Source organism: Telmatherina bonti (assembly GCF_933228915.1).
Source record: "Telmatherina bonti genome assembly, chromosome: 12".
Classification (NCBI taxonomy): Eukaryota; Metazoa; Chordata; class Actinopteri; order Atheriniformes; family Telmatherinidae; genus Telmatherina; species Telmatherina bonti.
The window spans coordinates 18,672,112-18,744,200 of NC_136610.1; the positions used below are offsets into that span (position 1 = coordinate 18,672,112).

The 72,089-nt window shown below is 38.0% G+C and overlaps 1 protein-coding gene across 1 annotated transcript; it reads left to right on the plus strand.

Moving 5' to 3' along the window:
* Window positions 1-48,219: 48,219 nt before the first annotated feature.
* On the plus strand, window positions 48,220-49,975 carry hs3st1 (heparan sulfate (glucosamine) 3-O-sulfotransferase 1; the record flags this gene model as incomplete). Its single annotated transcript, XM_079250622.1, has 2 exons — window positions 48,220-48,251; window positions 48,921-49,975. The coding sequence occupies exon 2, from the start codon at window positions 49,058-49,060 to the stop codon at window positions 49,973-49,975; it is 918 nt and encodes a 305-aa protein (XP_079106748.1). The 5' UTR covers window positions 48,220-48,251; window positions 48,921-49,057.
* Between the last annotated feature and the right edge of the window lie 22,114 nt (window positions 49,976-72,089).

Here is a 72,089-nt window from a genome sequence, read left to right on the forward strand (position 1 = left end):
GTGGTCAAACTTACAAATTCAGCAGGGGGTCAAATCCTTATTTCCCCCACTGTATATGTACACACACGAAAGAACTTTACTGACCTACAATTCATGCAGTATTTATCACAGTTGGAAGTAGATTAAATTGAATAAATGACAGCAAAGTACAAACTATTCTTGATAATTCAGCCATAGAAGTAAAAATTCTCAGAATAAAGGAAAATGTTTTTGCCTTGAAAGCTTTCAATAATGGATTTAAAAAAACAAGGTTTTTTTCAAAAGAACATGTCCTTGAAGGAGTTCTTTAACAACTCGGTGCTGTGCTTCAAATCAGTTTCTATCATGTGTGACATGTCTCACTACCAAAAATACATCAAATTCAACCCAAGGCCAAAATGATTTAAAACATTCTAATAGCATAAATGTGGAATATGAAAATGTTTTGCATCTCTACTCAGGTGAAGTAATGGCATTATACATTTTTCCTCAGATGTGCTGAGATTTTGAGCTCATTAATGATGTCATGACAATCAAACAGATTTTTTACAAGATCAGCCATTAATCACAACTCGGATTCTAGCATGAATTTGTAGTTCTAGATACAACATTTACAGTACCAGTCAAATGTTTGGACACACTTTCCCATTAAATCCAGTGGGAAAGTGTGTTCAAACTTTTGACTGGTAGTTTACATATCGGCTTATCTCCTTTTACCACAAACTTTACTGTACATTGCACATCAGACACAGTCAAGAATGTTAATGACAGTTTGGATAAATAACAATAAAGAAAGAAAAGAATAGATGATATATAGACAAAGGTAATATATGTCATCATTTATTTCCATATTTTCTTTTCAGTTGGACTCATTGTTATAGCACTTGTGCCTTTCCATAGTCTCTGTTTCACCCCCCTTAAAGGAAAAAGCTGAAAGAGCAGAATAGGAAGCAGTCAAACAAAGAAAATGGACACGGCTAACTCATCTGATAGATAAATGGATAGATATTAATCTCTCAAGATAATTTCTAATCTGACTAGAAACTTGTTCTTGATTCAAAGAAATGATTTCCTCCTCTCCATTATGGGTGCAAAACAAGCTGTGACTCAAATATGCTCTCACTGGTAAAAATATGTGCACACAAGCGATGGTGCCACGTGTACTATAAGGTGTTTGCATAGAAAAAGAGAGCCTTCCATGGCTGTTGTAGTATGTCATGTTGACTTTGAAAGGTTATTGAGAAACGTCTTTGTTTTTTGTTTCTTTTTTTCAGCTTGAAATCCCTCTCCCACCTCTGCTTTTGGTGTAAGTGCAAGGAGTTTAAATTACACTGTGACTGGTATTCAGTGGATTACAGTCTGCCACCATGGTGATATAAGATACATTAATGTGATAGAAGTGTTTCCATTAGTTAAGATGCATCTTTTGTGAAAGCTTGATACAGTGAGCCCATTTTCTTTTGAGAGAAAAGACAACTTCACCTCTGCTGTACCTTGACTCTGCGTCAAAGGACAATGTGAGTTATGCGTTATCATGCCGTCGCTCAAAAAGAAAGCTATCAGTCTTAGAGACTGCAGATTTGTAGAGCTCAGGGTGAATGCAATGATTCACACCATCACTTCATTTACAGAAGTTCATCGTATGAAAGTGTTTTGAGTTTTAAAGCAATATCTCAGACACACAGAAATTTAAACAGGTTGATTCTGAACGACGCTGAATCTTAAATTCTAATCCTTGTAGAAGGGTACAATGCATCAGTTTAAATAAATGTGTGGACAAAATGAGAGGCCAACAAGATTTTCACTGGATGAGAGTTTATCCTGCGATGGATTCCAGCCATAAGGAGATATACCATCAAGTTTGAGAAGCTATTTATCAGTTGTCACCACTGCTACATAGCCCCAAAGCAGATGACAGAGTTGTAACCGATCCGATTCAATATCGGTATTGAACTCTAATACTGACATGACCGACGAATCGGACATTGGGCTGAAGTCTTGATTGACTTCATCAATCCAGGCTTATGCTGAGCGGACACTGCGATTTTAGAAATCTGACTGTCGGGGAAATGCTCCCACTGCACGACCGGGTTTGTCACTCGTACTCTATTTGACCCTACGACATGTGTACTCATACTGTACGACTGCTGTCAGCCACGATTATTGACAACCACGACTAGTTGTCGGCATCAGTCGGCATGTGATGGCACGACGTGCTCGAGTGAGAACAACGAAAAACAAAGGTTCCTAGTTCCTATGACAACCACAGCGTGCCTGACAACAAGATGGTGAGCAGGCAACAAGTTGTTGCAGTTGTGTGCGCTGAAACAAAATAAAAAAAAGAAAACCTCGTGTTCTCTCCATAGCTCTACTAATCCCTCTTCTAGCAGCTGTGTCCACCGCACACGTCTGAACTTGGGGTTGTCCACCATTGTTTAAAGCTCCACCGGTGTCTTCTGCGCAGGTGCGAATGTAGAATTGTGACGTTACACCACTCACACTGTGCGAGCGACGGCGAAAATTTCTGACATGCCAGAAGTTTGATCTGGAGGTCGCAGTATCATCGTTAGAGTGTAGCAGCAATTAATCCTTCCTCGTGAGTGTTCTCACACTGTACGGCTCACGACATCCCGACGCTACGATGTTTCCACGATGATGCAGCGTGGTCTGCGACAGCAAAATCGTGGTGAAATCCCCTCAAAATCGCACAGTGTCTGCCCGGCATTAGAGGTCTGGCTTCAAAGAATTAAGTAGACAAACACTATGTTTGGCTCAATGAACTACGGCCTCTTAAAAATTTAATCTCTCTTTATTTTTATATGTATATTTAGATCTATCTATCTATCTATCTATCTATATCTATATCTATATCTATATCTATATCTATATATATATATATACATATATATACATATATATACATATATATATATATACATTTAGCCAAAATTCACTACATAGATCTATATACAGTTAATATTAGCATCATGGTGATTTGTGCCGCAATATTAAAGATTTCTTTCATATTTTAAAAATCTAACTGAATCAAATAATAAAAAAATAAAAAAAACACTGTAATACTAACGTTAAGTCTGTGCAGATTACCTTTGTAGTGAATTTGGCTAAATGTACTATAAACACATAATGAAAAAGTTGAAAGCAGAAGAATATCTTAAACTATTTTACACTGTCTACAACATTGGAAAATCTAGTTAGTAACCAATCTCTCTTATCGTGTATGTATAATGGGACTTAATTGGAATTCAGACCAACCTCTGGCACGAATCGAACAATGTGCATGTAAGCATCCTGACAAAAGTGTTTCCGTATCTTTACAGTTTTTAGGTAAAACATATTCATGTGCAGGGTGCTGCTGTAGCACATGATCAGAAAACTTGCTGAATCTTCTAATCACCTCTGTGTCAAAAGCACTCTGAGATATGCTGAACAAAATGTACAGCATCTGATGCAAATTTAATCCAGACTTGGAAAGGAGGGTGCCTTTTAAGTAGAAGATGTTGCATTCTGATATTTTGCAAAAGATCAAATGAAGACCTTTGAATTATGATGAAGCATCAAACAACGATGGCTTTGGATCAAAACCAGAAGAATTTCAGGAATCTTTGAAATGTCTGACAAAAGAGGTTTTTTAGTCTGTGTGATCATTCTTCAAATCATTAGTGGGTGTATAGCAGTGAACATGAGAAACGTTCCCTTTGCTCTTAAACTAAGTTCTTGTTTTCCACACTTTCTGTCCTTGTTCTTTCACTCAGGAGCAACTGATTAACAGGAGGTCATCATGAACCCATTTACTTGCTTGTTACAATCCCAGTAATTACAGCAAATATGTTTGTTCAACTTGTTTACTGTAAAAGAAGAAAAATCACCCTGGGCCAGATATCACAAAAACTTGTTTTTTATTTGTTTTGTGTAGTTTTTTTTTTTTGGTTTTTTTTTTTTAAAGAAAAACTGTGATCTTTAAAGAAAAAAAACATCATTACGACTGATCAAGATCACAACGTTAGACTTTAATGATCACACTTTACAAATACTGTATCTACCAACAGCTAAAAATATCTGCCAAATATTCAGTTGTTGCATTTGATGGTAAAATAATTCTCACCACAACATCATATGAGTAAACAGAAAGACCACGGGCTTTTTGTTGTGGTGGACAGTGTTGTTTCTTTTGAATTGTTTGTTTTTTTTGTTCTAAAATGTTCGGACTGAACCAAAGTGAAGATAAGATCCATAAATTATTACAGAAAATTCACATAAATCTGACTTCAGTATTGAACACAAGAATGTCCAACAGAGTTACGAATGCCATCCCATTTCACCTCTTTGACTTTGACACTAAAGAAAAATATTCCAAGTGGCTGTTATTCAGAAAGCCTGATAAAACAATAAATAATTGTCACCATTAAACTACTATATCTGCCTATTTATCATACTTTAGGTCGTTTGCACAGACATTACATCAGTGGAACATGCATTAAAAGTCAGAAACGAGCATTGAAAGATTTAAAAGCAAAGTGCAACTAATGCTAAGACAGCCTTACAGTTGCTGCTACAATACTTTTGATTTGGCAGAAATTATTCAAATGTGATTTAAATGACAACAGGACATCATAAGGTCGATAGTTGAGGTGATAAAAACTGAGAGCATAATGAGTGTGGATGAATGATTCAGTGCCAGTCTGAGAGGCTTTTTGTGCAATATGACTGCCGTGTTTCTGTGACTGCCCCACAGTAGCTGCGGCTACACATGTAGCTTACCATCACCAAGAATGAATGAGGGATGAATGAATAATGGATTCAAGGTAAAATCTAATCCGTTTATTGTTGCCAGATAAAACTGTTAATTTAGTCTGTTATCATCAGCATTTCTTATTTTTAATTGAAATGCTCAGATTAAAAGCTTTAACATGGATTTAATGTGATTTTTGGATGAATTTGTCGATTATACACTGCTCACAAAAAGTTAGGGATATTTGGCTTTCAGGTGAAATTTATGGAAAATGCAATATGTTCATGCTACAGTGACATAATATGATAAAAGTAAGACATTTAAGTAGAAGGATGCACTACTGATTTCCTCATCTCAAAAAATTCATTCAACACAAAAGGTAACAACAATGGTAGTTACACCACAACAAAAAATTTGAACGTCTCAATATCTCGTCATGTGCCCTTGAGCATCAATTACAGCTTGACAACAACGTCTCATGCTGTTCACAAGGCAACTTATTGCCTGCTGAGGCATGGCATCCCACTCTTCTTGAAGGGCAGCCCTCAGGTCATTGAGGTTCTGGGGTGCAGGGTCTCGAGCCTCTACACGACGGCTCAGCTGATCCCACAGGTTTTCAATGGGATTCAGGTCTGGAGAGAGTGCAGGCCATTCCATTTGAGGTACACCAGTCTCCAACAGCCGTTCCCTGATGATGCGGCCTCGATGAGCAGGAGCATTGTCGTCCATGAAGATGAAATTAGGCCTGTGCTGTTCATGTAGGGGCACAATCACTGGATTAATTATGTTATTCAGGTAGTATGGGCTTGTCCCTGTACCATTCACAAAGTGTAGGGCAGTTCTGTACCAAGTGGACACCCTTGCCCACACTGTAACACCGCCACCACCAAAAGCTGGCCTGGTGACAACAGTGGCTGATGCATAGCGCTCTCCCTGACGTCTCCAACATCGTTGCCGGCCATCATTTCTGCTCAGTGTGAATCGACTTTCATCAGAGAACAGCACTGAGGCCCACTGGTTCCTCGTCCAGCGTAAATGCTCCCTGGCCCATGCAAGACGATGATGCCTGTGCCTGGTGGTGTGGTCAGGTACCCGTGCAGGTCGTCTAGCACGCAGACCACGCTGATGTGGTTTCGAATGGTCTGACGTGACACTTGGGTGCCTCTCACCTCTCTTAAACGTGCCTGGAGTTGAGTGGCATTCATCATCCGGTTTCTCAGGGCAGTGTTCACAATGTAGCGGTCATCAGCACGGGATGTGGCCAAAGGACGTCCACTTCTAGGCCTTTCTGTGACTCTTCCAGTCTCTCGATATCTCTGTTGCAACCTGCTGATGACACTCTGTGACACTCCAAGCTCAGTGGCCACTTCTGTCTGAGAACGTCCTGTTTGAAGCATCGCAATGGCAAGGGACTGTTGTTCCATTGTTAGGTGTCGTCTTGGTCTCATGATGTCAAAATGTGAACAGCATGATGAGAACAACTGTTTAAACACCAGCTCTAATTGAACCAGGACATTTATTGGTCAATTCAAGGATCACACACCTGCCGTGATTTTTGCCGTTAAGCTCCTTGTTAGAGAACAGCAACTTGTGCAAAATTTATTGAAACATTTAACAGTTGGACATGTGCATTTAAAAGCTTAGAGAAGATCACATTAAGTTCACCTGTACAGGTTTGAATGCATTTTAGGCTTGTTGTGAAATTTCACCCAAAAGCTGAATATTCCTAACTTTTTGTGAATAGTGTATTTCCTTGACCTTGGAAACTTCTCCAATGACTTAACTTGCTAATCCCTCTTGACCTACATGGTGCCATTTGCTTGACCAGAGATATCATCTGATGCTTACTGATAAACTTTATCACCATGTGCCTTTCTCTAAGCATCAATGCATTTTTTCAGCCTTTTTACCAGCCAAATAACCAAGGTTACTAGAAAAACAAAAACAAAAATGAAAACCCTGCAAGACTTCAGCTGCTGTAACATTTTGAACAGGGAATATTTGGACAATTTTACAATGTGTTGGCTAAACTGTGATCTTATGATAAGGTCTTTCAAGAATATCCTGAGATAATTAAATAATTCAGAATTACTTTAGATTTTCATAGTAAACATGTGCTTTATGAACAGCAAACTCCTTTTTTGAAAAGTTGTGTCCCAATCATTAAAAAGTTAATTGCATGTTTTTACATCAGTGTCTAGGCACACACTTTAAGTATGAGCACACCCACATAATAAAAGGTAAATAGAACAAGGTCTCCCAGATGTATGTAATGAGGTCAACTGAGAACAGCATCAAAGCATATTAAATCCATATTTCAATGGAGTGAAACACTACTGGGGTTGCAAAATTTAATCTCTGGAAAACACAAGTGATTATTCATTTTGTTTCCTATAAGAATGAAGTTTCTGGATTTATTGTCGGCTCAGTAAAAATACAAGTTTCTGCTTAATGTTACTTTCTCACTTTTACTTGTTTAGGTGTACACTGATGCTGACTATAAGATAAAAGAGCTCTCGTAGTTGTCTTTTAACAAAGAGATACAAGATGTATGCACAAGCAGATGGTAGCGTCCCAGGCGATGCACTGCAGACGTACTGCAGCTTGTCTGCAACCTGTTTAGTGGTGTCTCTACGGCGAGATAAATGAACATGTGTCGTGTAATATTCCTCATGTGAAGAATAACACATTCATTAAGTTTCTTCCATAACACAACCTCCCAGTTTTAAATTTTATACAAAATGTGTTTTAGTATTAACAAGATCTGTTCATAGAATGATCTAAACTTGAAGTATGTTCTGAAGTTTTTACTTTCATCACAAGGAAGGCAGTCATCGCCTGCTACTTGTTTAAAAACAATCTCATTATTAACAACTATAAAACATCATATTAACTTGCAGTCTCTTAGTTGACTCACTCCATTTCCTCTATAAAACTCGGTGACCACTTGACATATTAATTTGTTGATGATACTGGTGTAACAAAACCATTATATCATTAACAGTCCAGTAGCATTGATGCAAAATGTAAGTTCTGTATTTTCAAATTATTCATGCACATCATTTTACATCAGAACAGGCACACCTAATAAAAGCATTCGTTAGTTCATAAGCCAGAGAGAATGTGGTGAGCAGCCAGAAAACAATCATCTCTCCTCTGCGGAATAAATCTGCAGTTAGGAAATATTTGGATTTGAGGTCTGAAAAGTCACATAATGTGTGTAAGCAGTGTCACTTTGAGATAAAGTACTCAGAAAAAAAATCAGTATTGACTAACTCTTTTCCTTGGAAAAGAAAATTAAATCACACTTTTAAAAGAACTGTTACTGCTGCTATTTCATATTTAATTTGTATAAACATGAACACATAGTGTGTTGAGAGGGAGAATTTCTGTGAGATGATGTACTCTATAGTCAAATTTTCCATCCAGGCAGCATTTAAGCAAAACTTGCATTTTGCGCTTGTGTCGTTAAGTTAAAGATGAAACTGAATATCAGATAATGAATCCCTAAATAATCAGTGTCAAAATAGATGGATGGACATCATGCACAAAACTGTCACCTGTTCCACATTATCACCCTGGGAGATGACGACATGCTTCAGACACATATTCAGAATGTCACACAGGGAAGTAAATCTTGGGGTAGTTTTGAAGGAGCATGCAAAGAATGGAATAAAGCCAATGAAAAACCTGTTCCGTTAATAGACAATGGAAGCAACAATTTCACAACATGACCAAAGGTTTTTGGCCATACTGTGCACTTGACACTTGGTGTGGGACATCCTTTGGCTAAAATGAAATGGATCGTTGTGTTTTTTCACTGTAGTTTTAAGAAAAAGCATAAGGTGCATTGCTACAAACTAAAACAGGAGGTGTGCACACTGGAACATTTCATCTGGGCCATTTTCTACACTACTGAACTAAGGTTTGACTGATATCGATTTTTTTTAGAATCAGTACTGATTATTGGTAATTAAGGAAACCAATAACTGATATTTAGAACCAATATTAATTTAGTAATAGAACAAGACACCTGGGATTAGACTGAACGCAGTATACTGTATTGAAATTCTTCCAACATTTAAATGCAGGTCTTGATTTTGTGCATTGTGATGCAGCCTACAAGTAAATAATATTTGTTATGTATTAATATGTGATAGCAGAGAAACTGTTGTTCAAAACTAGACACAAAGCATTAGTAATAATTACTAACATAGGTAAATATAGTGACTATTCACTCTTGCTGACAACGTTAAACAATCTATGGAGCACATGAGTGGATTGATGAACACAGACCGTGTTGCACAACACATGTTTTCATGTGTGAAAAATTTTGCACATTTATATGTTTTAACCTTTATATCCTCTGGGTCTACTGAGTTTTGCTTCCTTCGTGGAAACATCTGAGAAGTACTGTTGTTGACAAAGTCCCATCAAAAATACTTACCATAGTGAAACACGTGTCACGCATCTGCCAACAAATTCCTTAAAGTGTTCTGTTGCATGTAGTAAGGAAAAGACACTGAGCCACAGTATGAAAATGGCGTGTTTATCAAGCTTACTGTTCAAACTTAAACTGTTAACAAATTTCCTGAAACATATTGTGAAAGTCGATTCTGCTTGTGAAATTCAACAGATTCATCTCTTTTAATCTGTGGGATACTTGTTGAACCCATGTTGCTATGATCTCTTTTAGAATAAAGGAGCTCTGAGTTATGTTCACTTGATGAAGATTAGTATTTTTTTTAATTCTCACAGTGTTAGAGGCATAATAAGGTAGGCCATTTTCAAAACGGTGTTGCACTTTATGTGAATATACGTTCAGGCTGCGCAGAGGCCTGCCATTGAAACTGATCTTATAAAGGTTGTGGTGTCTTTTAAAACTTCAGCATTATTATTGCAACTTTGCCATTTGCTGTTGCCTTTCATCGTGCAGTCTCTCCTCTCTCTCTCTCTCTGTCGCTCTCTCTCTATCTGTCTGTGAGCTACATCTAAAAGTTTCTCTGTTGCTTGGCTTTCACATGCCGTGTAGCCAGTCAGTGAGGACTGTAGGTGGGACATTGTTACACAGCCATAAGTGGAGACTTCAGGCAGGGAGAGACTACTGCATAAGAGCCAAAGGAGTGCATTGTAAAAGTAAACTTATTTTATCTGCTATGTGTGGAAAAAACAGCCAAAGCAAATTATTATAAAATTGCACAAAATTGGCCCATAGTATCATCCATGCCGGTTACTGGTCGATCGTTATTCTTGACAAAGGAAAACTGAGAAAAGGCCCAAATGGTGACATTAAACATTCAGGGAAGTGACATCGCTGCAGCCAAAGACTGAAAGTAAGACTGAAATGTTGTAAACCTGAAAGCCTGTTTATTACCGCCCCCAAGCTGGAGGTTATTTTTTTTTTAAGAAGTGCTGGTTTGTCTGTCTGCCTATTTGTCTTTAAACAAAATAACTGCAAAGTTATGAATGAATTTGATTACATTTTTCGGGAAATCTCATAAAAGTAATAAGGAAAAAGATTTTGGGGTGTGATCTTCATTATTGCCTGAATTGCACATGCTCTTTGAATTCAGTCTAAGTTATTATAATGATTACTTTGATCATTATTAGTTTGTCCTTGTTGTAAGAATAGATTGTTTTAATTTGAATGCCTGAACTCATGAGTAAGAGTCAAATTATATAATTTGTAGATATGATGGATGGGAGTGGGGGAGATTTGGATGTGACGTGGGGGTCAGGAGGATGGTTTTAAGGGTGGGCTGAACGGGTGGCTGGGTGGACCTGAATGTGTCCGGAAGTGTGTGTGTGTGTGTGTGGCTGTAGGTTTGTGCTGAGACAGTGTGAGGTGCCGATGTGTGGACAAGGTGGGGACTTCATGTCCCCAGGTGGGGGTGTCCTCTGTGAGTGAGGGGGCGGTGGACAATCGGTCTGGGATTCCCCTTCTGCCGCCCCGCCTCCTCTTTGTCCTCGTGCCCCCCTTCTGCATGTGGTGAGTTGGTCCCCTCTTGGGTCGGTGATGACTCTCTGGTTAGAGTCGCCGAAGGCTCTGGTTACGGGGATGGCTGTCCCCGGCTTGTCCTGGTCCTTGGGGGGCCCTGGGAGTAGGGGGCATGCCCAGTGCTGCGGGCGGCTCACCTTCTGGCACTTTCCTCCAGACTTAAATCCCTCAACCCCTCTTCCTCCCCGCTCCCCATCACACACAGGCAGGGTATTGGGAGGTGTGCACGTGGCGCTGGGTGGTGAGAAAGGCCATCAAGGTGGTCTTGATCGCTGCACCCAGCCTCGGCTCACCTCCCAGTTTTAATTACACTTAGACACCAAACACCAAAACACTGACGACTCACATGATTAGGGGGAAGAGCATGCGGTGTATGGTGGGCGGGGCTGCTTAGGTGGTCCCTCTCCCAACACCGCGTGGCAATTCCCTCAGTTTTAATTGCAACTAATACATACTTCACAATCAGTCATAAGCGGGGGGGAGGCAGGGACGATAGGGTCTTCTCATGCCCCTGCTCTCGGGGCTTTACTGGGGGGGGGGTACGGGTGGGGGAAGAGTGCCGTCCATTAGGCCTAAGTCTGGGCTGGCCTGGCTGTAGGAGGGTTGTCGCCGGCCCTGGGGGGGTGCTGGGTCGGCTGCATCTGTGGGGTGGTGGGGGGGACGCTGGGAGTGGTGGGCGGTAATTATGGGGGCCCTGATCGGGGCCATCCTGTCCTCTGCCCCCTCTGAGGTATCTCACATGGGACATGATGGAGGGGTGAGGTGAGGATGTGTGGGAGTGGGTGTATGGGGTTACAGATGGATGGTGGGATGGCTGGGGGGGGGGATTAGGGTTAGGGATATAGGTGGGTAGGGGATAGGGATGTGTGAGGATGAGTAGATGTGTGTGTGGAGGGGTATGTTGGCGCGTGGGTTGTATTGGGGTGTGCCTGTGTTGGAGGAGTGAGGGTATGTGTGTGTGTGTGTGTGTGTGTGTAGGGGGGGGTGTATATGCGGAATGGGATGTGTGAGTGAGGGTGAAGTTTGGAGGGGGGCTATGGGTGGTGGAGGGGTGTTTGGTGGGGCATGTGTGGTTGGGTAGAAGTAGAGGGATGGGGTGGCGGGGTGTGAGCATGTGTGTGTGTGTGGGGGGGGGGGTGAGCGTGTGTGGGGGCGGGGGCGATTGGGGTTCGTGTGACTTGGTATGGGTGAGTGAGTAGAGGTGGGGTGGGGTTGTATATGTTATGGATGATGTGCATGGATTGCAGAGGGTTGTGTGGATGGGGGTTGAGAGGGGAGTGCGTGTTTGGGGGGGGGGGTATGCATGTATATGTGTGAGGGGAGTGCGTGTTGGGGGGGGGGGGGGGGGGTATGCATGTATATGTGTGTGTGGTTTGGTGGTGGGGGGGTGGTGTCCTGTACCCGGGGGCGCAGCTGGTGCGCTGGGGTGCGGCCTGGCTGCCGCTGGGTGGCGGTCTGGGGATCCTGGTCCTCCGTCGGTGTGGGCTGTGCCCTCTGCCTGCGGGGGCGGGGGGCTGCTCACGGGCTCTTGGGGCCCTGGGGCCTGCGCTCTGTCTGCCCTAGGTGGCCGGTGCCCGGCGGGATCGGCCCTTGCCGGCCTGGGCCTGCTGGGGCCTGTTCCCCCTGACTGCGGGGGACTCTGGTTGGGCACCTCCTTCGCCACCTCCTGGGCAGATGCATGGCTGGCTCTGGAGTGGGGGGGTTGGGATCTGTACCTGGGGGTGACTGTCGGTTACCCGGGTCTCTGGGTTCTCCTGGCCTTCCTCTAGCTGTAGGCGGGCGGGGTCACATTGGCATGATCACTCTTCTCTAAACACGTTCCACTCTGAATGTTCTGCATGAATGTTCTGCATGTGTCACAGTCACTGAGTCATCCAGCAAGTTTATTCACTAACAGCAGGTACCTCTCTTTCTGTCTTTTTGACTTAACTTGCTAGTTTCTGGTCTTCATGATTGTCAACGGTTTTGTTCTCCACGAATCTAGAGTTGGCTTGTGTGGGTGTATATATTTATGTGTGTGGGTGGGTATGTGTGTGTACTTATGTGTATGTGTATGTGTATGTATGTATGTGTATGGATATGTATATATGTATGCATATGTGTGAGTGTATGTGTATGTGTGTGTATGTGTATGTGTATATGTATGTGTATGTATGTGAGTATGTATATGTGTATATATGTATATATATATATATATATATGTGTGTGTATGTATGTGTATATGTATGTATGTATATCTATCTTTATGTATGCATGTATGTGTACATGTGTGTGTATGCATGTGTATGTATGTGTATATGTATGTATGTATGTATATATGTATATATATAATGTATGTGCGAGTGTATATACATATATATGTAGGTGGGTATGTATGTGCATATACATGTATGCATTGATCTCTTTCTTTTGTTTTTTTTTTTTTTGTTTTTTTTATGTTCTCTTTTCTGTTCTCTTTCTGCCCCTTTCCTGTCCTTTCCGGTCGGGTCCAGTAGCATAAACTCTGTAATACAAGCTATTATCCAAAACAAATTGAAAAATAAAATAAGAATCAAGAAATACAAGGGGATCATTACATCTACAAAAGTTCCCCTTGGCAAAATAAATTTGCTCAGCAGAACACAGCATCCAGAACATCAGTCTGCTTGCTTAAATGCTGGACAAGACAAAAAAAAAAAAAAAAAAAAAAAAAAAAAAAATTATATAATTTGTTTTTCTGTCATTTTATATGAATCCGATTGTCGTGTATTGATAGCAAAATTTGAAATATTCACAAATTTTAAACTGTTATTTCTCAATCTAATACTAATACTATTGCAGTTTGTGCTTGAAGCACTTTGGTCAACTGCAGTTGTTACTGTCTTTAAAGGTGATTTATAAATACACTGGAATTGAAATGACCTACAATTATTTCAGATCCTGATAAAACTGGGGATGTACACCCCTAGTAAACAATGCTTTAAATAATCATTATTTAAGTCAGCAAACTGACAAAGGCGGTATTCCTAAATATTAACACTGCTACTGCATGGAACTACTGCTTTATACTTTGTGGAAATAGTGAAAATTTTTCAAACTTACACGACTACTCACGATGAACTCGGAATCTAAGTGCACAATCAAATAATTGTAAAAAACTGCGCAAGAACTACGACCTTTTTCTGTAAACTGCAAAGTACATAAACTCAGAGGTTTCAGTGGGATATTGAATTTCATAAATTAAACTGAAAGAAATGTTTAGAAAGAACAATGTTTACAGAGTTGCTCTCTATCTGCAGGCCTTGAGCTGTCAACTCTGCAATCGCTCTGAAAAACCAAAAACACGAACTTTTGAAAACTTAAATAACATTTTTATCTGACTACAAACAAACAGTCAAGCAGGTCTGTTCACCAAAATAGTCTAGTCTAAACTAGTTTCTAGTCTAAACACAAAGACACCCTTTACAGAGGGAATTCAAATAACTGCTTCACAGACTTTGGTCCTAACCACAAGCACTGTTATGCATGCACTAGTTTTGAATTGTTTATTTCCATTTTTCGTGCATTTGTGTTGAAGCTTTGAATTGCTATAATAAATGTAACCAGGTGGTGGAAGGAAAGAACAGAATATGTGGTGTAGAAATAGTTTATAAAATCCACTTAATCTAATATTGCCTGTGAGACAAATCTATAAATTTAATCCCGATTGTGAACAGCAGGGGGCCTATACATGTATTGAGACAGGTGATATCCTGGTTTAAGGTGCTCATGGGAAACTAATTCCAGGAAGTACTCTGGAAGGGGGAGATTGCACATGCCAATGGTGAGGAAAGAAATTGTTAACCATCCTATGTTATTTGATAAGCAATCTGCACAATCCTGTTTTATAAGGACTGAGTTTTGTTTAATATATTGATTTTAATGTATATGTTGGTGTTGTTGCAGTACTAGGAGTGTTGATGCTAATAAGAGAGCACGTGTGTTGGATGTCATTGCATGTGCTAGGTAGGACACTTTTATTTTATTTTAAATGTTTTGTAATTTTGCATGGGTAACATGTTATTGTATAAGATGGTTTGATGTAAAGATAGTTTTTTTTTATGTTTGGACAGCAATTTAGCAAATTGTATTTTGATAATGAGGCAGTGTGGTGATTATTCTTGTTTTTATTTATCCATTTAGGTGCCACTGCCGTATTGTAAGACCAAATTAATACCCATATTTCATATTTTCTTATGTATCAAGTTTTTTCCCACATATTTGGAAATCATCTGGCATTGTTAAATGTGCCTAAAGTCTGTTAGTGGATTCTTTTTTTTTTTTTTTAATCAGAGTTTAAATGCACTGGCAATAAAAATACGGGAGATCAAGACCCCCACAAAGACGAGCTGTATTGAAGCTTTGTGTGCTCCTTCTAACCCGGCTTCATAAACTTGTCTTTGTTGCACCGAAGCAGACGCGTTTACTGCAGACGACCGCAACATAGCCTGACATGTCACGGATCTGAAGTGAATTCAGTCAACCTGTTAATCATGTTTCTTGGGATTAAGTTGTTATATTTATTTTGTGTAACTGTGATTTACCTTGTCAGATCTCTTTCTTGTGATTCAGTCAGTCATAATTTCCAAACCTTCTTCAGTGTTAAAACCAACAGTTTTAGGATGTTTTTTAGACAAGCACAAAACATTACATCAAAAGTTTAGATAATCCAAGCGTAGTAAATGTCCTTTTCATGTTGTGATCATGAAGACGGACCACGCATACAGAGAAGCAGCTAAATTAAATGTGAGTGTGTGTGTGTGTGTGTGTGTGTGTGTGTGTGTGTGTGTGTGTGTGTGTGTGCATTATAGATGCAGAGACACAAATCAGACTAATGAGCATTTTGTCAACAGCTTGAATGAGAACTGTGAGCAAACATGATATGATACCTAAAAAAAAATAGTGTAGAGAATTTTAAGGATTATAGGCCATTTGTAAGGATGTGTTTCCCTTAATTTTGTGTTGGAAAAGCTTTTTGTCTCTTTAACCCTTTATAGGGCACTCAATGAAATACCTCGAAATTAGAAATTTTAACCTAAAATTGTCCTTCTGGTGTGCACCAAGACATCCATTCTGTTGTTACATAAACAAAAATAAACAGTGTTATGCTGAATATGAAAGAAAACACAGTGATAAAAAAATAGTCACTTGCTACATAAAGGGTTAAGGATTCAACATAAAAAATGTCCTGTATTACAGAAAACACTGATGCTCAGTCTTCACCAGAATAATGTTGATGCATTGACAAGCAAAATAAAAAGGGCAAGCAAAAAATAAAAAATAAAAAAATAGTGCGACAGTATCTGCAACATTTCTCTGAACAATCTAACAAAGGACTAACAGGGGACTAACAAATACAAGATTAAGAGGAGTAACACTGTTTATATATATTTGGAAAATAGCCATTTACAGCAAATATTGTCCAAATTAAACAAACAATGATTATCCAAAGAAAATAAACAGCCTGATACAAGTTATTTACAGCTCACATTAAAGAGGATTTTATGTGTTACATGATTTATACCCAAATGTAATAGCAACCAGTGACAGAGCTCTGTGCCCTGAGATTGTTTATGTCAGGTTTATTTTCTGGTCCAGTTTACACCGTAGACTCCTTTGAGAGATGTCATATCCCTAAAAACAGCCAGCTATTATTCCTGAGCTGTAAAAGTTTATAGTCTCACACCTCCTTGATCACACTCTCATAGTGCAGCTTGTAAAATAAAAAATAAATAAATACAAAACAGTGTGCACTCCTGTGCATAAAGAGAAGCCATATTACACCAGACATAGTATATGTGCACACTATTATTCATATGAAATATTTATCAACAGTCTGATTTAATGCTCACACCATTCATCCATGACATGCCCTGAAGTAAAAGGGAACGATGGTCTAACGCATGCATCTGCTAACAAAGGCATGAGGACACTGCTGTATCACTTATGGTTTCTGGTGGTCTCTGTGCACTGAGAGGCACCTGCTGTGGAGAAAATGACTCCCTCCTGTTTGCATAGCCGCATAACCACCTCCAAGTAAATAAACTGCCATATCAAATGATCCATCATCCTTATATCTTGCATGGGAGGGAATGCTTACCTCTGCAGAGAACAGTGATTTGCTCTGTAGTTACCTGACTCCTCTCTAGAAGCCTTCCCACTTTGGCCGGGTGCTTTTAGGTTTCACATGCATTTGTAGAGCAATAGATAAAACATAGAGGTATGATCATCACCTTGTTCATTTACATGTTGAAATAATAGTCACCCATAATAAAAAATGATATGTGTGAGGTAATAAAATCAAATTCAAACCCTCCTTTTTCCTTTTTTTTTTTTTTTTAAAGCCATTAGTGGCTGAAGCTTGAATTACAGGCAAAAAGCTTAAAAAAACACAGTTGAAACCACGTAAACTAAACTCAGCGAACTGGTTTAAAAAAGCACTCGAATATGTACTAAAAGACTATAAAACCATTCATGTTAGCAAGGAACAGCCTAGAAACTACTAAGTGATGAAGACAATGAGAGAATTAATCTACAATCCATAGTTATTTTAAGGGAAAAATGTGACAGTAGAGTAGTGGTAGAAAGAAATTTAAGATGTTTTGATTTGTTTAAAGTGGTGCTATTATGGTATTTGGAGTTTGCTGAGCTTTCTACAGTGTTACAGTGTTGAATCCTCATCAGACATGTAATCAGCACTGATTTTCCAGCACGCTCTCCGTTCAGTTTCCATGACGACGAAAAACGCGTCGTTTTAGAGGAGTTTTTTTCTACTTCGAAATCCTTGTGACGTCTCGGGGGATAAGGTTCGGTGATTGATTACCTTCTACTGGTTAACAAGGACATGTACAAATACATCAGGTTGGTGGAAAATGTCGAATAAAGTTATTTCCAACGATGGCTGGTGAGTTTACCAAAGAGAGACATCCTGCTGCATTCGTTGCTGTGGGTTGCTGTTTTCCACTTCGTTTTCAGGGTCTGATTCAGGTTCCAACATGTAGGGCTGTATGCTATGTGTTGACATTGTATTTTGTTTTTTTACTGAGTTCATATTAGCCTAATCCTTCTGTTGATGAGATGTTACAATGATGGCGAAAGCAGGTGCGGTGCGCGCTCCCGATGTAGCGCGGTGGCGGGAGGCGGGGCTTAATGCGGAAGAGTCTCAATCCACTCGTTTTGCCCGCAAGCTGATCTGACAGCCTATGGAGAGGGTCGGTCTGAAGTAAATAAAGCGATTTGTGACAATAACTCGATCAATCCCAGCCCTTCTGGGCTCAGAAATAAAAATAAATTAGCTTGAAATGCACATAATAGTTCCACTTTAACAGAGAGGCCAAATACAATCTAGGTAGTTTTAGGGGTTCAACAGTAATAACAGGTAGTTCATGGTACAGTTCGTACCTCAGTTTTGGGCCACGGTTTCTGTTCGGATTTGGTACATATTTTATGCATAAAGACGTTTTTTTTTTTAATCCCAAAACTATATATTTATTTTATTGGTTAAAACTAAATTTCATAGTAGAAACAAAATGTATCACAGTATAAACAGCTCAACTATAGCTGAAATGAACAAGTTATTCTTTGACCACTTGTAATATAAAATATGTATAATCTCTTATCTTCATATCTTATCTGACAAGGTCCAATAGGTCTGTTCAAAAACATTCTCAGCTGCATTTATCCTGCTGCTGTTATTTCTTTTAGTATAAACATTTCAAAACTTGTTTGTCAACATAAATTTCTACAAAATGTTTTCATTCCTTCCTTCTTGTTCTCGACAGCAAAACCAAAACCATCACACATTAAAGGTCTGAATTAAGCTAGTGTATCTTCAAACATCTGACTCAACTACATTAAAACCGTTTTCACACACGTGCGTGTGTGGTGTTCCTACCTGCAAAAGTGAAGACTGAGCCTCTTCTGAGTGCTTTTGGAAGCAAGAGAGGCATGTTCTGCAGAACTGCTCACATAAAATAAATAAAAGAAAGCCTACCTGCTTTCACATCAATCTGCAAAAGTCTTCAATAAAGCAAAAAAAAAAAAAAAAAAGTCACTGGATTTGTTGCTAGACGCTTTTGGGAAAAGAAGTCACTCGAGGGGTCTGAAAATAGGCTGTATGAGTTGTCAACACTATATGTGTGTGTGAGCAACAACTTGTGGAGTTATAAAAACTGCATCCACAGGCATTACATGTCGATCACACTCCTGTGTGAATTGCCATGTTGTAGAGGTCACTGTGCATCTGGAACAAGGCAAAGCACTAGCTACGTTTACATGAAGCCAAATGCAATCAGTTTAAGAACTCTATCGGAATGACAGCAATCCATCTGTGCACCTCTTTCTGAATGAAAAATTTAAAACTGAAAGCATTTTTATTTGGTTTACCAAGGGTACGATATTCCCTTTACCCAAGCAATCGGGGTCCCATGTAAACACTGAATCAGAAAGATGTCAGGTTACGATCTTAAGGCGCATCCTCCGACTAGCCGTAAATATGTAACGAGTGACATTTCCTCACTTAGGAAGATGCCAAAGGCTTTTGGTAAGGCAAACACTGTTCCATATCTGAATACTGCTTCCCAAATAATGCATTACACCTGAGTGCAAGTCACTCTTGGTCGTTGCTCATGCAGAGAAAAATGCTCTAAAACATTTCCCTTTTACAAACTATATGGTTTTGTTATTTCATCAAAACAAAGCAGTGGATTCCTCCTGCTCACAAGCAGCCTTGTTGCAGGTCTTTGTGGTACATATTGTTCTTCATCCATTATGCTCAGCATAATGGTTTAACTTCATCAATTCAATGAAGTTAAACTGTAGGAATCAACATGATCTAAGATAAGCTGAAATCATCATTCTTGTAACTGGTTTAGCTTAATCCATTATAAAACAAAACCGAGACTTGTTTAATCCAAGTCTCTGCAAGTGACTTTTAGTTAAGTCGGCTATGGCATGCGTTTTAGTCTGGGATTAGCATTCAACCCTTTCTCAGAACTTGTTCCATAGGATATCTGTCAAAGTCTATCATGATGATCTAGTAACTTGTTGGACTTTTGGAGAATAATGCAAGACAGACAAAAAGTTATTTATATAACAGACAACTAAAATATGGAGTAACACACTGACTGAGTAATTTCAAAGAGCAAACAATATCAAGCAATGTATTTGAAAAGGAGCATTAAAGCTGATATCCACCCTGAAAACAAAGTAAATGAAGAGATTTTTTTTAAGGTATACCGTGTGTTAGAGCAACGGGTGTTGGTCAACCATTCATCTTTGCTCAACTCCTTTATCATGCAACTGTTTTCTATTAGCCCTGCGATGGACTGGCAAGCTGTCCAGGGTGTACCCTGCTTGTCGCCCAAAGCCAGCTGGGATAGGCTCCAGCTTCCCCGCGACCCTGAATTGGAATAAGCGGTTCGGAAAGTGAATGAATGAATTAATGTTTTTTATTATTAAACAGCTGATTGGAAAAAAATACATAATACATCAGATTGGGACTGTATAGCATATAAATAGTTATTTTAATATTTGGCCTGCTCTGACACATTTATTTACTGCAGCTTTACGGATGTGAAACACAAAAGTAAACACTGATTGAAGAACATTTCAGGTAAGCCTTAGCTTTACCCACTATTATACAACACTCTCCATTGTATACAACCATTTCAGCTACAGATGAGGTTCTGTCTGTATTTAGCATCTTTCAGTCTGAGCCAAAACTGCAGGCAAAGTTGTTGTTTTTTCAAATGAGCAGAAAAATACCTTAGGCAATGCCAGACACCTAATTTGTCATTTCCTCCCTATTGCCCACATGAGTGCAGCTCAAAACAATGTCCCATGTCAGTTTATCCCCAGTGCCAAATGATTTACATATCGTCATTATGTCTGCTTGTGTGGAAGCTGCAAATTATCCAAGTGTGGTACATGTTGAATGTTGCAAAGCTGCCTGGAAACTGTTAAACTGCCATTTCTTCACAACCTGCTACTTTCTTCTTGTTTGGTTCGAAGGCAGTTTTGGGTGGTAGGGGGTGGGCTAGTTGCTTGGAAATGTGGGAAGATTATACTAGTACAGAATCAGACTGGGATACTTTGGAAATGATCTTCCTTTGATTATAAAAGAAGAAGTGAATGGTTAGAACAGCTATCACCAAAACTGAAAAAAAAAAGAAAACATGTTTGATACCTGCGGTCAAATCTACAGCCAGGAGAAGCAGATTGAAAGCCCCAGTGTTGTCGCCCCTCAGAGAAAAAAACCAGAAGCACAGATAAAAGAACAATTACCGAGATAGAAAAAAAAGTCTGAATTGGGGAAGAGATCACAAAGACTATAAGAGTTTAAAGAAGAGATGAAAACTGTTGACAAAAATCACAGGTGCACTGGGAATCTCAGGCACTCGTTTGTCATTTGTCATTGTAAAAAGCAGGGCTTGGCCAAAATCCTTTCCTTTTCATCTACTCTACATTTATCATGCCTTTGGATGCCACTCACCAGGCATCCAGAACCCCATTACCAACACCACTAGTACCATCACCCTCCCTTGATACTTCTCTTAAATCCCTGGAAGATGGAGGTGAAGGCTTGCAAACACACCCTCTGTCTGAGCTGTGATTATTTAGCTGTTACTCTGCCATATCAAACCCTGGCCAGCTAAAGATTCCCCATGGGAAAAACAGCTGAGAAGGAAAGGGACAAAGACATCTGCACCACCACCCACCTGTGCAGGGCAAAGATAGGAACAAGCCAAACAGGGTCCCACAGGATGCTTAGATCTGCTATTGGACACCCCTCAAAGACACCATCATAGGGTTTTAATTTTCCATAAACTGCACTGCCTCAACCTCCAACAGAGCAGCTTTCTTCTTTTAACTCCTCCATACCAGTTCCTCCTCTGCCTACTTTAATCTCCTTAACAGGTCTCACCAGTATGCAGGTCTAAAGAGAAGATATTTCTGACTGAAGAAGAGCGGTTTTCAGTATTTGTGGATGACGAAGCTACAGAGGTCACAGAAATGTCCAGAGGATTGCAAGATGAACAGTTATTACAGAACTGGCTTAAAAACAGAGACTTATAACAGCTTCCCTGTTGTTAATGTTAATGTAAAATAATAGGCATGAAATAATCTAAGTCATAACCTCAAATAGGGAAAATCAATTTTTATTTACTCTACTGTGCTCTCTATTTCAATAATTATACTATAATGTCGACCAGGATTGTTATTTTATGCTTAATTAAGATTTATTTGTTTTGTCTGTGTGTTAATCTTAGAAAACTGGCAGCTGTGGGCATTTACATTAATCGCTCAAAATCCATCCAAATTTGTTATGAACTGCTCTCAGAAATAATATAACAAATTATACCTCTAGATGAGCCTGTTTCAGAAAAAAACTGAACAAACAAAAGAAAAGTCAATAATTTGTATGTTTTTGGTTTATTGTCCAGATAGGAGAAAAATATTGTGTGGCATTTTTGAATACTTTTTTAGATTTACAAAAAACCTGTGTTGTTTGAATACTCATTCAGTTCCCGTTAAAGCTGTTTATAGCCTTAGTCTAACCTTGCAATCCAGTTTAACCTGCAAGAGTTTCTCAAGATTCAGAGCATATGGTGCTTATTTTTCTGCGACTCTCTGTGACTGAATTATTGTTTTCACTTGTTCACTTCCTATTATCAATACTGTAAATGTGAGGGCATTTGTATTTTGGAGAAAATAAAATCCCTGTAATATAGTTAAAACTTGGTAGGTGGTTGTGTAGGTGTATCTGGTGACACCCTTATGTCACCCTTATGCTCCCATTATGAACAGATCCCAAAGATATTCTTTTTTCACATGATTCAACTCTGTCGGTCTAGGTGTTTATTTCCATTTTTATTGTTCTATCTATATTCAGTTAGGACACAGTCACTAGCAACTTGTGCTTTGTGTAAGTGTGTGTGAGAGTGAGAGAGAAAGAGGATCTGGTATGGGGTTTTTTTTGCTTCGTTTTTGGGGGGTTTGTTATGTTGTATACTTTGGTGTGTGAAGGCTTATGTTTTTAATATACAAAATTAGTTGTTTTTAATCATGTAAAGCATATTTTTCTACTTCTACTTTGCTACGTCATCATCATCATCATCATCATGTTCTTGTTCTGAGTTGTCCATTCCTGCTTCAAAAACTATGGTCATGGGAAAATTATTCTAGATTACTCAAATTAATCAAGCAACTCTGTGAAATGGTAATGGCCAGCTGAGATTTTATGTACTGGACTTTACAAAGCTGTCATTAAAGCGAATGAGAATATTATCTTAAAAATGCACAGAATGTTCTTCTCTCCTGTCATTCAGGGAGAAAAGGTGAGGATATCAATGTGGGCTGCCAGGTTTGAACTTCTCTCACACCTTTCAGTATGTCAAGCTCCCATGAATGAAAAAAGACAAAAGAAAAGTAAAATATTCTCTCGGTGTTTCCTTATTTAGACACTTCACATTCCCGGACAGTTTCTATACTGTGGTTTCTTTTGACATCATAGCAATGGAGAGACTTTGGTGTCAAAGAAGAGACTTCAAAACGCTTGTGAACAAGCTTAATTGTGACATTGACAGGACTAAAAAGAAACAAAAAGAGGTGATTTCTGATTTACATCTCAGCAACACAATGACAGCAGTTGATAAATTGTGTTCCAGAAAGGGTCAAAAGCAGTTTTCTCAATCCTGCCTTTCAACATTGTTGTCCAAAGTAGTTTGGTTCTCTAGTGCCTGTAGTGAGGTTAAACACACAGCCCCTGTTTAACCTCAGCAGCCGATCGAACTCTTCTCAGAGTAGCTGAAGTGGTCTCCTGTTGCTGAGGTAGATCAATATGAGGTGCATTGCAACTAATCAAACACTGATTACTTTCTCAGCATTGATTGCATCTGGCTACTGTGTTACTTGGTTTTGTACAACGTGTTTGGTTTTCAAAGATTCAAATGATCAAATATAATGTGCCCTGTTTTCTAGAAGGATCAGTCACAGAATAAGACAAAGTATACCCATCACCATTTTGGTTAAAATGAACTTTCAGTTGGTTATTCAAATAGTTTAAATTTATTAAACTATTTTATTTCTGTCCTTACCTCAGATTAAGAGCAAGTCTCAGCAAATATTTAGCAAACCTGGCTACCATCACTACCATACTCATAGTAGCTGACCTGCAGGCACTCCCCAAACTTTCTATGTATGTTTTGTTAATGTCTTTATCTTCACTGTATGAAGAAATTGTCAACATGAAAGCTTTTTTATTCGGGGGTGAGGGTGAGGTTCACAACTAACTGACTCTTGACACAGAGAAGTTGAGGGCAAATCAGTGCATTCCTCTGTAGTGTGGTAATCACATGCAGCTTGCAGTACTGATATTTTACTGGGAAATACTATGGCATAATCCAAACCTGAAGCTAAATGACTCCATTGTTTGTCAATGTGATGTCACTCTCGTAAGTTAGTGTTTCTCCCATACACACCCAACAACACTTGCACACTAATACATGAAATATACAACATTATATCATACTGCCCTCACAATAAGCTGCTGTATAAATAGCCGGTCCCATTGGTCTGGCTGATGACTGAGATAATTGGCCTTCTGAAGATAAAATACATTTAAAGAAAGAAAAGAAAAGTACAGTATAGATATACACACCAAGTAAATCCTCTATCCCTATGAAAAGCTTAAGCAACTTTTTTTTTTTTTTTTTACCATTACTCTGTAACTCACACAGCCACTCTGGCACTTCTGTGTAGCATCAGTCAGGCTGAATTTCAGCAATGAATGGCTAAAATAAACTGAAAATGTTTTCATGTAAAATCAAGCTGAATGTAGTTTGCCTCCAATATACTGTGAAAAAAAGAGACACTTTGTACCATGTGACATGTGATGTCATGTTGGGAAAACTGGTTTACATCAGCATCTACCGACTCAGTTTCTCGCATAAGTCAATTGGTTTTTATCACAGCTTTCTTCATGGCTCACACTTGTGTTTGTGCAGGATGTACAAACTAAATTTTCTCTGGACATCATGTTCAAATTCTTCCAAGCAAAGAGAACCCTGTCTTTCATTTCTGGGTGAGATTTGTGCAGGCTACGCGCGTTGACTGTAAAGTCCGTTCCACCCAGAAACTCAGTGATCTGCAGTGTCCACTTGGTGGAAAAAAAGACTACGAGGCAGGTGACTTCCTAGCTTTTAAGATTGGAAATAGAAGCAATCTGAGAGTGCATTTCAAGACTGATGCAGTGCCTACTGTATGTCACTGTTACTTTCCAGCTGAAGTAGTGCCAGCAGTACTGGAAGAGGCGCTCTCAGAACGTTTGAGATTCAGGAAATGCATGTTTTTCCATGCAGGAGGCATCTTCAAGCTGTTACTACCAACAAGAGTTTTTTTTTTTACAAAGTATTCAGTAAACATGGCAAATACTTTTTTCTGTTTCAAATTACTTTATTGCAAATAATTTATGGACATCTGAGGTTTGATTTATGTGCATGTTTGGGCTGCATTGGTCATTACCATCATCTGGTGAACTACACCAATTCCAATGAAGCTGGGACATTGTGTAGAATGTAACAAAAAAAAAATCTAATCCTTTTTAACATATATCCAATCGAATACACCAAAGAGACAAGATAATGTTCAAACTGATTAACTTTTTCTTTAGGTAAATATTCACTCATTTTAAATTTGATGCCTACAACATGTTCCCTTTAACATATTATCACATTAACACATTAATTAGCGCTGTTCTTTTCTTTTTTTTCCTACACATTAACACTTTTTTTTCTTTTCTCCAAAGTTGTGGCTCACTGGCTCTGAACACACAGAACCATTTGCAGATGCAAATACCTCCACCAATAGCAGTGCTTTCTGTAGAGGTGCTGTTTTTCCATGTACAGGCTGTCAAGTGGATACGCATAATATGTGTTTACATGTTTTTGGACTATTTTTTTTTTTACCTGGTCTTTTTACTGTTTATAGTTCTGTCATATAAACTGGTCATAGAAATTGTTTTATTGACATTTTATCTGAGATTCTGGACCGTCTGTGGACACCACACGTCTTTAGTTACATTATAGACCTGACATTGCACCTGTGAAACCAGATATTATCCCCTTAAACTGGCAGGTGTGGGGGGGCAAAAGACTGAACAGTCAAGCTGAAAGAATTTCTAGGAAGGAAATCTGGATAATGTTCCAATAGATGTACATGGGTGGAAGTTATTGTACATTTTGTGAAGATTTATCTCACTATCATCCTGCTGACTTTTTACTTTTAATTAGTAAATCCTGAGATTTTCATCATTATTTGTCATAAATATTTTATTTTAATGCATTAATATTTATGATAAGATTTAAAAGAAGAATTTCAAATTTAACTGTTCTCAGAAAACTGCTGTTAAAAGCTTGTTTCTTGTTAAGTATTTTTAAACCAGAAGTTACTACATTTATTTCCATATAGCAGCAATTTTCAATCCCAACCATCTAAACCAAATTACAACAGACCAGTTGCCCCAACATTTCACATCATTAAAGTCTTTGAGATACTGTTATTGGCTCATCTAAAAAGGCAAGTGAACACCTTTCAGGATCCATTACTGATTTCCATAATGGGCTGTTGAAACCAAGCCAAACCAAACCATTTAGACCAATCAAGCAGCACCTTAAAAATCTTGTTTGATTTTTCAAGTGCTTTTTATACAATTCATCCTGGTCTTTTATGTAAGATGTTCCATGAATTCCAAGTGGATACCTACACCTTGCAAGACAGAAAGGTTGTTTGACTGAGACTGTGGTCAGCAACACTGGAGCAACACCAGGGACTATACTCTCATCATTTCCCTTCACACTGTACACCACAGACTTGCAACTCTGAGTCCTGTCATTTGCAAATATCACTCTGCACTGGTGGGGCGTATTAGTAATGGACTAGAAGCTGATTGCAGAGAACTGGTCAGTCAGTTTGTCAGATGGTGAAGAAACAATCACAAACAAACAAACAACAAAAGATGATAGTGTTTTCAGAGAAGAGTTGAACTTGGTGCCTTATGTGCAGTGTTGCATGTTGGGATCTCTGGACATGACAATAACTACATATTATTTATGAACTTGTGTCATTTCTGCACCTTAGAAAACCCCAAATAAGAAAACCGATGAGGCATCAGGTAGAGACTGAAACCAGCCGGCCCAGGTATGTCCAGGTTCGCCTGGGGCCCTTCATTGCATGTCATTCTTCTCTGATCCCTTTCCTGTCAAGCAGCTTTGAAATGAAGGCAACTTATGGCTAAAAATTGTTGAATATACATTTTCTGTTTTGCACACATGACAGTTGGTTTGCTTCACATGTTGAAAATAAACTCATCAGTGTGAAAAGGTGATGCAAGCTTGAGCTGTTACTGTGCCATAACACTGCATCTCTAACCAGGAATGTCTCGTCTGGCACATTAGCTCAGAGCTACAACATATTGGTTGTTAAACATATGTTTTTTTTAACTAATAGTTTAATTCTTCATCTTGCTCTTGCAGAATATATCTAATTATTATCATTTGCTGCACCACTCTTTTATGAATACAAGGTCATGTTCCGTAAGTTTGATAATGGTGAACTTGAGTTTCAGTAAATGTGTGTGGTGTTTCTATCAAGGTGTTTTATGCTTTTTAACTGTGTCAGTTATGTCAAACGATAAAAGGCCAGAAGAGAAAAACAAGTTATTTCAAATTATCTCTGAAAAATTCCAGAAATTCTGCACTGCCATTAAAATCACTATAACAGCGAACAGTCTCCACTCAGTTCTTGAATGTTTTTTTTCCTCACCCATGTGCCAACCTTTCATAGCAACCTTTTCAACATTTTCCTTTAAACATTTTCTGTTCAAATTAATCTTGTAGATAAATGTCGGATAAAAGGTTCTGTAGCATTTAGCAGTAAGTAAACTTTCCCCGTCTCTTTGAAACCAAAGAAAACTTAGGAAACAACTGTTTCCTGGCATTCTTTGACGTCAACTGGGTGGAAGAACAGCGTCAATCTTATGCACCTCCCTGCTCCCCGATGGGAGGTAATGTTTGTATAAGTCAGACCTATATTGTTTTACAACCCTCTTTATCCAAGGCATGATTAAAAACAAACAAAACTGCAATTTGCCAATGAAGGATTTTGTTTTAACAGTCAAAGTTAAATTAATAATAAATCTTTTTTAGACTCTATCGAAAGGTTATTTGGCTAAGTAGCAATTTGTCAGCCTGTAATAGTAATTTACCACATTTCAGTCACTATTAAAGATTTGTAATGTTGTCTGACTTTCTTTACAAATCTATTAGAGCAGGGGTGTCAGAATCCAGTCCTCGAGGGCCAGAATCCGGCAGGTTTTTGTTGTTTCCCTCCACTAACGCAGCTGATTCAAATCAATGGATCCAGCAGTTTCTTGTCAACCTGTTTGAGTGTCGGTCAGGTGTGTGTTGGAGCACAGAGACAACAAAAACCTGCACGATACTGGCCTCCCAGGACTGCAGTTTGACACCCCTGTATTAGAGTAAAGCGCTAAAGGCACCAAGTACCAAGTCTTTTTTATTCTTCTTAAATCTGCCAATCCAGGACAAATAAGCTTTATCATACCTCTGACTTTAATACATGAAAACAATTGTGCTAGTGAGTAAACACTGTATGAAGTAATCTTAACTGGGTGAATTACTAAAACTACCAAAACTATTACAAAATCATTTCTCAAACTGCTGTGTGAATTACTTTACAATTCTGTGCAATCTTGTTTATGTCTTAATCATGGCAGTAATAGCAATAAAATACACAGCATTACTTTTTTCTGTAATCTGACCAATCACTCTTTCCATCGTTATACTGCCATTACAAGTACTGATAATAAAGCATTACTGACAGTGTGTTAGCTTACTATTGTAAGATGAGGTTTCTGTTAATGCAAGTTTCACATATGTCCAGACTATAGTCTGCTACTGATGTCGTAGTGAAATGATATGGCAGAAACTAGACAATACGCTCCATGATTGTGTAGAAGAAGAGTTGCTGTGTTCTGTTGTGATCGGGTGAATGCTTTGAATAAAGAAGCCTAATATGGTTGATTAAGAAATTATTTCCTCATAATGCTTTTTTCCTTCAACCGAAATTCAGTTCATAGTTAACACAGAACATGCAGAAAGCATTGCATTGTAATTCTGCTCTCTGAAGCTGTCTTCATCTGACCAGGTGATTAGGGGGAGAAACATCTGCATAGCCTCAGTGATAATGACTTGACCGATCAGGAGTAAAATGTCATGGTAGGACTGTGCGCAAGCTCAAACGGGAAAACACATTCATATTCCACAGGGGTGCTATTTGTCCCGGGTACAGTTGTAAAATGCAGTTTTGCTTTTGAGAATGTGTCTTATTATCATTAGATTAGCATTATTAGCTCAGAGTCAAACTAGCCCCTTTAGTGCTCTCCGCCACCAAGGCCAGTGGTAATCTGGGTCTACCTTTTTCTTTATCCAGCAACTTATTTACTAACAACCGTAGTTGTTTTTAGAGGTAATCCTGGATCTTTGCTGTGTTCGGGTGAACATTTCCTTCTTCTCTGTGCCATTTTGCTTTAAAATTACATTGTAACATTAATCACTTGCTGCAGTCTTTTGTATGGAAAAAGGGAGGATTGTCAGAAGAGATGGTGATTCACATGATCATACATGAATGTGTGGCTAGACCAGCTGGTGAACACAGAGCTGGAGATCAACACAGAAAGATGGTGTAGTTGTCTGGTACTCCAGATGAAATTACACCTCTAGTTCTTCACATGGCGATTTTCTTTTATTCCTTCAGTCCTGAAATAAAAGTTTTTGTTTATTGCCCTTTCAAATATTAAAGGTAGGGTATGAGATTCCGGAAAACTGCTTGGACAAGCTACATTTTGAAAATACTCAATTCAACAGTCCAAATCCTCTTCTTCAGACATTCCTGTCGAAGCCATGCCTCCAAAGAACAGAAAGCTGTAATGCTTGTTCCTGAGAGGTTAAAGGGAGGAAACAAATGGCATCTATCTTTAAGTTAGATAAACTGGAGACTACTATTCAGATTTACTCATCCAAATAATATGAGGCGAAACGTACATTTCCAGAGATTTTTCCAGCAGCATTGAGTATTTAGCTGAGTATTTTCAGCTAACTTTGTTAAATTTAAGATTGTACTTTGAGTTATCTTGTTAATTTAGATTCACAAATTGATAAATGAATCAAAGTGATACTATATCTAATCTATGCAAAAATTGATAAGCATTATTGTGAATCTGGACACTACACTCCACACACACATTTAACCACTACAGCTCCCCGAAGGGTTTTCAGAAAATGCAATCAATACAGGATTGTGAAGTCAATCCTCATCAGCTAAACACTTAACTCAAGTAAGTAGCTATTTCAAACTCAATGATCCTGTTTAACAGGCAGGTATACACCCTATGGTAGAGGCATGATATCATCATGCCAGCATCCCTTAATTGAAAACATCACAGCGCCCAAGCTATCCCATTACACCAGCCAGGGTGGGGTTACTAGGTCAGAATATAAGAAAGCTCCCATGTGTAATTTATGGCAGTCTTACCTAAGATAATCCATACACACAAGCTGTAAGGTCATGAAGCTGCAGGCCTCCACCACCCATCTGTAGCTAATTTAGCCCTTGCACAATCCTCTTTAAATCACAGAAAGTGCAAACCTTGCTGACTGGACTGTAGAAAAGGCACATGAGTCCGTTTTCATTTGAATTTCCCCACTGGTAGATTTAATGAAAAAAAGAGAGACCACTTGCATTACCTAAACTAGTGATCCCCCTTTAAAAGCCTAGACCCTCTTCTTCCTCTCACAGCAGTAAATTGCACAGGAATGTGACCCCAGCATCAGATCAATAAAACCTTTTTGCAATTTAACAAGAACAGATGTTAGACGTCCTACTTGGAGAGTTCTATTACATTTTAAGTAAGATGACCAGAATTGTATATATTCATACAGCTCTGGTATAAAGAAAGAAATAAAAAATTTTAAAAAGATGTTCAGCATTGTTTGGTGGTTTGTGGCCATCTATCTTTGCTTTCCCAGAGATTTTAGTGGGTTCAGATCTTAAGATAGTTATGGCAGGCTGATCTGCAGCCATCTCAAATCCATATCTGCCTGATTCCAGTACCCCTGGTCATCACTGATCCTCCTTAATGTTTAATAGTCAGCATGAGACGCTGGCTTGTAGGCCTCTCCAGGTCTTCATCAAACCATGAATCTATAGATGCTGGGTGGCGCTGAAAACTGGACTAAGAGTGGAAGACCTAAATAAACTTTTCTACTGTCCAGTTCCAGTGGTCCTTGTCAAACCTTAGCCTGTGGTCTTTGCTTCTCACCAGTTAAAATGAGTTTTGCACGACTCCAGCTTTGCCTGTAAGAGCAATGGTTTCATATTGTTCTTACACTTTGCCCCAGTCTCAGTTTACTACTGTGTTACTTGATGTCAGCAAAGGGTTCTTTAGCTTTATTTTCATGAAGCAGAATTAAATGTGCTTGTGTAGGAATTTATTTTTTGGTAGTAACATTCACAGTTGCTGATTTGAGGATAAAAAGCTGTGGTCTCTTATTTTTCCAGATCTGTACGTGTGAACGGGTGTTTCAGAAAAGAAAGTTTTAAAAAATAAAAGTCTGGATGTTCTCTTGTCCTCGACCCTTTATCTCCAATATCAAGCATGTGATCCCCCTTTGTCTGTGAGATTATAGGAGCTTAATCACAATGATTAGTCTTATCATGTCACAGTTTCAATTATGAAGACAAACTGTGCGCGTGATGGAAGATGGAAACAGATTATTGGTCCTAGTTAATGGTGCTTTTCACAAGTTAACCGTTTTATATAGAAATCAACTTTCAAGAAGAATAAATCTCCTTTTCAGTGTTATGAAAATTTTACGATGTGTTGTCAGTGTTGGGCCTGTGATGCTTAATCAAAGATACCAGCTACGTTTACATTGAGCAATCTTATGGGTCTCGAAAGTAAAGAAATGCCTCCATAAAATTGCTATATCCAAAGAAAAATGCTGCCGTTTGGGCAAATTTGACTGGACTGTGGCGCTCCTCACCAAGGTAGGAGAGAAGCAGAAGGGATGCCAGAGCAAGAAAACCTGCCAGTTTTGTTGATAGGAAGGCTCTTATAGCTACCAGTTTGATGTTTTTTGAGGGTTTTTTAGTTTGTTTTTGCTTTCTTGGTAACCAAAAACAGATATGGCTGTGCTTTTGTGCGATATTGCAGGGTGAGTTGGTTTTTTCAGGCGAACCGTGGGGAAGTTGTGTTGACCAGTGATAGTCCTGGCTGTCCTGGTTTGATCTGTGTGTGTGTGTGTGTGTGTGTGTGTGTGTGTGTGAGAGAGAGTTTCAGGTAGGGATGAGCAGGTTGCCGTGGGAACTCAGGGTGGAGTCTGGAGCTTCAATTGCCACCACCTGCTACTCATCATCCTGCTATTTAAGGACAAGCAGGAGCGCCAGTCTTCGCCAGATTGTCTCACTTTTCTACGTGATGATCAGACCAGTTCAAGTGATTTTTTTGTGACTCCTAGCCAATGATCTCACCTTGCTTTTTCCTTACCTCCTCAGCGCTTCTGAACCATAACTGGAATCATTCTGGATTGGGGCCTTTTCCTCTACCCACTACACCTGCTGTGTATGCCTGCCTGCTCATCCTGCCTCCCACCAGAACTCAGCTACCTCAGTCAGAGATCTCCCATCAGCTTACCCCCCTTCGCCATCGGACTACTCAATAATCCAAAAGTTTTCCCTGGCCCAGGACTGACACTGACCCAGAGCTTAGAAGATCTGTGTTTCAAAATAAAACTGAGACTCTCCTCCATCCTTCGAGTTCTGCTTTTGGGTCCACCTCTTCCTCCCAGTTCTTGACACTGGCAGCAAATACTCTGACTTGGTTGTCATGTCCAAACACAGACCATATTGAATGTTACAAAAATAAAAAGGTTTTTTTATTATCTTTTATATTAATATTTTACACTCGATCGACCAGACCGACAATTAATTGTCTTCATTAGTTTATAGTTAAAATAATATTAAAAAACCTATAATCAAGTATAAATCAAGTATAAAGCAACAATAGTAGCCTTGTTTGCCACGAAAACAATCAAATCAAGTCAAAACTAAAGTTTGTGCAGCCTGAAATTTGTAAAAAATAAATAAATAAGTAAAAATACCACAGTTGGATGAACCTGAAATGATCGAGAGCACACAGGCAACAAGACAAAGTAAGACTTAGGATATCTGAATGCAATAATAGACTACATTTTCATGCCCATTCACATTATTACTATGATGTTAAGTCAACTATTTGGATGTTAAATTTTGCAGATCAAGTTTCTGCTTGTATTTCACACAGCTCATGCAGGGGTCAGAGGTCTTTTCCTCTTTTTCTGCTTTGTCTAAGCTTCTCTGTACATGCACCACATCCTTTTAGAAGTCTGCTGCAGATTTGGATTGTGCTGCCATCCACGTTCTTCAACCTGCCCTGCTGGCTGTTTCCCTTCAGAAACTCTGCTAGATATTCCTCTGTCAGCTGCTGCAGAAATCACTTTGAGCTGCTTCTTTGCACTTCTTGAAGATAGTACGGACATGAATTCATACAAGGACCCTTATTATGTAAAATACAGAATTGATTAATCTCTACATACCACCCTTTATTAAATACTTCCACTATCTGATCCAGAATGTTGGGAAACTAACAATAAAAAAAAAATTGCAAAGTCCTGAGTGGTGATAATGACCACCTGTAGCCAAATTATTCTATTTCCTGTTTTTCACATACTTAATATTAAAACAAGTGTTAATGAAAATTGTAGCTTTCAGAAAAGTCAAGGACCAGCAAGGCTTTATAAATTTATTTGTCAAATAAAATGCATTGTCGCATTCCTCCAACCCTTCTCACACTCACAGTTCAAGAATTTGCAGCAGAATGAAAACCAGGAAGGCTGCAGCTAGAATCGCTGCCACTGTTACCGAGTGTGAGATTTACTCATCGGGTTTGAAAGCTAATATTAGAAACATTTTGGTTTTTGTGGACATGGGAACAGACAATAATTACTCTATTTGTAAGTTGTTTAAAGCCTAAATTAAATATAATAGTAATACACTACAAACATACAAGAAAAGATGGAACTTGAAAATGTAGAAGTGCAGCACCCACCCAGAGCGTCTGCGGCAGGCAAATAGAAAACATGATCTGTGTTATAAGCTTGTTTCTGGAAGCACTTTGGTGTTTGTGGGTGGCTTTGTTTGCTTGGAAAGTCCAGTAAATTTTGGGCAGAGGGGGCATGAACAAACAAGTCTGATGTGGTTTAAAGAAGTGAACCCCATTTGAATAATAATTTAGATCAGTTGCGATGTACCTAAACATTCCCTCCTCCACTTTCTACAGAGGAATTTTGTCTTGGAAGGGTTTGCTATTAAAAGGTTTCAAATCGGGACTAATCGTATGTTGAGAAAAAAAGGAAAAAAGAATACAATTTCACCATGTTTTGAAAAGCTTGGGTGAAAAAAGAGGGCTCTCAGATATGTGAACAAAGCCCAAAGAGCACAGCAGTAATTCAATTGGACTCAATGAAAAGCACAGTCCATTTCTCACAGGAACTGTTGCAAACTTTCCATCTATACTTCTCCACTTTATTAGATCCAGTTGATGTAAATTAAATTATGAAACTCTTGCACAATGGATTTAAACCCTGCTCATTGGGAGTGTAAACACTTAGTAGGAAAGGTCAGCAGGAATCCCTCCAACAATGACATCAATGAGGGGTGGTGTGTTGTAACATTGGAGCGGAACTGGCATTCAAGTACTACATTTTATAGTTAGTGTGTAAACATTATCAAGTGAGGGGGAGACAGGAGACTGGCTCACTAAGCCTTGTTGGACAATATTATCATGGCCATAGGAAACAGTGGAAGGCACTGGGTAAACAGCTCTTTCTCAGATGCCAATAAATCAACAGCCATTATAGGCAGAAGTGAGGTGTTGGTTTGCATATGAACAGCAAGTTTTTATACAAAAGCTCACACATGCACAGGGGCTTTCATGTTTGCAAGCACGTGCGCACGCTCATTGGGCCGTGCATGTGCACTAACACCCAGAGAGTACATAAGCACATGCACGCATTGTGTGACAGCACAAAGTAGGGATCTGCTTCTGTTGCTAGGATACCAGTTCTTCTGGCTCCTACATAAATCAGGGTGACTGGTGACATACACAGCTGTGAAAAATTAACACAAGCTGTGGCAACAAAGTAAAAGTAACTTCCAGCCTAATGCTACAGGAAACGGATTAATTAAGCATGGTTTGTGTTTCAATTACAGCTTTTGGAGGGTGTAAAATATTAAAGATGTATGAAATATATACATCTCCAGTGTTGTCATCCACTGGTTTTAGGCTTTTATTTTGTCACATGTTCATCTACATTTTGGATGTTTAAGGCTAGAAAACAGATAGATCCATCCAGGAATCCACAAAAAAAATAGTCTTGGGGCTCTTCCAAAAGATAGTGTTCCACTGCTCAGCTTGATTGTAATAAGGTTTGTGGGGTTGTCCAACGTAAATAGTGCTGCAGAATTGATACTTTTTGGTAGAACTTCAGCAGAAGATTCAAGAAATAGAAACCAATAATCCTCAGTGAAATGAAAACACTACTTCGACTGACAAATCAGGGAAAATCTTGATCCTGCAGCCACTTTTATCTTCTTGGAACATAAAGTTGGATGGGTGGGTAGGTAGGTAGATGGTTTTTGGAGATGCTCTTTTTATATCCAATTGTGGCCTCACTTGTTTCCAGTTAACCTGCTCATCTGTGGAATGTTCCAAACAATGCCTTCCTCATCTTTCCAAGGCTTTTTTGCCATTGTCCCAGCTTTTTGGAATGTATTGAGGACATCAAATAATAATGAGTGAATATTTGCAAAACAAACAATGAAGTTATCATTTTGAAAATGATATATTGTGTCTTTGTAGTGCATTCAGGTGAATTTAGATATATAAACAATTGTTGCAAATCATTTTAACCTGTTTATATTTACATATTAAACAACACAAATCCATTGGAACTCTGGTGATAATTTACATAAATCTACTCTGTACTCTATCTCTAAATGAATTGTAAAATAAAAATACAAATAAATGAGTGTTTACAAGTAGTCAAAAGCACTTTTTCTGAGACCATGCAAAAGCTGCTCCACTCTTCAAGTTTGTCTGCATTAGTACTTATTAATTATCATTCATTTCTATCGATGCTTTGCCTATTATTCTCAAATATCAAATACTCGACTCAGCTGATGAGACAAACAGTAGTTAATTTTGTTATATTGCACAGTTTGTATTTCAGTATTTTTTTTCCAGAAGCAGTAAAATATTATTACTTTTTTGCAACCTTTAAAAAAACATTTTAACCATCTCACAAACACTACAGTCATATTTGCATTTGAAACAGATCTCTTACAGGCCAGAAAGAACAGGATATAATTACAGAGGGGAAATATGTTTACACAGCGACCTGACATTTAAGGCTGACCTCAGATCTGAACCTTCTGAAAAAGTAATAGTTACACTTGACTAACACAGTAGCAAAAAAAATGCAAACTGGGCCAGTACACAAAGCAAATGTAAGTCTGGGGAACTGCTGTGACCCATGTCCCCCCTCTCCACACCTCTATCAAAAGACTGTTATTGAGCAATTATGGTCATTGATTTTCTCTCTCCTCCCAGTGCACCTCTGGATGACAGCTAGCCTCCCTGGACGTCTAAGTTCTGCCCTCTGCAGCCGCACTATTTGCTCACAGATTTAGCCAGTTCAACAAAGTGTTCCTGCCCTGCCGTCTTAATGCATTCAGTATGATACTTTAACCGATTCCTAGAATTTAAACTGCCTATACTGCATCACACCAAAGAAGAAAAAAGAATGGAAAAAAACATACCAAGAAATTAATAAAAACAAAAACAAAAAAAAAACAACAACAGATTCATCTTGAACTATTTTTATTTTCAATAAAAAAGATACAGATAAAATAAATGAAATTATACAGGCATATGACACACTTCATCCTTGCTCAGTTTAACACTACTTCAGTGCATATCAACAAGCTTTAGTTTACTTCAAACAGATAGCTTATGAAACCCACAGCAAGCTCCCACCACCGATCTAAAATTTCATTTAAAATTAAACATGCATGTGTATTCTTTGTCTTAAGCTGAAGCTTGTGTTAAGCCACAAAATGTATCCTTAAATATGCAAGAAGGAACTGGACAACCAATAAAAATCTTTTCTTGTTCTGTGTTGTACTCTTCATATTTCCAACAAAAGCTTTATACACTCATCCTTACATCTCTGCATGCTGTATTTTTCAGACAAATACAAAGTTTTTAACTGAATCCCCCACCTTGGCAGTTTCCACCATGTGAGCTACTGCACAACAAAGACCAAGAAAATACCATGCAATTATCTGCCAGTGGCTCAAGCCATTAGGGGAGAGCAGTGTGAAACAGCTTGATACCGTCACAATGAGGTGGCCGATTATAACAAAGCAAGTGGTCCAAAATACATGTTTCACTGTGTGAATGTTTGACTTGTCCTTAAATTCTGTAGAGGAGTAGTCTTTGTAAGAACGGTAATAACTTGTCAGCTACAACAGTGAAGAAACAACAGTGATGATGACTAAATTTGTCAATATAAACAACAAACAAAAAATAGGTGGATGAAGGGACAGGTGGGTGAATAAACAAATGGAACATGTGTTATTATAGATATTCAGCCCAGCTAATGGCACCAGCTCCATCTGATATTATGCAGCATATGAAAGCATGTTAGTAGTGTGGTGGATCACATTTAGTTCTCAAGGATTCAATAGTCATTTCTTAGGAAATGTTTATAAGCAGCCTTAGCTTTGCTTTAAGCTGAATGAGAGTGAAAAGCTACAGCAGCCAAGGAGAGTTCAGTAGTTTAGGTGTAATTATGGTATACATAAATTTAAACAAAACAGTCATGCTAACATGTTACCTGGAGCAGAAATATTGTTCAAATGGACTGAATATATGTTGCAATAAGTGCATGTTTGGTTTTCAATGAACTGTGCTTTAATTATATGTTTCCAGCCTGATATATGGAGTTAAAAATTATTTAGATTTTTCCTCATTTAAAATAAAGTTGAGTTTCATGCTATTATTTGATTATCCACTAAAAAGTATTTATGCAGAACAGGAGCTGTGCATGAAATTCTACTCTATTTATTTAGGCTTCATAATACTGATATTAACGTAGCAATAAATAAATTGCAATTTAAATTGCTTTTCTTACTTATATTAAGAAGATATTAAGAAGTTCAGCTATTTGTTCTGCACTTAGTGATAGGCTATAAAAATATAGAGAAAGGATTAAATATCAAAGACCTTCCCTTCAGCATATATAAATTGATATTAAATAAATACTCACTCTGTTCTCATCTTATCCATCCAAGATAATGCTTCAAACATGAAATAAAAACTCAAACAAGACCATAACTTAATCTGACATTCTTGATCAGGCTACATCAAATTTCAACATCATTAATAAGAAATGTAAAACATAAGTGCATCCTACACTCCACAAGGACAGACAGCATTTAGCTTACCATACACAGGTGCAGAGAGGTGCTGCAAATACAGAAACATCATGTAAAAAAAGCAAAGCTCTGATAATATAGAAACAAGTTGCAAAAACAATAAAACCATGAGGAGCACTGCATGATGAAAAGAACTGCAAGAAAAAAATGCTGAATTTCACATACACACACAACAATAGTGCTCCGGACCTATAAGGGCAGCAGTGAGTTTTCACCCAAAAGACAGACAACAGTGAGAAAAACAAAGGTACTGGTGGGAAGTCTAAGGGAAGCGAGAGCAGAAACTACATCAAGGTTATATATTTTTAATTTTTTATTTTTTTTTTATATTTGACCTTAATCTTCTACTTCATTGTAAAAATCCCTTATACATCATAATTGACGTAAGTGTAGTAAAAACTTTGATAATGTCAGAGCGCTGATTGCAGAGTGTTATGTGAATGAATATGCAGTGTTTTCTTCTTGCAGTTTTTGCTTTTGCAGCACTCCCTTGTATTTACTTTTATATATTTACATCACATTCCTGATTTTTTGTTGGGTTTTTTTTTGTACCTCTTTTTTGTATTTGGAGTGCTTTTCTTTTGCTGCATTAAATTTCTCTATATGCAGTGTTCCTCTATATTCTCAGCTAACATTTCTGTATATGGTATATATATGCAGCTTTTTTTGTGTATGAAGTGCATTTGCAACTGACGGTCATCATACTGGCAGGCCTCACACAGTTGTGTTATTCGTGTTATTCTATATCACTCAGTGAAACTAATTATTTTCAACCTTACAACTAAAAAGTTCAGTTTCAGGATTTCATATTTATCATACGTTTGTAATAAAGAAATAGTGACCAACTGGAAGAAATGTGGCTGGTCTATAAATATATGGTAGTTTTCACCATTTTCGATCATCAGTTGAAAGTACATGTACTGATCAGTAAAATAATACTTTTTTCAACAACAGCAATAAGCCTTTCACCTGTAAAGACCCACCCCATGAAAAAATGGTGAGAAAAGTCTTTTTTTAACATGAGCTCTTTATTTGTCATATTGCTAAAATGTAAAAAAAAAAAAAAAAAAAAAAAGAGAGAGAGAGAGAGAGAAAAGAAAAAAAAAGTAAGAAAGTTTCTTAGGGATACTTCTTTCTGCTTTCTGGTGTCCATTCAGTGGCAGAAGAATAAAATCAGATTGTTTTTTGATTGTTTTCAAAATAAAGTTTTTACAAAAAAAGTGATGCCAAATGCCTCAGAAATTAAATTGATTGTACATGTCACACTGGGCTCTTCTGAGTTAAACTGGATATCAAGTGGCAAAGCTGTTCAGCTCATCCATGCCAAGGATGTCTCACACTTGGCTTTTACTATGCAGAGGAGGATAGTTGTCAGACCCGCTGGCAAATCCACACTCTCTCCCAAGGGCTTCAGTGTGGGTTCTCTTGAGATGTACAGGTGTCTGCCTGGGTCTTTTGCTGCTCTATCTGTCTTCCACTATAGTCTCTTTCCTGCAAACATTCAGAGACAGTTGCATATGCATCATGTACCTATGGTCAAACCAGCTCCCTGAGCTATGTTATATAACCAATGACAGTAGGGTTGCATGCTCTAAATCGTCAATGGACTAGAAGTTAAGGAGCACAAGCAGTCTCCAAAGGATGACAGAAAATATATTTATATCTAAATTTCATTTTTTTCATTTTCATATAGACTTCTCAGTACAATTTTAATTAATTTTGTTTTGCTTTGCTTCTTTCAGGCTGACAGTAAACATATTTGTTTTTCTATTAGACTGTTTGGTAAAAAAGGTGAATTCATATGGACTGATTCCAGTTTGTAGCCACAACAGCATCCAGATGTGCTAGTAACAGAGAAGAAAAGAGTTTAGACAGAGTACAGACAGGTGCATCAATGTTGATTATCAGGCTAAATGAAGTATATTGGCTTTGGGAAAAACCTCCCGCAGCCCACTTAATCTGTATTTACATAAACTTTGTCAGAGATTAACTTCATTCTACATTTGGCTAGAATGTAAATGTTGACTTCAAATATAAACACAGCCTTTTTCTCTTATTATTGAATCAAATACAGAAAATATATAAAATGTCTGAGCATAGTCACTGTTTTCCAATGGACTTTGTTACATTTTAAAGGAAAACATTTATCTGCAGGAATCATTACATATTTTTTACACATTTTTACACATTTTCACTATAACATATTTATCTATTGATTTTTCCTGCTTTTATGCATGAACTCATGCTGTTTTACCTTTTTGATCTCTGTGGGATTCATTATGAAAATAATAAAGCTTAAAAAGGTGATGTAGGCTAGGTGTGTTTTTGCATCTTCCTCAGAGATGGATGTTACAGGTTGTAGAGCCAAACATCTGCTAAGATTTAACCACACATGTGAGTCCACGTTCCAGGTATTTACAGCATGATCTGAAACACCTGTAAGGGGTCTTTATGTCTGGCCAACAATTATCTTTAATGTCTACATCCTTTCAAGAGCATCATTTTGAGTCTTTCTTCCATCATGTTGTGAGTCAGTTTAGAGTGTAGATAATTACATTTTAAAGCAAAACATATAATAATGGTTTAAGTCAAAATGACAAGATGCTTTTCCACTATTCCAGATGTTACAGAAACCTGTTGTAGCTGCTTGTACAAACCCTAATCCCAAGAACCTAGAATTATTGCAGTATATTCTTAGAGGTCAGATTAGTTTATTTGACAAACATATAACATGTTCATATAATACTACATATACATATAATACTGTCCTCCTTTCGTCCTCTTAAGGGCAGTTGAAGCACTATTAAATTATTTTTAAATGGAAAAAGCAAGATGATTTACCAGTCATGGAAAATCTTGACTCTGAGAAGAAGAGGAAGAAGAAGCATAGGTACATGTGGAAAAAGAGAGAGGATGAAAAATATCACATTTGAATTTTACATACTAAATTTTTAATAGAAACAAACACAAAAACCATTTGTTTCCACATACAAACACGTTCAATCACCTTTTGGTCTCTTTTTGAGGAGCGGATAGAGGTAATGGCTGGTTGCAGTGAAGAAAAATAATTCAACTGTAGCTGTGTAAGAAGTTTTTCCACTAATCCCCAGAGTTGTGGTTCTTTGAGTGAGAAACTAAATATCTGTGTCTGAGGCCTGTCACACAGTGCTGCATCCCAGCATGATCAAAACCCCCTTCGGCAAGCTTTTGCATTGTCTGAGACAAGGGCCTCCTTTGAGAACCGAGAGAGAAGGGGTTGGCTGCTGGAAGCTGTGCAAGGAAGGCTTGGAGGAAGAGGAGTAGAGAAAGTTGGAAGCAGGGTTAATCCCACACTATCATTATCCTCACTTCTTAGCCACAGTCTGCCAGCTTCCTGGTAATAAAGGCCATTTCCAAGGATTTACACCTGGCACAGGCACCATGTTCTGCAGTAATTACCAATACAAAGAGACTCCTCTTACCTTTAGTGTTTACCGGAAGCTATAAATAGTAATCCCTTGTCGCTCTGCACATCTGCAAACCTGGATAAAATGCAGCATCTACAGCACTTCAGCCCCTGACTGATAATGATGTTTACTGTAACAGAACAACAGCTTCCTCTGTGTCTTTGTGCACAAACGTCTGCCAAACAAAGAGGCTCATTTCACAACGTATTTGTTTAATTGGGAATGATTTGCCCCAGGAGATAAAACAATAATGGAGATAGTGTGTTATCTGATAAATAAAGTAAGCTGCAGCTTTACTCAGGCAAGCAGGCTGTTCTTGCCATCTCTGTTATCTCATAAAAGCTTTAAAGGCTTTTTCTACTTCATTTAAAAACTGGCACGGTGACAGGTAGAGTGACATAAAAAACTATCATTAGAGGATTTTTTTTTTTCTAAATGCTTGCCAAATAAGCATTAATTCTAGAGTTTGGCAGATAATATTAAGGTTGACAGAGAAAAGAATGTCTCGCCATCACCAGTGACACTGTTTTTGGAGGAGGGATTAAAAGATGGTGGGAAAGATCAGCGTCTGTCATTGCCTGTGTTTGAAATCAGTTACAAAATGCTCCTGTTTCCCATGTTGTACTGTCACTGTTTTCCCATGACTTCACATCAGCATACATGCTCTGGCATGTATGCTGATGTGAAGTCTTAACCCCTCCCATCTTGCCCTCCTATTGCTTCATCTAACAAAAGCTGGGATTTTAGATATTGTGACGCATACTGATTAACAATGTGAACAATAAAACACAGTTACTAGACATCTTTAGTGCTTAACGCCGTTTGTGACTTTCTTTTTTTTATTACTTTCAGCGAAAAGTGAATCAGTGCAGAAAAATATCAGGATTGTTCGTTCTTTAGCTGTGCCTTTGGCAGCTTTCTGGAAAACAGATAAAGTGGTTTTAATTACTTAATCACTGATCTATGTGGAGTTTTCCCCATCAGCTGCACCCAAAAGCCGGTGTTACTTTTGTTTTTCTTTCATGTTGAAGCATATTTCTATGTGGAATATGTTTTTTTATTACCAGCTAATTTTGGATTCTAATCAAACATTGAGCAAAAAATGTTCAAGGTGAATTTTAGTTCTGTAGTTTATAAAGGTCGCACAGCTTCCGGCTTTGGCAGCCACCTAAACATGCCAGTGAATGTTGTTTCCACTCAGCCAGACAAACACATGTACCAGTACAAGAGCAGTGTGCCCCCAGAGCTGCTCCTGGGCCGCTATAAAACCATCAGCTGTGGGTTGGACCAGTTCAAATCGGCTAAGAATATACATTTTTAAAAAGAATAAACAATAAACAGTGGTAAAATAAAGAAAAATTATGATGATAAAGTAACTAAAATCAAATGGGCACTGCGCTATAATGTCAATACTTTCAGTCATTCTAAACCTAAAAAGTTTCCTTATCAAAGGTTTCCCCTGCATTTCAAAGCGAATAAACGAGTGTAGCACACAACTAGAGAGACTGTCTTTGCTCACAGGTGAGAGCAATGCAGGATAATGTGTTTTCTGGATGAGCGGTGCAGTTCTAAATAAAACGTGGAGGTGGAAATTGCTCATTTTAAAAGCACACATTAGTCTGTGTAATACTTTGATTTTATTACAGCTGCCATGTTATCAGTTTGAGTCAGAAGTGAAGAGGGTCATGACTGTCCATCACGCCATGGGCTATCACTGAAAATACCAACTCAAGCTGACTAGGCAAATAAATCATTATCTTGAATCCTTTGCCACAGATGTAACGAATATAAAACAACAGTTAATAGTTTTCCACCTAAATTGAACTAAAACTGCATATCCTCACATTTTTCATGCAGATACACTTGTTAGTATGCTAACATTGTAGTTTTTGTGTATGGGGATTTATTTGTTTTTGTTTTGCAGGAGTTTTAACCTAAATGTGCATCAGCCACAACATTTAAACTGCTGAAGCTGCTTGCTTTGTTACATTGTTCTACTGAGAAAACCTGCATCCAGGCACTCACATGAATGTTGCTTTGACACTTACAATCTACCTAAACACTTTTGCAGACCAGTCCCACCTGCCATGCATTAACAGCACCCTCCTATAGTTTCAACCTCCCAGCAGGACAGCAGCTGGACCACAAAAACTAAAAGCTGTGGAAGGGTTTGAAGAATACAACGCAAGGTCTGAGGTGTTTGCCTGGCCTCCAAATTCCTCACATATCAATCTGATGGAATCTGATGGCATCTGTGGGAAACAAGACCAATTCACAAAGACTTCACCACATAACCCACAGACCCTGAAGGACCTAATGCTAACACTTCTATACAAGACTCTCCGGGACACCGGCAGATGTTTTTGTTCATGCCTTGTCTGTTCAGAGCTGTTTTGGCAGCATGAGGACGACCTGCTCGGTGTTAACCAAGTGGACATACAGTTGTGCTCATATGTATTCATACCCTTTCATTAAAGAAAAGGCTGAATTTACAACAGTCACTCGAATAACTGGAGACTTAAAAAAGGAACAATAACTAAAAATTTGCAAAAATATCATTTAGTAATATTAGACACTGTTTTTTTGTTTTGTTTTGTTTTTTTTCATTTAATTGATTTGAAGAAAAAAAACAAATTGGTTCTGGACAAATTAGAGCACTTTTCTGTTGAACAGTGGGACAAAATACCTGTCAATAGGTGCAAAAGTCTGACTGAGAGGAACAGAAAACACCTGACTGTAGCGGAAACATTAAAGGATTGTTCAACAAAATATTAGTTTATGAGTGATGTAATATGTAATAAATTATCTTATTTGTTTGCTTTTCAAAAAAAAATTCTATTGAACCAGAATTAGAAAATAATGTAATGATTTTCATAGAATTTTTTATCTACTATTTACTTTAGTCAATTTCAGCTTATTTTACAGGCAGCTGTTTTTTTTCCCCTCTTTAATGAAAGGGTATGAACAAATATGAGCACAACTGTAGTATGTCTTTATTAGCAGAAAAACTCATAATCATTAGAGTTTTTGGGGGATTCAGAATAAACTGTAAATGAAAAGATAGCATTTGAACTTAAAAAAAAAAAGAAGAAAAATCCATTATTCAGCATTTTATTACTGACACATCTGCAGTATTTTTGAAAGGCTGCACCTGAGTCTTGAAACTGGTACACTTTTGCTGCCATGTCAGCTAAAGATGACTGTAGTTGTAGCTGTTGTAACTTTCTTTCATTAACACCTTTCTCAGCTCACAGCTCTCTGCAGGTGATGCAATTATCTTTACATTATTTCTCAAGACATGTGTCATCATCTTGTATTACCACCAGAAATAATTGCAATTCTGACCTGCACGGCGAACCTATTTCTCACAAATAACATCATTTCACTGAACAGATGAAGCTCTAGAGCAGGATTTACACAATGCCTCGGCTTGGTGTGTGACGGCTGATGATTCAGAGTGTATATAATTAATCTGTGGGTTAATCTTCAGAATTACAACACAGAAAATAAAAACCATCGAGTGGAGAAATAACTGTTGTTTCCTCCGCAGGTGCTTAAAACAACAGGGAAGTGCAACATATTGAAAGAATTTTAGTTTTATGAATAAAAAAAATGTCTAATTTCCCTTTGTGATATAATAATATTCATTTTGAGAAATCCAAGCCAAACAACATTACCATCTGTAGCCGGGGGTGCAACTGTATATGCTGTATTGCACATACTAATATTCAGAAAATGGTTCAGTAGATGAAAACAATGTGAGGTAAAAAAAAAGGTTAATGTTACACCACATACAGAGCCTGCAGGAGCGCCTGTATCAAAGGCTAATAAGTTCCAACTCAGAAATGTTTGATGAACAGAATCCTCCATGCGTGGCTTTGTTGCTGCATAATAATGTGTTCCACAGTAATAAATGTCGCCTAAATGTGACAACAGTCTGGCATTAATTAAAGAAACTTAGCTTCCCCTTTAGATCAAAGTATGCACAAGGTTATCAGACAGCTGCTGAAAGTATTTTCTGCAAAATATGTGATAGCAGTAGCATTCCTCAGCAGTGTTTTGTCTGAGTACATAAAGACTATGAATAAAAACATTTTCTGTTTTAATTGTGTATTTAGTTGAATTGTGAACTGAGTCACAGCATGCACATTCCACAAATATGCAGTCAGCCTTTACCCTGCAGCCAGATTAAACCTGTTTTCAGAGCTGTACATTTGGTAAAAGGAAATAAGTTTTCAAGCATACCAGACACAAAGCAACGCGTCAGAAGTTGTCTGACTTCCAAAATGACAGTGTAAGAATTGTAAGAATTCAATTTGTGATACAATGAGAAGATCTGTTTTAACTTAAACATACTTAATCAATCCAAAAGGGATATTAGTCTGAAGACAACAGCCTACAAATATATTATGATCATATTGAATAATATTTTAGAATCATTTAGCTTTTATGGATGTTATACAACACAGCTGAGTACTAAACCCCAGCCAAGTTTTTACTGTGTGACTTCCTTTTAGCATCACTATAGGTCAGTTCCACTGTATTTTACAGGAAAATAAATGGAGTCTTCTACCTGACTAACAAAAGGAAAATGTAAAATTACATATGTACAAATCACAAAAAATTGGCTCAGCCCAAAAAGTAGTCTGGAGTCACCACTGCTCTGAGCAGGCAGTTTTGTTGGGATGTTAAGCATATTTAGATGGTTTCCTTTTTCAGCCTTTTATTTTGTTGAATATATATTTTCAGTGTTGGACATTTGGAAATATAAGAGTATCTTTTATAGTATTGCATTGCAGTGCTTTGATTGTTTTTTCTGAAGGCTTGGAAGTCCCTACTACCACAAAGTGAGAATTAAGAAAAGTTCACTATTTTACAGGGGGAAAAAAACACATTACTTCTGCTACTGTTGGTATTTGATCCCATATCTGTTGCCAGCTGAGGGCAAGGAAAGTCACTGAGGTAGCACTAAGGGTATTTACAGTCTAAGAGTGTGTGCTATTGTCATGTTAATGTGATCAGGCGCTTTAAAGCCAAACTATTTTGTACGACTGCTGAATTTACATTTCTCCCAGATAGAGATGAGGCAGAATCTGTGGATTACTAAACTGCATCTAAAAATCAATGTGTGGGAAACTGTTGGCCATATCAGCAATTCACACTCTGCACACTGAAAACAGCAAAGCACATGTGTTTTTCATCCGCTACAGTAGAAGGATGTATTAAAGAAGTGGGTTTGGTCTTTTGTTTGCTCTGCATGTACCCCCCCCCCCAGTATAGTGTAAAGGGCTGCTTTAATGGGTGTGATGGCCTTCACTTGAATAACCTACACAGCAAGAATTTTCGCAGACATGGGTAAAATCAGATACATCCATATTCAGCTGCAAAGCCCTCAAGAGTTTCATGCTACAAGCATAATATAACCATGAAAAACAGGCCATAACATCCAATTAAAGCAGAAAAAGACTGAAAATGAAGAGAAAGATATGTGATAGTAAAATGTGTGGAATTTGCACATTGTATTCCGATGGTATTTTCATCCATATTCACGTGCAGTTCAACCCCTACTGATTTCTCAACTCTGCAGGACACAAGCGACACCAAATGACAAGGTCCTTGATTCAGGTGACATGCCACTTACTCATCAGCACTTTGCTCTTACTCAAACTTTCTCACGTTCACTGAATGTACAAAGGTTAGTCAGAGGAAATTGCGAAACATTTGATGATGTCAGTAAATCTGGGGTTGGGGTTGGAATTATTTCTTCAATCATTTTTACCGATATGTTGCAGGAAGGATTAATGTATGCCGGAAAAAATCAAAAGAGTTCAGCAGATGGTTAGATTGCGCAATTTGGATTGACTGCGCTTGTAATGCGGACTAAGGAGGAGAAGAGTGCCATGGAGTGTCTGCCTCTTCCACTAAAAGTCTCAGAAAAAAGGGGCATAACACTCTGGAGTTTTTTGTTTTATACATGTGAGAACAAAACCGCCTCATTTCCTCCTCTCAGATCACGCACTGTAGCCGCGTTGTCTCTCGCAAATACCATAACATTTCAACAACGTTTGTCAGAAAGGGGGAGTGGTCCCGCGGGCGAAATGTAGGCGTGGGATTGTGGGTTTCCACATAACAGCTGACAGTCTAACCTGGAGGAACGTCTGAGCCGCGGCACACGCAGGAGGCGCTCCGTGAAGTTGCGCACAGGTCGGGGGCAACTTTGTCTTACGCGCTCGGAGGGGGGGGGGGAAAAAACCCCACGGACACGGTGCGCAGAAGGGAATCTCAATATACAGTACCTGCTTTCTGAAGGATCGTTGGTTGTACGAGCTGAAAGCCCCAAACTGCACGTAAAGAGATGTTTGTTGAGTGGACGATTGTAATTTAAAAGGTAAGAAATGTTCGTCACTTCGTGGATTTAATGGGCAGTGCAACTGGATGATAAGATTACTGAGGTAGTTGGGTTAAAATATGTTTTAGCCTACATGATGAGACAGAAAGGCGTGCAACTGTCGCGTGCGTCTGGATGCCAGACCGCAAGATATATCACGTCCTTTTTACATGCTCAGGTTTGATGGCTCACCTGATTTTAGATGGTTTCTTATCTAGTAAATGTCTGGGAGCTTGATGCAATGTTTGACCCTTTTTAATCTATTATGGTGGTCTGCTTTTCTGCTCCTCAAATGTGTTTTATATGGACTCTAAACCAGAAATTGGAATTTATCATTTAACATTTTTATCATCTCCGTGAACTGTTATTGTGTCCTCTACGGTACAAAAAACAAATAAAGAAAAGATTACCTGATTTTATCTTGTTTATTGACTGTAGCTCCTGTTTTATTGTTCTAGCTGGCTATAATGGAAAGATTAATACATAACCAACAAACCAGTAGTAAATTTCCTTAGTTAATGTGCACAGTATCATCTCACATTTTTCTCAGGTTTGATGTTTAAATATTTTGCTCATTTGAACTTCTAAACTTCATTCCGTGATGCTTTACTTTCCAGTCAAATAGTCACCAGCTTATCCTCTAATTCCAGCTGTTTTGTCTACTTGCAGTTGCTGTTGCTGTCATAGAAGAGGCATTTCTTGCTTTTTCAATCGGACTGTTGTCCTCTGACAGCTGCTTTTTCAATGTGGGATACAGTTTTGGTGCTTTTGCCAGGCTGAAATCTTCCAGGGTCAGGACCTCCCTCATGGCAGCCTTGCTCCTTGGGCTGCTGCTTTTTGCAATGCAGTCCCCCCCTCTGCCCTCACGCCCGCTGGCTGACAGGTGGCCACCCTCACCTCCCACCTCTTCGCCCACTGACAACAGGACCAGCAGCCACCCCAACGGGACCCTCCAGCAACTTCCTCAGATTATAATTATTGGGGTGAGGAAGGGAGGCACGCGGGCTTTGATTGAGATGCTCAGTCTGCACAGCGCTGTAGCGGCAGCTCAGAATGAGGTGCACTTTTTTGACTGGGAGAGCCACTTTCAGAAGGGCTTGCCTTGGTATATCAGCCAGATGCCTTACGCCTTTCCTGACCAGCTGACAGTGGAAAAGACACCAGCATACTTCACCTCCAATAAAGTCCCTAAACGCATCTATCAGATGAACCCGAACATCAAGCTGCTTCTCATCCTTAGAGACCCCACGGAGCGGGTGCTCTCGGACTACACCCAGGTTTTTTACAACCGTCTCCAGAAGCACAAGCGATACCAGCCCATTGAATCTGTGCTGGTGAAGGATGGTGAGATAAACCTGGGATACAAGGCTCTCAATCGCAGCCTGTACTATGTACACATGCAGAACTGGCTGCACTACTTCCCCCTGGAAAGCATCCATGTAGTGGATGGGGACAAGCTGATCAGGAATCCATTCCCTGAGATGAAAAAGGTGGAAAGGTTCTTGAAGCTTGAGCCTCAGATAAACGCTTCAAATTTTTACTTCAATAAAACAAAAGGATTCTACTGTTTGAGAGACCACGGACGGGAAAGGTGTCTGCACGATTCAAAAGGCAGGGCTCACCCTCATGTGGCTCCTGCCATCTTGCAAAAACTCTACCAGTTCTTTCATGAACCCAACAAGAAGTTCTTTGAGCTGGTGGGACGAACATTTGACTGGAAATAAACCATGCTGAGTGTCAGTGTAGAATTATTTAGGGAAATTTCCTTGAATGGTCCCAATTTCTTCACTAACAACATAGATGAAGGGACAAAGCTGATGTAAATTTAAGCTAAATCTATTTTTGTACTAGTATGTTTGAAACAAGAGTGTGATCGAGCCAAATATCAGGGCAGAATGCAGGTTTTCTTTTTCATTTGACTGATATTCTGTGCTGTTCGAGACACACAACACAATTCAGATCAAAGCAGACTGCGTTCACATTTTAGACATTCCCCGTTAATGTTACATAAAGAAAAGCACGGAACAGTTTAATGTTGTCAAAGTCTCTTTTATCACTATGTGTTATGAAATTATTAGGATTTAACTACATTTAGAGCTCTGAAGGAATTTACCTGCTGCTATGTCTTTATTATGTTTAGTCACTTTCAGGCACATGCCATACTGGACATGCATTGGTTGTTTTTGTTACTCAGACTTTCTTTAAGGTACAGACAGTTATGTACAAGCGGTGTGCAGAAATGATATTGCTAATCCTGTCTGTGTAATGTAAACATTTTTTAAAGTGAAAAATGAATAACAAAATAAAGATGTTTTATTTTTATCATGCCTGCTCCTTTTTTCATGCCTGTTGGTTTTGTCCGTTTTTAATGTATGAATTATGTATCCCTTTAAAGTGTAATTTGTCTTAGATGCTTATAGAATGACTCAAATCAGTATTTCCCACCAGTTGACAGTGTGAATAAGCCACGCAATAATTTTTAAGATTTCATTCATGCTCTCACATGCATATTAAAACAATGGTGCAACTTTATCTTTTATGATCTCTACTGTGAATTTCCTTTGTTGGCACCGTATGTGTGCATAACAGTGGGTATTTTAAAGTTGCTGTGTGTCTTTGGTATTTCTCACACTTCAAATCTCAGTTTCTAAATATTTACTTATTGCAAACCCATTACGGTTAGTTAGCTTAGTTATACCAGAAGAGAACGGAGAGTGGACAGAGATGTAAAGTCAGATTTGAGCACAATTCAAGCCATGAGAAATCAAAAGAGAAGTTGTTTATGCCCAAGGGTGCAATCTTCTTATTCCGTTTTTAAGAGATGCAAGGCATTATTTATTCAAATCTTACTTGTGCTTTAGAAAGTCAGCAGCACAGTCTCATAGACATTAAGCTCCAAAACCCTACAGTTGCTCTTTTTTGTATGTGGCCTGGTTATACTCTGAGGCTTACTGGGACTCCATACAGAACGTTAACCTCACTGCCCCTCAAATGCCGACTGCAGCATTATTCTTTTCCTTTTTGCCCTCAGAGATCATGAATAGTATTTTCCTGCTCTCCTTGCAGATTGCATGTCTTCTTGCAGGAGTAGGCTATTGTCGAATAATACTATCCATTGTGGTTATGTAGTAAAACCGGTTTAACTGCAGCAAAGGCTAAGAGCGTAAACTGAGTATGTACGATGTGTTGGCTGATATCTGCTGTCAAAGAGAGCAGCACATGTCATCTGGTGTTCTCGGTCATAACACAAGAAAAAGAATGTCTACAATATTTGCAATGTTTCGAGAGCTTAAACTTTCCAGATGGTTCTTTGAAGCTGCCACATCTGGAGGAACACACAGGAATGCAGTTGATTTGCGTAAAATTGAGAATTGGAGCAGCAGCAATGTCAGTGTCACCTTCTGGGTCGAGACTGATGCAATTTCCAGATAAATCTGTTTCCCCCTTCGCACCACAGCCAGCAAAAACACTCATTTAAAAGAAAAAAAACAGCATACTGCTGAGCTTAAACTTTTAAAGTAAAAACTTAATTTACTGAAGCACTTCTTGGAATTGTTCTTTACTCAATCACAGGTTTTCACTTTTTAGAATTGTATTTCAGTATCACATAAATCCTCTAATAAGCTTAAAATATATAAATCAGAGGTTTTTCTCCCCAGTTTCTAAAAGGCCTATAAAAAGAAACATTGTTAAATAACAGGTGGTAGAAGGAGCATTTAAATTCTTCTCTTAAGCAAAAGTAATGAACATATTTTCACACACTTTTGCTTCCTCTTTTACATTTTAAATATCAGAACATAATGAAATTTGGGGGGGACTTCAAAAGGTGGCTTTTCTGTGTGAAGTTTGCATGTTCTCTTCATGTATACTTGGGTTCTCTCTGGGTACTCCGGCTTCCTCCCACTCCCACTCTCGACCAGTGATTGCTGGGATAGGCTCCAGCTTCCCCGCAACCCTTAATTAGACTAAGCCCTTAAGAAAATGGATGGATGATAAAAAATTCTTTCAATTTTTACCATGTTTGAAAATGAAGTTAATACAACAATAAATGAACAACACATGAAATATTACACTGTATTATCATTGATGTAACAGGGAAAACTAAAAACTGGAAAGATGGCATTGTAACTAAGAGGGTAAGGAGCTGAAAGAAGTTGCTGTTAAAATACACTTACTTTAGGTGATCATCAGTCGGTTTGATCATTTCTATAAAATGTAGTCATTTTGGCAGTTTGCTGGTCTACAGCATAACATAATGCAAAGGAGTGAGAAAGATCATTAAGAAATGAAAATATTAAAGACCATTCCCAATCTTCTAGTGGATGTCCCAGGAGATTAACCTCCAGGTAAAAAAAAATCAAACTATCTATATCTATCTATCTATCTATCTATCTATCTATCTATATATATATATACATATATATATATATATATATATATATATATATATATATATATATATATATATAAAATATTAAAAATCAAACTATCTATCTCTCTCTCTCTCTCTCTCTCTCTCTCTCTCTCTCTCTCTCTCTCTCTCTCTATATATATATATATATATATATATATAGATAGATAGATAGATAGATAGATAGATAGATAGATAGATAGATAGATAGATAGATATAGATAGTTTGATTTTTAATATTTAATATATGTATATATATATATATATATATATATATATATATACATAGATAGATAGATAGATATCATATATATATTCTTTTCTGAAATATGTGACAGACTTGGTTTCAAGAAAGAGCTCTGAACATTACTGAACATTCATAGCATTTAATTATTATTTAAGGAATATTAAAGTGGGTGTTGTTGACTGTAAACTGTTTTGGGTTCATATTGTTTTAATGTCATTATTTTTTGTTGCATATCAATATAGGTTATAGTATTATTTTAATGCTGTTATGTGTTTACTTTAATGGACTAAGGATGGAAATGAGCAACTTGCCATATCTGGCATATTTAAATGCATTGTCCCATTCAACAAAATAAATGGTTGATTGATAAACTCAGAGTTACTGGGTCAAAACCTGCCTGCAAGCAAATTTAGTCTAACAGAATATGTTACCATGGTAACTGACTCAGATTTCATCTTAAGTGACTCAGTAAAACAGAAAGTTTCTTTTAATCCAGTGTAAAGTAACTCTGAGTTTTGACTAAACTCGCTCTCTGAAATAAGACCCAGACCCAACTGTGTACTCTTCTGAATGCCAACTATTATAGTTTTCTACCAAAGGTTTCTAGTCCAGTGTGAATCATCTATCTGACAGATATCTGGATATCTGACAGCCAAGTCTGGGCCCTGATGGGGTCTTTCAATAGGACATTATTCCAAGTACAGCAAATCTACAACATAATGATTGAAAATGAAAAGAACAAAAGTGTTGACTCAATCAAAATCCAGATCTCAGCCTATTAGAAATGCTGCAACAGGACTTTAACAGAGCTGTCAAACATAAAAATCCTGCAAACCTCAGTGAACTGAAAGAACTGATGCAGCAACTAGGCTCAGTTTTTTGTTCAGTTAATAATCGTCAACTGTTATATTTCATCTGTTCATCTAAAGTTGCATTTATTACTTAAATAATAAGGAGCAGACACTTTTTTACTCTTATTTCTTTACAACTATATGGATATTTTAACATAACTTTCACTTGAAATGAATTACTTTACTTTAAGGCATGCTGTATTTTCCATGGGTACAGCATGATGGAAGCCTGATCTACATTACCTACTGTGTAGAACAAGTCATCATTAAGGTTTGTGTGCAAACAATATCTCTCCTACCTAGTATTTTGAAATCAGATGTTGTAATGGCACACTTATACATATTTTATTGGTGTGTGCTTTTTTATTTTTATAGATGTTGTGATTTAGTCCTGGACAGGCACCATTCTTCTTTTAAAAGAAAAACTCATAAGAAAAGGGAACCAGCAGTCCTCCTGTTTGCTGTGGTGGACTGAATGATTTTGCAAAGACACAAAGAAATCATAAAGAACTTGGTAACTGTACAGTGAATGTGACAGGACATGAGTCCAAAGCAAATTCTCATCAAATAAATAAATAAATAAAGCAAACTGTTTTGTTTTGTGTTATGTTGTGTTGTATCATAGCTGCTAAACTAGTAATACTTCTGTCAGTTTGTTGTGTAAAATATTGTACCTTATTGTATTTGATCATATTGTAATTGCAGAATTAGTTGCAACTCTCTGCAACTTGTTTTGAATTAAATGCTATCATTTGATCTTACAATAATGATTACAGGATAATGATGTGAAAATAATGCACAGCTTGCTTCTGCTAGCACCTGCACTTTGACGTCTCTTCTCTTTGCTGTTCACAGAGGGAGAGGTTGGTTATTTTGTTACTTTCCTTCTCATTGCTCTGCTTACAATCAAAGAAGCATCTATTAAGAGTTCATGAACACTCCATTAGTCTCATCAGCTGTGCAGCCCTCTAAAGTTTTACAGTCACAGATTTCCCTTAACATCACCTAATTAATCTCTGCTACATAATTAATTTGTCTCCTCACCCCACATGCAGTAAGAGCAGTAAACCAAGGCTGCAACTAGGATTAATGGTCTACCCCTCCTCAAAGCACCTCCCCCTTGATCCAATATCTCCACCGTGTTATCTGCTGCAGAACTTTCTAGACCAATTTGCAACTAGGCAGCCAACCCCACCCCATCCCTCCCCTTCTCCTGCTGCCAGCCCACACTAGTTGCTCCTGAAGAGGCCTGTTTCCTTGAAATCACAATCAGCCATTCTGGGCTTTTTTAAAGGATGATGTGATCCGATGGAGCACAGCCCCTTCTGCAGTCTCCGGGCTGCAGCTTGCTTTAATTAAAATAGATTGTTTGTCCAAGTCAATGTGTGAATTGCGGCAGAAATAACACATGGACCACTATTCTCTATTTTCCATGCAGACACTCGAATAGGAACTCACAGTGTCCACTTGTTAAATGGTCTGGGCATGTATTCCATAGTAAAAGAAACATCCAGTTTGATATCTTTAAAAAGATGGAGGTTGAAAAGTTACTTTACAGTTAGTGCTGTACTGAGGGTATTTCTAAAAGACTTTTCTAATAGGCAAAAAATCTCTTCTCCTCAATACAGGATTTTTTTCCATCTGGTTTTAAGGTTTTCTAGCTTGTAATGCAAATTTACATTTTTAGTTTTGTAATGATATAGTATGCAGGAATAGTGTGTTTATATAAGTTTTAAGTGTTTTACTAAGAAGAAACTGAATAAAAAATGGAAGATATCTGGATTAAGGCATAGTGACAGTTCAAGAAATTGGTTGAAATCATGCAGAAAAAATTAAAAGTTAACCAAGATGGTTACAAGAGCCTTAAATTTTTTTTTTAAATGCCTGAAAATCTGAAGGTTTTGTTAACTATATTTCTGATTTTTTTTTTTTTTTTAAGATTTCAAGGAAACTACCCGACTAACAGCTCATTCTCCACTCTTTTATCTGGTTGCAACACAGAAACATGACACATAAAAAAGACTGAACAGGGGATTGTTTTTGAAGTTTTGATTTTTAACAAAAAGCCAGATTCTCTTTTGTTTATTTTCTGTACTTTCTATGTTTTATGGGATCTATTTTTTTTCTGGACGGCCAGAAATAAGGGTTTCTCTTTTTCAAATGCACAACATCAAAGTCAGATGAACATGGCAGAGAATTAAATATATTCTCAGAAGACCAAACATCTTATTGACATGAAGCTTTGATTAAACAAGCAAACAGATGTCAGTGAATCAAACAATCTGCAATTATGTGAAAGCAACTATTTACCAAGTCTGCTTGTTTAATTAATCATAAAAAGCTTAAAGCATAGAAAACATTATCAGCTAAAGCTTAAATATAACTAGCATACAAACAAGTACAAACACAAAATGGTCCTTTAGCTAGAGTTGCTTCAAAGTAGCTGCTACAGCAATAACCTTAAACGCACACACCAAAGAATTCTTATGTTCAATGCTTTTCTCTGAATTTCAGATCTGTTTTGACACTGGGGGGCTCTATAAACAGGCAGGAAGAACATCACTCATCACTGCTGGAAATCTCTTTTCTAGTTATGACTTAAATTTGATCACTGTCTTCTAATTTATTTGGGGGATATTTTTCTTTACCGTTTCTTACCATGTAATAATTCAAAATTATCGTAGTGTAATCCTCTGCTGCTTCCTGGTATCCATTAGAAGGCAGGAGACAAGCATCAGATTGTGTATAGCAGGGCTTTGAGCAAAGTTTCTACCATAAAGTGATGTCTCAAGATGTTTCAGATACTGTCATTTCAAAGATAAGTTTAAAACTGTATCTGTATCCAGTATATTTCCAACATTAGATAACAGTCAATATCATCAAATTTATGAGCTGATGACATACTAAACATGGAAGTTAAGATATTTACAAAGGAGAACAACAAAAGTTAATTCAGTGTTGCTAATATTATCTTACTTTTAAAAATAAATTTAGTATACATAATATTTTAATGCGGCCCTGCGATGGACTAGCGAGCTGTCCAGGGTGTACCCTGCTTTCTTCCCAAAGACTGCTGGGATAGGCTCCAGCTTCCCCTCGACCCTGAATTGGATTAAGCGGTTAGGAAAATAAATGAATGAATGAATGAATATTTTAATGCTTTACTTGTTGCACCCCTGGATCCAGTTGAAAGGATCTGTGCAGTGATCTGGCTGAACAATTGTTTTGTTGCATCTTGAACTTGTGTCAGCTGATCCACAGTAAACAACAGCCCTGTCCCAACTTGGTCTTTGCACTGTAGACACAATGGCTTAAAATGAGTATGCAGACCAGAATGGTGAGTGTCCAAATGCCTTCATAGAGCAGATGGCATGGCATGTACCATGTGCAAATACTCTGAAGGGATGTTTCTGCTGATGTAACTGATTATTTTGAAGAACCTATATGGAGACATTATGAATGTTTTATAGTCTTGACAAAATTTTTATGGTAGGTTGATATAACAAAAAACTGTCAGTAGTTACTGTTTTTCAGTAACTTGCACAACTAGCACAACACTGCAAACAAGTTAGTAAACTACAAAAAATGCATTAAATCTCAGGCAGTTTGTCCAGTTGCCTACATAAGTCCAGCTGTGCTCTTGTCTACCCAGAATGGGAAGTCTACCTCATAAAAACCAATCGCTAACCAACCAACAATGACTGGCGTGGAGATGATCCAAACCACAGCAAAACAAAGCAGCGAGCCTCCGTGTGCAAAGGAGCACAATACTGGTGTTCCTGGGGTCACGTGGTTCTTGACTTTCATTGTTTCGACTTTACGACACTCATTAGATAAATGTTCCGCATGTGACACAGTCACCGAGTCGTCACGCAGGTTTATTCACCTGCAGCAGCTAGTTTTCTCATTTCTGTTTGCTTTTCATTTATATTTAACTTTTTACATTCATAGTTTAGTTACTATGAATCTTAAGTTGGCTTATATGTGTATGTATATGTGTTGATACTGGCGAGTGCGTATGTGTTTGCATGTATGTATATGTGTGTGTGTGCATAGATGTGTGTATATATATATATATATATATATATATATATATATATATATATATATATTCATTCATTCATTTTCTGAACCGCTTAATCCAATTCAGGGTCGCGGGAAAGCTGGAGCCTATCCCAGCTAGCGTTGGGCGACAGGCAGGGTACACCCTGGACAGCTCGCCAGTCCATCGCAGGGCCACACAGAGACGAACAACCACTCTCGCTCACTCCTATGAGCAATTTAGAGTAACCAATTAACCTAACATGCATGTCTTTGGACGGTGGGAGGAAGCCGGAGTACCCGGAGAGAACCCACGCATACACGGGGAGAACATGCAAACTCCACACAGAAAGGCCACTGACCAAACCCCTCCCCAGCCAAAGATTGAACTAGTGACCTTCTTGCTGTGCTAACCACTGTGCCACCGTGCAGCCCTATATATATATATATATATATATATATATATATATATATATATATATATATATATATATATATATATATATATATATATATATATAGATAGATATATATCTATATATATATATAGATAGATAGATAGATAGATAGACAGATAGATATGTGTGTGTACATGTATGTATATGTATGTATGTGTGTGTATATGTATACATCTGTAGGTTGTTTTTCTTTTTGTTTTTGGGTTATTTTTTATTTCTTTTTATTTCTTTTTATAGGGTTCTTTTTTTTTCTTTTTCCTTTCCTCTCCCTTTATCTCTTGCACTTTTCCTATGAGGTGTTTTCTCCTTTTTCTCTTTCTGTCTTTCTTCTGTCCTCTCCGGTCCAGCAGTACAAACTCTATAATTCAAACAATAACGCAAAATAAATATAGAAATAAAATAAAAATTCAGAAAGTCAAGGGGATCATTATATCTATAAAGCTTCCCTTGGCAAAGAAAACTTGCTCAGCAGAACACAGCATCCAGACCATCATTCTGCTTGCCTAAATGCTGGACAAAACAAGTTTGGAAGTTACAAGGATCCATAGCTCTTACGATGCATGACACGGGGACTGAGACGATGCATCAGTGCGTATTTTAATTGCCTATACTGTTTTTCCTAATAATATAATGTCAAATACGTCTGTTTATTATTTAGTGATCAAGGGGCAATATGAGATATTTACAGATAAAAATCCGACTTCCACGGATTTTGGGTTACGTCACAATGGTAGGAACAGAACTCTTTTGTAAACCGAGTGCTGCCTGTATGTTCTGGCAGCCAGACAGTCAAGTCACGTGCCCTTAAAACACACTTAAGCCTATAGTAATAATACACTTGCGTTAAAGCGCATTAATTTCTGAATGATTGTCATCTTATCAGTGAACATGGTGTCACACATGCCACACCTAATCTGTGCAAAGTGGAGAGAAAATTCTGTCCCACCACAAGTTTTTTGTTGTTGTTGTTTTGTTAATACCAGGTATACCTGGCTTAGAGATATGGTGTCTGTTGAACCCTTTTCCTGTCCTCTCCACTCCCAACCAGTCCAGCCAGTTGGCCGCCCTTCCTGAGTCTGGTTCTGCTAGAAGTTTTCCTTCCTGTTAAAGAAGTTTTTGCTTTCTAATGTCACTCACTGTCTCACATATGTTTAAGAATGAGGTACTGAGTTTTAGATTAAATGCAATTTATTGGTTTTCTTTTCAGGGTAGTTTTATGAATTGGCTTATATCAACACAATTACGAACTGGACAATTAAGGATTATATAATTACTTTGTTACATTTGGATGGTAGTTAGGCAGCAGTTAGTTGGAATTAATTGGCCTGTATCAGTAAATGTGTTTAATAGTACTATACATAAAGCTGAATTAGAAACTGAATTAATAGTCTTTAAAAGCTTTACAGCAAAGTACAAATTACTAAAGAACCTCACCGCAGTTTAATACTCTGAATTTGTTTTGTGTTGACTCCAGTATTTCAAATCAAACCCTGTTCTTGACAGAATCCATGATATTTATAGTCTGTTTCTCCTGCAACGTTTCAATCTTACTTCTTCCGCTTTCTCTTTAGGATTTCTGGGAAACCCCTAATAAGCCTCTTGAGTATGTTTGCTGAAGAACAGAGGACACTTAACCCTTGTCTTTCAGCTCTCCAGAGTCATGAAGGGTTCAGCAACCCTTCCTGTTATCCCTGTACAAAGTAATTTTGGCAGGAGATGACAACATTACAGTTAATGAATTGAATCACTTGAATTAAATACCACAGCAAATATTGCAAAGTCACAACTCTTTCTCATTGGAAATCATCTTTTTTCTTCCACACTTATTATATCTACAAGCATTTTCATTTTGCAGCTTTCCATTGCAAGAAATAATGCAAAGCTGTTACATCAGAAGAATGTGCTTCTACCTCTCAGTGAGCTGTTTCCTCAATCCCGTTTAGTTTAGAGTTAATGGAATGCAAATATATCGTTAGGTAAATGGCTGATGAAGGGAAGTAGTATGCGCCACTATATAATCTATGTGCACATATAGCCCTCCCTCACTCCAATAAGATTCTACATACACTGCTGCTGTGTGAGCAAGTTGTAGTTGTGTACTATTGTCAGTCATTTCGTAGAATTGACTCTTCTGGCAGAGAAGTAAGCCTCCATGGCCAATGATAACTCCCATGGTAAACAAACACCTTATCACAGGTGATGCATGACTGGGTCCAAAGATAGTTTTTGCTCCCTTTGGGTGTGCAGTACGAGTGTATGTGGACAACATGCTCATTTTTTCTGTGTACATGTGAAGTAGCATACTTACTGAGAAATCTGCGACATTGCATGCAAGCTCATGTAAGTGCAGTGTGTGAGTGCAGTGATCCATGTGGAATTTGAAACTGAACAGGATTTTAAAACTCTGAGCTACTCCCCACAGAGCAAAACTTAAATAGCTTTAAATGGTTTCCATAACAGAGAATAGTGTCATTTACACTCAACATCACTACTGAGCTCATTTGAATGTGTCTGACATTCACATTAAACTCAAATGAGTCTGCTTGTATGAAACATGCAGTCTTGTGTGCAGACTCTTAAGTTATCAAGACATGCAACAAATGCTCATTGTGCACACAGGGCATATGGTTCAGATCAAAACTAAATCACATTTAACATCTTACAGCTATCGTGTTACAACATAACTGGATTTTCTCTGTGTGCTGTTTGGATTAAAACAAGTCAAGTTACTCCACACTGAAACCATTCAGTGGTTGCCCCCTGCTAGTGGCATATGTGTGTACGCACATAACTGTTCCAGGTCACGAGGAAACAGAACAGATGCTGTATATGTATCATATTTCCATTACATTGAAATCAAAGTAAAAGGGTCATTGGTGTACCCCTCGACCACTTCTCCTTTATCTTGGAGAAAAAACTAGTGTCAAACATAAGAATTGGACATAATGCAAAAAATACCTTGGCAAAATTCTCTTTAGACATCTCAGGGTAGAATTATGCAAAACTAAGAGTTATGCAAAATGAGCTATAGTTAAACCAGGTCATTTATTGGGAATATTGTCCTTGTCGTCAGGCATGAGAGACGAGTCAATATACTGACCCAAGTATGTCTGACTGATTGGCAAGATGCCTATTTGCCACTTTTTGGTTTATTACCAAGCTCTTTCAGGGTTATTTATCATTACTGCAGCACACATACACACACACACACACACACACATACAAAAGTCCTGTATGATTTTTACATTTGAGATACCACTTTGCCAGCTTCCTTTGTTACACAAACTGGAGCAGTTAGAATCTAATTAAACCTAAACAGCAAAAGAAGTAAAAAATAGACCTCCAGCTTCATTGTGTGTTAGTCAATTTGACTTTCAAAGATTTGATTTAGTACAGTTTCAGTATGGCTTACAGGTTTGCTTGTGTTTTTAATAGTACAACATTTTTAGTCAAAGTTGTTCCCAGCACACTGGAAAGCAACGTAGAGGTCAGCAGAAAAAAATCTAAAACAGCAACTCTCATTGTAAATTCTCTGGAGAATTTACTGATCATGAGTTACTCAGTTACATGGTTTGAATTACAGGGGAGTTTCGCACTCTGAAAATCAGATGATCTGCCCTGGAAACACTCACCTTAAACACTAAGGGCCAGATCTTCTCATTACTCACTATTACTCATTGCACATACAAAAAAATATACAAAGTGATTTACCATCAGTGCAAAATACTACCTGGTTGCAGAAGTGGTGCAGTTGCAGTTGATGCGTAATATAGGCTGTTCATACACTATTTTGTGTGTGTAGTGCATAAATGTAAATTTGTTAATGTAGCACCCACAATGTGATCTATCAAACTTGAGAACAATTTTGCTCTCAGAAAGTGTGCCTATATTTAACATGTTTCAAAAGGTCGTGTAAACAGTCTGTGTGTGTAATTGCCCACGTGGCTGCAGTTACTGTTGCAAGGAATCATCGAAACAAAGCAAGGAGATGCAGGGAACACATTTTTCACTAATGTGTGAATGTTCTTGAGATGAACAAGAAAACAATCATCAAAACATATTGCTTATCATTTTGGAGCTGTTGGAGGAAGTTGGGATGGAATTGTAGAGGAGTCGGGCAATACCTGTAAATGACTTGTGAATGCATGTCACAGCTGGGATCCTGCAGTCTGGCTTTTTAAGATGTGCTGTCCAAGTCCTAAATGTGTCACTGGATGGTCATGGTTATTAGGTTTCCATGAACTCTGCAGTCATTAACTGGGACCAAACAAGGCTTTTTATGCAGTAGCTGGATTTCCCAGGGTAACAAGAACAAATGATTGCACCCATGTGCAGCTTGTACAGAAATCACAATAACATACATTTGCTTCTTGTGCAGTGTATTTGTGATGCCAAAAGCATTATCAAAATTGTGGTAAAACATCTCAGATTATTTTATTCTGAAAAACAGTTTTTTTTGTTCTCTCAGCTGGTATGTTTTAAACAGATGGCTTGTAGATAGGGTCAGTTTATGAAATTATTAGTTAAAATAAATTAAGCCTATATTAGAAACAAGAGAGTGTGTCATATCTTTTTATGCTTTTGTTTCTTTCCTTAAAGTGACAGTGCATACCCCCTACATCCCTCACTCCCTCCTTTTTTACCTTCTAATGTCTTTATACTGCCTTTTTACTTCATCTACTGTTCACATTGTTTTACCAACAGCATTACCTTTTCAATAAATTTCCTCATATACAGCCTTTATTTGTGTCAGTCAAATTTCTTTTCTGTAAGCCATGTTTTCTTTCCAAACTTGCCATGCTACAAAAGCACAAAATGTGCAAAACCATAATTTAAATAGGGAGTCTCCAACACATTTGCACCTGTCACCCATTTTACGTAACGTTCCTGATGATTCTTAAATGGGAATTATGGCATTATTTTGTCAGTGTTGTGTTTTATTCATTTCATCCATTATGAGCCGAATCTACGAAGATCCCAGTTTGCTTGTAGTATTGGTAGTTCTGTGTGCATTTAAAATACTGCATGTGCTGAATTGCTGTGGAGTGCAGAACATATATGTTTTTCTGAACAAATGCTGTTGGCTTTGTTTTTCCCTTTACCCAAACACTACAGTGCTTACTTTCTTCTGTTTCTTCTTGATGCTTTACTACTGTTTGCATACAACACTTTCTTTTTGGTTCAGGAGGTAGACCATTTGCAAGCAAACCTAGACCTCTGCCTTTCTGGTGAAGCAGTCTATTTCTTTGGTCCACATCAGAGTGAAGTTGGTGTTCAAGCAGATCAAGATCTGTTTAAAGTGGAACAAACAGCAGTGTGTCAATGTGCTCTTAATTCATACTTGAGCCACTAAACAGGCAATCCACAAACAATATCTGATCTATAATTCAGAAACCCCACAAGGTAAAAAAAAAAAAAAAAAAAAAAAAAAAAAAAAAAAAAAGTGTGTATTTCTGAAAAAAACACATGGGTCCAGACCAGTCAAAAGGAAACCAAGAATAACAGGCAGGCATGGGCTGTCAACATAAAGCCAGAGATCCAAATAATAACCAAGAAGCAAGGCCAAGGCAGAAATCTGTGAATAGAAAATCAAATCTTATTAATGTGTGTGTAAAATACTGTTTGTGAACTGTTGCATGATAATTAAAATCAGAGACCAGAGTCAGGATTTTTAAGATGAATGGGTAGACAACTAGGTAACGCAGCAAGAATTGGGCAAGAGGCGGGGTAGACTCTGGTTAGGTCAGTAGCCTAATTATTGGTATAAAACACCAAAACTAATCTAAAATGCAATATATTTGGAAACAGTTTGTGACTAGATATTATCATGAACTACATGGATAAATGTATTCACAGTCCAACTGCAGTTGAGAAGCAGGATATGGAGAGGAGAAATACTTTACCCACTAAGTTTGAAGTTTTTAACTATATTGTATTTTAGACTGTTTTAAAACAGAAATGGCATACTACATAAACATTCAAACTATTTGGATTTATCAGTTTATTGTCATTAACAGAATTGGTGAACACTTTTATACATGTGGGTCTAAGACATGGGTTACATGTGTAAACCATTCTGTGAATAACAATTGGCACTTAAAAATGCATGTTTGAATTCACACACTTTATGTTGGCTCTAGAAATTTTGCAAAATACATTTACAGCAGGAGGCAGCAGAAAATAGATGGATGGAAAATAAGTTTGCAAATGCACAAATTACAAAAATGCTAAAGCCTTAAAATTCTACACACATTTTTTTTTTCTTTCAAACTCAGATAAATATAACAAATTGTAATTGTATTCCATGTGCACAAAAAAAGTGCATTTACTCACACATCAGTTTACAAATACACGAGGGCTTTTGATTGTGCAATCCAGTTGTTCTACAAAGTTTTTGTTGGAAATAACAAGGCAATTTCATTTTCCAGAACTGTAAACTTTTAAGTTGCACAGGGCTTGGAGATTACAGATTTGGTGATTATTGTTGTCTCTATGAACATTCTTTATACTTTGCACCCTGGACTGTAAAGTGCAGCGAGTTGTTAATAAATATGATGTTATGGTGGGCTTGTTCATGAAATAATCATGTTGTGGTTTATTAATCATTATCACCAAAATTGGCTTGTGTTCTCATGGTGTACATTTTTACAATGTAAATATACATTGCGTGTACACTATATACAACATATACAATTTATTGATGCTTGCAAATAAAGTATTGTAGTATTGGTACTTTTTTTAACACTTCTGGGAGCCTCACAGCTTCTTGAAAACATGATGTGTGTGCTCGTGGAAAGCTGGGTCATCTGGGTGTTCATTAGATTTCCTTCTTTTAAAGTGGGAAAGATGCTTTCTATGGAAGACAGTTTTCCCTATTCAGACAGACAAACAGCTTAAGAGCTATATACTTCTGAAATGTTTAGTTTTCTCCGTTTTTGTTCTAAATCTGTTAATATTATTAAACAGTATCAGTGACTGCTGTTGGAAAACAATTCATCAACAATACATCCAATGGTCTGCTTACATAACTGGAATAAACATGGTGTTCCTGTCATCATGAAATTGTAACATGAACAAGACCAGAGCTTTTAAATCCTTGATTTATCCTTGATGTGTATCTGAAGCATTGTGGGTTTGTGTGTGAAGCTATCACTTATTCACATGAGAAACAAACACAAGTTTAAAAACATAAAAATAACAATGCATTATTGCAAAATGTCCATAACTCCATTGAGGTCATAAAATCACAAATATGGATAAAGAACCTAATTAAAAAAGTTAAAAAACAACAGTTGACATTGACCACAGAGAAAAATAAAACTATCATAATTAAAAGAACACACAATATGACCATAAACTCAATAATAAAAGCTCTCATGTGACTGGGTTGGAGACCTTTTTGATGTTTGTGTTCAGAGGCTTTTTTATCTCTCCACTGAGAATAAAATGCTTTTGGTAACAAACAACAGATATGTATGTGTGCAGTTAAAGTTAGTATGATGTCCAGAGCAGTTTATTTGACATTTATTACACTAATTCATTTTATGAATTAGTGCAATAATGATAAAAAAAAAAAAAAAAAAAAAAAAAAAATCATTTCTCTACAGTTTATTGTTGCTCAGGTCCAAGGCTTAAAGTCCCAAATAAAAAGTTTCCAAATGCATCCCTGATGTTGAGCCTGAATTTCAGAGATTACAGAAAGACAGCTGTGTATTATGGGCAATGGGGAGAGGGGGGGTCAGAAGCTGCGTTTAAATAAAGACTGATTTGATTTGACATTTGGCATGCTTCAAATATTTCTCCTCATAATCTCTTTCAAACACTTTAGCTCCTCAAATCATCTTCATAAAACAACTTTCTTTCCAGTAAAACCTTTTTTTTCTATTTACTGTTTCTCTTTTTCTACTTTTGTACTTTTTTAGACATTTCACAAAGCTATCTCATATTCCCCAAATGTCAGCCTGAGAAAATCTAAAACAGGTGGTAGGAGTGCTTGTTGTGTAAAAAATCAAATTAAATTCAATCAGTGAACCCAAGAAGAGAAATTTTCCTCTGCCTCATGCCAAGTTCTGCAAATAAAGAGAGGAAAATCAATTGGCTGCTCGATGATTGACCAAATCCCTTCACCTTCGAGCCTTGAAATCCAATGACCTGCATGGCTGATATATTGCTTCTCACCTGGAGAATGATAATGCAATCTTCTCACTAATTGAAACAACCATTTGAAGTCTGCACTGTCTGTGTTGCACAGCATATGTGTGTGCTTTCTGTTTTCTGTAGAGGTGATTTTGTTCTTCTGTAACTGTTTTCTGTATACCTTGCATTACAAATGAAAGTGAAAACTCATTTCTGTACTGGTAAATTGTAAACCTTTGAACTTGCATTTTCCCAATTGGAGAGTAAAAAGTGTTATTGGCCACATTTAAAATCTGTGACCTTCCTGAAATTTTCACTTCAGCTGATGGTTTTATAACATTGTTGTTCAGCCAGTTCACCATTGGTCCACAAAGAGACGTGTAAACTGTTGTTTCAGCAACAAGCTGGCTTAGAGTTATTGAAATATTTACAGTTATTGAAACATAACTGTCTGATGTCAAAGTATTTGTGAACTTGGTGTTCTGCTGCCTGTAAAACCAACATAATCCTAAGGTCTAAAGTTTGTTTTACATGTGCCTTATATACATATATATATATATATATATGTATATATATATATATATATATATATATATATATATATATATATATATATATATATATATATATATATATATATATATATATGGCAATACTCCCCCAAACAATCACTGATCAATAAGGAAAAAGGAGGACGAGTTTCTTGACTGGTCAGAACCAAAAAAGGAAATCTTTCCGCCTTCAACAGCTCTCTTCTCAGGTGCTGGGGTCTTTTTTATTGTATTTCCAAAGCAGGGTTACCGAATAAAGCCTTCAAGTGGTAAAATAACAGACTATAGAGTTGCAGTCTAGTGGTTCAGTACAATATTCTACAAGTTTAAAAAGCCTTAAGAGCAAGTTGTTCTTAAAACAAATTTATAAATATGTTTACAAAGTCATTGTCTTGTCCTTATGTATTGTAAATAGAAAAATATGTCAAAACAACATCAACACATTCAATATAAGACTGAATAAAGCTAAGTAATATAATTAAGGGAAGGACAGGAGTGTATTGTGTGTCTTCAGGGTCGGGTCCAGATTTCATCTGCAGGTGTGACGACCTGGGTTATGTAATCATCCCAATGGGTTTGTGTGGGTGTTGGTTGGAAAAATTGTACCTGTCCTACAGTTTGTAATTTCCTGCGGTGTGCAAATCACACATATTTTTTGTTTACATGCTGTTGGTCAGTTGTGTTCCCCCCCACCTAAAATATAAGTTATTGTGTCACATCCTTCTTCTTGATGCTTTATCGTGTTTGGCATACATCATTTCCTTTCCATTGGATTGTCCATTTGAAAGTGAACTGAGACCTCAGGCATTTAAGCAGACCAGAGTCCACTTCTCAGTCCACATCAGAGTACAGCTGGTGTTCACACTGCGCCAAACTAATCATACCATCAGGCCAAACATCAGCAGTGTGAAAATGTTCTTACTGCAGCCGATCGTACTGTTAAAATGCAGCTATATTTTATTAGCATGTTCTGGTTTACCTGGTGGCATTTTGTTTAAATCAAGAATAACTGTGCAAAAACAGATTTACATTTCATATGAATATCACAAGAAGGTGTTGATCAAATGGGTCTGCTGAATCAAATTGCACCATTACTCTCATGGTTTGTCCCAACAAACATCTGCCTACGGCAGATATGAAACCTGTCGGATACAACACGTATGTCCTTGTAAAAATCACAACCACAAATCATCTAGAAGGATTTAATCAGATATTTTAACTAGCTGACCTTGGTGACACAACATAAAGGCTGCACAACAACAACATGAATATAAAATGTCACTCAGAGGAAGTGAAGCATTTGCAACATCCGTGCAGGAACCTTCACATCACAGAATCTCTCAATTTTCTGTATTCTCACTGAAGTCAGAGAGGGAAAAATACAACAGCAGCTGAAACCTCAGCTCAGCCTCCTTCAAGCTCAGAGATGAAACACACAGAGCAACAATCCTGAGGAGGTTTACATAGCACACTCACACATCTGTCAACATATTCCGAAGCCACGCAGCCTCTCGAGTCCTCAAGAAGAATAAGTTTGAGCATTAAAAGTCCCCCAGAGAGAAGTGAGTGGAGAAAGGAGGGAGCGAGGACATTGATCTGGTTGTGTAACACGTTGATGTTTGGCATGGGTCAATGAAATTCCATCAGCTTTTTCTACTTTGGTCAATATCTATCTGAAAAGTCTCCACAGATGTTGTCTTCTCTTTGCCCTGAGCCACTTGAATTCATCTTCAGTCAGCTGATTTTCAGCAAGAGGGCATGTTTGACTGCAACAAGAATGGTTGGAGGAAAGAACGCTTGATGAGCAAAGCATACTCCTGAAGAAAAACAAGACGGCACTCTTCTTCGTTTTTTTTCCCTTTTTGCTGATGGACAATCTAAGCATTTGAGAAAGAAAATCTTACAAAAAATATATTAACTTTTATCGTCAATTCATATATATTTATTTCTGGAGCAGCATTCCAGTAAGGTGATATTAGGGTCACTATTTTTTTATTATTATTTTTGTTATTATTGTTATTACATATAGAGTGTAATCTCCAGGCAAAAGATTAGTGTATCATTTGAAAGAACTTTATTTTTTCAGTCTTTTAATGAATTCTCAGACCTAAAAAAAAACATGTGTTATAATACCGCAGGCTGCAGGCTTACTTGCGGTTCCTAGAGTCTCAGCAGCACGTCACGTTTTAATTACATTTTACCCATCCAGTACTGCTCTCTGCTGTTTTCGTTTCAGAGATCGGCGCTGGGTGTTCCAAGGCTTGGTTCAGTAGCCTGGACTCATTCATTGCTGTGGCAAGCTGTTGCCAGTAGCATCACTGGTTCTGAGGCACACGATGGTGTTCCAGTTTTATGGTCAGGCGGAAGCTGACATAAATATGCTGGAGCTGGATTAGTCGATGCCAAAATACTGTCACCCGTGTTGCACTGGACGGATGCCGATCTCCTTTTATCAAGTTACGGGGAGCGTTACGGTGTATCAAACTGCTCTGGAGACTGCTGCTGCTCTGCTCTGACGCATCTTTCCAGGTGTTCCATCATACCAAGGGTCGCAAGGAACCGTAGTCATTCAGTCCGGTGGCGTTGTCTGGTTTTATATCTTTAGCTTGTAGCCGACTGTTGCCACATTAGCATCCCTTAGTTATGCTGCTATAGGTTTAGACTGCTGAGGAACATTTCCTGATACACTGAGCTTCTTTCTTTTTCTCTCTTATCCCCCCCCAATAACAGTGTTGCATCATTAACATGTGTGTCTCCTGTCTCAGCAGGTCTTCCTGGCCGGGAGTAGCAGTTCCTGTTGTCTTTCTGTCCTCTTCCCCCCCACACAGCAGAGGCAGAAGGCTGCCTGTCCTTGAGCCGGGTTCTGCCGGAGGTTTCCTTCCTGTTAAAAGGGAGTTTTTTTCCTTCCCACTGTTGCCAGTGTGCTTGATCAGGATGGGAGATTGAGTTGGACTCAACTCAATCTGTTGATTTCCTTATATAGACTATATGAATTGGCCTTCATTATGTTTTCTTCTCTGTCTGTAAAGCGTCTTGAGATGGCATTGCTGTGATTTGATGCTATATAGAGTTGAATTGAATTGATTACCATTTATACCACAGACTATTTGAGGTAAGCCTGTCAGTAAATGACCTATTTCCCTTTGGATTACTTCAGGTAAACCACAGCAGAGTACATAGTGCCTGTAGACACACTACAGAACCTTCGTCATTTTCGCCATCATACGCCTCCTGTTGACAGCTAATTCTGCATCCATCTTGCATCCTACCTGACCTGTTAGCTCTCTCCACCCAATAACTCTTGTTTTGTCCCTTTCTGTCTTTTAATCTTCTTGCGTTTGTTCAACATGTTGCATGTTCAAAAAAGCGAGTTCATTATAATACCGTGAAGTGAAACATCACATTGCGTCCCAGTTGAGAAAGTTGTATAGTGCGGTTTTTCAGCAGTGGGATTCCGCTCGCCAGTGAAATCTCCGGAAATGCACCCAATGAGTTTTGGTGCGCCATCAAAACGAGTCATAAACACATATTTTAAAAGTTACAGAGTCTTCATAGCCCCAGTGTGTGAGAATTTCTCCCATCTAGTGGTTCACTGAGTGCAAACAGCCAAGTAGTGCTCTCTGGCACCTCTCTGTTTAGGCATTTTATTACTACAATTACTAGTAATTACTATTACTAGTAACAAATGTAAAAATGTCAACATCTTTCCCACGTTAGAGTGGCCTGTCGGGTGAAATGCAAAACGACATAATTCTGTTTCATTACTGACAATAAGTTACAAGCTTCTATTCCATGTATTTGTTACCAAGTTACTGCTAAAAGCTAAAGTCATCATGTGAAATTCTGAGAAGAGGGAGGACATCACCCCTACCACCTGTGATAAATTAGCTGAAATTAATTATGAAACACAAAGAAAAGTTCTGGGAAAATATGGCTATAAGTGTCAAGAGGCATGGGTTTTAAATGTGTTTTTTTCCTTATCCTTAGAATATGTGTGTATATGTGTTGGACTTGTGAGTAAAGCTTTTGGTGTCAAGAGCTAATGACTGTGAAAATGAAAGCTCACAATGGGATTGGACTCTGTCTGCTGGTTAATGAGAGCCAGGTGGGGGCAATCAGGTGATTGGAACACAAACATTTCCAAGTCTATAAAAGTAGCCAAGGTGGAAGTGAGGAGAGAGACTAAAGCAGGGGTGTCCAAAGTCGGTCCTCGAGGGCCGCTGTCCTGCAGGTTTCCCATGTATTCCTGTTCCAACACATCTAGCTTCCACTAAATGGATCAAACAGCCAATGACGTGCACAACTGATTAAGCTCTACTACTAATTAATTTGAACCAGGTGTGTCTGAGCAGGGATACATAGAAAACCTGCAGGATTCTGGCCCTCGAGGACCGGAGCTGGACACCTCTGGACTAAGGCATGTGACGTCCAGAGGAACACTCTTGGCAGCAGCGACGGCGATGGTGGTGGCTGGTCACGAAATGGATTAGAATTCAACGCTCTCTAAGTGTATATATATAAAGGAATGTGTGTCTGCTTAGTGGCATGGATGGTGCTCATCATTATTCAGCAATACAGTGACTGGTGTGTTCTCATTGCTGCAATTCGCTCAACAGCTGCTGTGGCCAGAGGGGGATGCCGCTGGAAGATGATCACGGAAGGGATTGATTGGCTTGGGGATTCAGGACTTCCCTTTGATGCTTCGGTGGCGTGAGTGAAAGGAACGTCAGCGGGATAGACCAGGACTCCGCTGCTCATGAAGATTTCCTGGTGGTGGTTGACATCATGCCAGGCTGTTGCTTTTAAAGGGAAATTGGATTGTGAGTGACTGAGACTGACCCTAGCTGTTCGAGTGGAAACTATTTTTTTTTGTTTTTGTACTGGTTGGTGTGGATCAACCAGTACAGGTGTTTTTTTCTTTTTTTTTTTCCTTCTTTCTTTTTTTGTTTTTTCTGTCTGGAGCCTCAGCCTGCTGCAAGGGGTGGGGTAGACTATTGACGAAACTGGCCATAGTAGCAAATTCCTTTTTGTTGTTTTCTTTTGTGTTTCCATTCGTGTGGTTTTCTTTTTTTTGGGGGGGTGTCTTTTTAACAGGATTATATTGTGCTAGTTAAATCTTTTTATTGCATGGGTTGTTGTATTG